Raw genomic sequence first — 51,735 nt, forward strand, 5'->3', positions numbered from 1 at the left:
GGTTGCACCAGATCTTATTTAGGGGCTTCATAGCAAAGGGGGTGAATACATATGCACGCACCACTTTTCCGTTATTAATTTTTTAGAATTTTTTGAAACAAGTAATTTTTTTCATTTCATTTCACCAATTTTGACTATTTTGTGTATGTCCATTACATGAAATAAAAATAAAAATCAATTTAAATTACAGGTTGTAATGCAACAACATATGAAAAAAGCCAAGGGGGATGAATACTTTTGCAAAGCACTGTACCTTAAAAAAAGTTAGGGGCATGGATCAGAAAACCAGTCAGTATCTGGTGTGACAACAATTTGCCTCATGAGGCACGTCACATCTCCTTCGCATAGAGTTGATCAAGATGTTGATAGTAGCCTGTGGAATGTTGTCATACTCCTCTTCAATGGCTGTGTGAAGTTGCTGGATATTGGCGGGAACTGTAACACGCTGTCATGTACGTCAATACAGAGCATCCCAAACATGCTCAATGGGTGACATGTCTGGTGAGTATGCAGGCCATGAAAGAATTGGGACATTTTCAGCTTTCAGGAATTGTGTACAGATCCTTGCGACATGGGGCCGTGCATTATCATGCTGAAACATGAGGTGATGGCGGCGGATGAATGGCACAACAATGGGCCTCAGGATCTCGTCACGGTATCTCTGTGCATTCAAATTGCCATCGATAAAATGCAATTGTGTTCGTTGTCCGTAGCTTATGCCTGCCCGTACCATAACCCCACCGTCACAATGGGGCACTCTGTTCACAAAGTTGACATCAGCAAACCTCTCACCCACACAACGCCATACACGTTTTCTGCGGTTGTGAGGCCGGTTGGACGTACTGCCAAATTCTCTAAAACAACGTTATGGCTTATGGTAGAGAAATTAACCTTAAATTCTCTGGCAACAGCTCTGGTGGACATTCCTGCAGTTAGCATGCCAGGAAAAACTGAGACATCTTTGGCATTGTGTTTTGTGACAAAACTGCACATTTTAGAGTGGCCTTTTTATGTCCCCAGCACAAGGTGCACCTGTGTAATGATCATGCTGTTTAATCAGCTTCTTGATATGCCACGCCTGTCAGGTGGATGGATTATCTTGGCAAAGAAGAAATGCTCACTAACAGGGATGTAAACAAGTTTGTGCACAAAATTTGAGAGAAATATGCTTTATGAGCATTTGGAACATTTCTGGGATTTTTTATTTCAGCTCATGAAACCAACACTTTACATGTTGCGTTTATATTTTTCTTCCGTATAAATAGTGAAAAGAACCGGTCCCAAAATCGACCCCTGTGTTAAACCTTTATTCAGACTTAGCCCCATCAATCACGATGGCCTGAGTTCGGTCACTAAGATAATAATGAAACCATGAACAGGCGTCAGGGCCTATCGAGGACAACTTCTTCAATAAAATATCATAATCAACATTATCAAATCTTTTGGCAGGTCCACAAACAAAGCAGCACATTTCATTTTAGTGTCTAAAGCATTGACAAGATCATTAACAACTAAAGTGGTTGCTGTAATAGTGCTATGCCCAGGCCTAAACCCTTTTTGGTTTATATTCAAAATACACCTCTTAGAAAAAAAGAGCAAAGTTGTCTATTGCTAGCAAAGCATCCAGGACTTATTTTTCTGTAAATAGCCTAAATGTCACGATCGTTGACACATGATGAAGCGGACCAAGGCGCAGCGTGATAGGCGTACATACTTTTATTAGTGTACACACAACGAACCAAAACAATAAACGATACGTGAAGTCCTAGGTTAAATACACAAACCTTCCGGAACAAGATCCCACAATAAACTAGTGCCAAAAGGCTGCCTAAGTATGGTTCCCAATCAGAGACAACGAGAATCAGCTGCCTCTGATTGGGAACCACCCTGGCCAACATAGAAAACACGAACTAGAACACAACATAGAAAATAACACATAGAAACTCCACACCCTGGCTCAACATATAAGAGTCCCCAGAGCCAGGGCGTGACACTAAAAGAAAGGCTTTGACTATTATTTCTCCCTATCAGCATCCAGCCCAGTCTCATTGTGAATAGGTTTAGAAGTTATTTCAAAGAGATAGCCCGCTGAAATAAAATGGTGATTAAATGCATCAATAATGGCATTGTTTTCCATAATGAGGCTAGTGTCTGAATTAATTTTGTTGTGGCAGAGAGGAGGAAGTAGAACCCTTCAGAGATTTCACAGTTTTCCAGAATTTAGCTGGGTTCCCATTACAATCCGAAAGAGCAGTTACATAATAATCAGATTTAGCCTTTCTGATTCCTGGCCTTGACCCAAGCATCATCTCTTTTATGAATGACTTCTGATAATTCCAGAGTGTACCAGGCATTCAACCTACCTTTAACCCTTAGTTTTTTGAAGCACGATTATCCACAATAGTATTGAAGACATCTCAAAAAAGGCTCAAAGCTAAATCAGGTTCAGGTATAGCTGAAATACAATCAATGTCACTAAAATCAAGATCATGTAAAAAAGCCTGTTCGCTGAAGCTTTTAAAGTTCTTCTTTGTGATGACACAAGGATTAGATTTTTGTATTCTTCCATCTCTAACACAAACAACTGGGCAATGGTCACTAATAGGTTGGGCAAAGACACCAGTAGAAACATATTTCTCTGGTGTATTCGTTAGAATAAGATCAATCAGAGTTTACTTTGAAGGATCTTTAGGGTTGGGCTGTGTAGGCTTAGTCACCAGCTGGGTTAGGTTTAGATCATTACATGTCTTTTAGATTGTCTGAAGCCTGCATTTCACAATCATAATTTAGGTCACCCAGGAAAATAACTTCTGATTAAGTAAAAGAAGACAACAAACCATTTAACTCCTCGAGTGCACAAAGGTTAGCCGAGGGAGGACGGTAGACCCCTATAACAGTTATGCATAAATGTTTCCCCAGACAAAGGCTTAAAGATAGTTTCTGAATTTTTTATTTCTTCAGTAAAGACACTGAGAAATTATTTTTAATAAGAATGGCCACTCCTCCACCTCTACCCTGTCTGTCAGCTCTGAACACATTATAACCCTCAAAATTAATATCAGAGTTCAGAATGTCCCCAGAGATCCAAGTTTCAGTCAATACCAGAATGTCCGGATTCGTCTGTATAGCCCAGATCTTGATGTAATCCAGTTTAGGAAGTAAGCTCCTAATGTTCAGATGCATCAACCCAAGTCTTTTACGATTTTTAAAGTCACATGGAGTCTAACTCAAACAAGCTACGTTCAATAGGCAGTTGCAGGCCCTGCCTGATGGTTGATATTGATATAGTATTACCTGAGCGGGGCTTGGTCTGTCTCTGAGTCAATATCTTAACGCGGCCTTGAAATATGAAGAGAGTGTCCAGGCTCCTAGATGGAGCATCTTTTGTTTCCCAAAAGTGTCGAAATTGTCAATAAAAGTTATGCCAACAGAGTGGCAGTAGTCTTTAAGGCAGATATGAAAAGCTAAGAGCCTGCTGAACCTTTCGCAGATGCGACCCAGCGACGACACGGGGCCAGAGATAATCGGTTGCTTTTCAGAGCCTTTCAAGGTGATGATCAGCTCAATAAAATCCTATTTTATAGAAATGTGAGTTATAGATCTATCATTCTACTTTAAACAAGTCTAAGAAGCGGTAGATCTGTTCTAGGTGCGCTATTTCCATGCTTGCCGTTCTTAAGTTTAGTTTTTCTGTCTTTTACTTTCGGATTTGTACACCAGCTTCAAACAGCTGAAACAACAATATTTTTGGTTACGGAAAATATATTTCACAGCGGTTTAGATGGTACAATTATCTACACTATAATAGCTTATTTTGTCACATAAACTGAAATTAGACTAACTATTAGAGTTTTAGCAACCAGGAAATGGCGGAGCGATTTCTGCATAGTGCAAATTTAACAAGAGATCAGTTGGCAATCCGTAGTTACAATTGGCCCCATGTTTCTGCAGTGTAGCAAATCCTTGATTGGGTTGAATAAAAACATCTGAGTCACACACACTCACGCACACACACACACACACACACAAACACACACCTCTCCTCCGTTCCCCTCAGCCTCCTTCTCTCCTCCCTCCCTCTATCCCTCGCTGATTGACCAATAGTGTAGTTGTCATTCAGTCTGTGACCTTTTGTAACAATGCGTTACCTGATTCTATTTATTTTGGTCTGCTCCGGAACTCTCCTGTCAATAACACTCATAGACTACTACCAACACCAAAGGTACGTTTGTAATGCTGTGTATGTGCGTGTGTGTAATGGGGACATTTAAGAGTGATTTAGTTTAGAGTGATCAACACAATGTTTAGCATATTTGGAGTTTCTGTAATACATATCATTTCTAGTGTTCTGTTTGTGACACTCAAGGTGTGGGCGGGTTCATGGTCACTAGACTTGAAGCTGAATGTTATGGATTATTCTCTTATCTGTTGATAATGATTGACGCCAGACTGGAGGTACAATGACTGAGGACACACTGATTATTCACTGTTGTATTGTATTGATGGCATTCTGTGAACACTTTGTGATTCTGTAGCAGCTGACAAAGTCACTACCTTTTTATTTGGGTTTTATACAAGCCTCTCGGGCTGGTGTATACAGAACATTGTTGCGAATTCGATACAGAGCCATGGAGGGCGAGAAGGTTCTATCTACTGTATCTCTCTGTCCTTTGACATATAGATATGGATGTCTGGTTCAGGGCCCAAGCTACCAATGGACTGTCATGATTATTTATTTCCAAGTTCATTGCAATTTGCTCTTTAGTGCCATCAATCCAAGCGCTGGGTGGTGGGTCTGCTGATGGCAGAGCAGTAGGTAAATGAACAGCTTGTTTTGAAAAATATAGTTTTGAAACCGCAAAATGTACACAAATTAACCACAGTTTTATGGACATTTTAATCATAATCCTCGAATTATATAATATACACTGAGTGTACAAAACATTTGCAACACCTGCTCTTTCCATGACATAGCGTTCACCTGGATTCACCTGGTCAGTCTATGATCCCTTATTGATGTCACCTGTTAAATCCAACTAAATATTAGGAAGATGTTCCTAATGTTTTGTACACTCAGTGTACAAAAAAATAAAATACAAATACATTTTTTAAATGTTATATATATATATATATATTTTTTTTTTTTGACAAATCACACGTGGGGCACCGCCCCTAACACACTAATGGACAGGCCACCACTGCTCAGATATAGGTGCAAGCTAGGAATACTGATATTTGTGACTGACCGGTTCGATTAGGTCTTATGTAGCTAAATTTGAAATTGTGTTTTTTACATTGGATAAAAGTAAAGACTCAAAGCTAGAAAATGGTATATCATACACTACAGTTGAGGAACAATGGGAAAGTAATTCTGCTTTGAAAGTTGATAAACTTGTAACCTCACTTTTCAGAAAATGGCCTTTCAATGTTTTGGTACACCTACTGGAGAGCTCTTCTTTGTCTACACCCATTCAGCATCATTCACACACTTTAGCCCCACTCATCTCTTTAAGGGTTGATCCGAGAGTTCTGTCCTAACAACAGCAGTCAAGCACCCAAGCTAACTGGCTAATGTTGGCTAGCTTGCGAGCTACTTCCAGACACAAATGAGAGAACAGTTCACTCTGACCATTTTACTCGCCCTAGCAGAGCTGGTTAGGCTGTTTTTATGTTATCCAGAGCGTTGGTGACTGCAACTGTGCTGCTGGCACCAATTGACGCTTTTTTGCCAACGTTTACTGACACCGGTCATAATCAACGGGTGTTGAGCATTCGTAAATGTGTCAGTTATTCTGACACACTCAGACGAGAGTGCTCTGAAATCAGAGTAGATAGCCAGAGCGAATTTACCATCTACATCTATCAACAGCTGTCGCAGTGACATCATGAACATTCTATCGAAATGGATACTTGCATAGTGGAGTCTTCTGTTAAGACATGTAGCTAGCTAACTAGCTAAACAATTAACCCTAATCCCAACTCATGACGTTACTACCCTGCATGAATCTGCAGGTAGCTAACCAACCAGGTTCAATGTTAGCTAGCTAACATTAGGCTATAACTAGCAAAGCAAATGGCTCTGAGATACGAATAATATTACTACACAGATCATACACGTAATGTTAGCTAGCGAGCCAGCCAGCTATCGTTAGCTAGCTAGCTAACAGTACACTTTAACTTTAAATGAAAATTACTTTCTGACTAAATTATATATGTGTAATATCTGAAAATGTAGCTACCTAGACTATCTTAGCCATATACATGGATGGACGCTTCTCCCTCTCTGTTACGGATGCCATGGTTGCCCTTAGTTTGAATCAAATCAAATCAAATCAAATCAAATTTTATTGGACACATGCGCCGAATACAACAGGTGCAGACATTACAGTGAAATGCTTACTTACAGCCCTTAACCAACAGTGCATTTATTTTAAACAAAAAAAGTAAGAATAAAACAACAACAAAAAAAGTGTTGAGAAAAAAAGAGCAGAAGTAAAATAAAGTGACAGTAGGGAGGCTATATATACAGGGGGGTACCGTTGCAGAGTCAATGTGCGGGGGCACCGGCTAGTTGAGGTAGTTGAGGTAATATGTACATGTGGGTAGAGTTAAAGTGACTATGCATAAATACTTAACAGAGTAGCAGCAGCGTAAAAAGGATGGGGTGGGGGGGCAGTGCAAATAGTCCGGGTAGCCATGATTAGCTGTTCAGGAGTCTTATGGCTTGGGGGTAGAAGCTGTTGAGAAGTCTTTTGGACCTAGACTTGGCACTCCGGTACCGCTTGCCGTGCAGTAGCAGAGAGAACAGTCTATGACTAGGGTGGCTGGAGTCTTTGACAATTTTGAGGGCCTTCCTCTGACACCGCCTGGTATAGAGGTCCTGGATGGCAGGAAGCTTTGCCCCAGTGATGTACTGGGCCGTACGCACTACCCTCTGTAGTGCCTTGCGGTCAGAGGCCAAGCAGTTGCCATACCAGGCGGTGATGCAACCAGTCAGGATGCTCTCGATGGTGCAGCTGTATAATTTTTTGAGGATCTGAGGACCCATGCCAAATCTTTTTAGTCTCCTGAGGGGGAATAGGCTTTGTCGTGCCCTCTTCACGACTGTCTTGGTGTGTTTGGACCATGATAGTTCGTTGGTGATGTGGACACCAAGGAACTTGAAGCTCTCAACCTGTTCCACTACAGCCCCGTCGATGAGAATGGGGGCGTGCTCAGTCCTCTTTTTTTTCCTGTAGTCCACAATCATCTCCTTTGTCTTGGTCACGTTGAGGGAGAGGTTGTTATCCTGGCACCACACGGCCAGATCTCTGACCTCCTCCCTATAGGCTGTCTCATCGTTGTCGGTGATCAGGCCTACCACTGTTGTGTCGTCGGCAAACTTAATGATGGTGTTGGAGTCGTGCCTGGCCATGCAGTCATGGGTGAACAGAGAGTACAGGAGGGGACTGAGCACGCACCCCTGAGGGGCCCCCGTGTTGAGGATCAGTGTGGCAGATGTGTTGTTACCTACCCTTACCACCTGGGGGCGGCCCGTCAGGAAGTCCAGGATCCAGTTGCAGAGGGAGGTGTTTAGTCCCAGGATCCTTAGCTTAGTGATGAGCTTAGAGGGCACTATGGTGTTGAATGCTGAGCTGTAGTCAATGAATAGCATTCTCACGTAGGTGTTCCTCTTGTCCAGGTGGGAAAGGGCAGTGTGGAGTGCGATAGAGATTGCATCATCTGTGGATCTGTTGGGGCGGTATGCAAATTGGAGTGGGTCTAGGGTTTCTGGGATTATGCTGTTGATGTGAGCCATGACCAGTCTTTCAAAGCACTTCATGGCTACAGACGTCAGTGCTACGGGTCGGTAGTCATTTAGGCAGGTTATCTTAGAGTTCTTGGGCACGGGGACTATGGTGGTCTGCTTGAAACATGTTGGTATTACAGACTCAGTCAGGGACATGTTGAAAATGTCAGTGAAGACACTTGCCAGTTGGTCAGCACATGCTCGGAGTACACGTCCTGGTAATCCGTCTGGCCCTGCGGCCTTGTGAATGTTGACCTGCTTAAAAGTCTTACTCACATCGGCTACGGAGAGCGTGATCACATAGTCATCCGGAACAGCTGGTGCTCTCATGCATGCTTCAGTGTTGCTTGCCTCGAGCGAGCATAGAAGTGGTTTAGCTCGTCTGGTAGGCTTGTGTCACTGGGCAGCTCGCGGCTGTGCTTCCCTTTGTAGTCTGTAATAGTTTTCAAGCCCTGCCACATCCGACGAGCGTCAGAGCCAGTGTAGTATGATTCAATCTTTGACCTGTATTGACTCTTTGCCTGTTTGATGGTTCGTCGGAGGTCATAGCGGGATTTCTTATAAGCGTCCGGGTTAGAGTCCCGTTCCTTGAAAGCGGCAGCTCTACCCTTTAGCTCAGTGCGGATGTTTCCTGTAATCTATGGCTTCTGGTTGGGGTATGTACGTACGGTCACTGTGGGGACGACATCATCGATGCACTTATTGATGAAGCCAGTGACTGATGTGGTGTACTCCTCAATGCTGTCTGAAGAATCCCGGAACATGTTCCAGTCTGTGCTAGCAAAACAGTCCTGTAGCTTAGCATCTGCGTCATCTGACCACTTTTTTATTAACCGAATCACTGGTGCTTCCTGCTTCAGTTTTTGCTTATAAGCAGGAATCAGGAGGATAGAGTTATGGTCAGATTTGCCAAATGGAGGGCAAGGGAGAGCTTTGTATGCGTCTCTGTGTGTGGAGTAAAGGTGGTCTAGAGTTTTTTTTCCCTCTGGTTGCACATTTAACATGCTGGTAGAAATTAGGTAGAACGGATTTAAGTTTCCCTGCATTAAAGTCCCCGGCCACTAGGAGCGCTGCATCTGGATGAGCGTTTTCCTGTTGATTAATGGCCTTGTACAACTCATTCAGTGCAATCTTAATGCCAGCATTGGTTTGTGGTGGTAAATAGACAGCTATGAAAAATATAGATGAAAACTCTCTTGGTAAATAGTGTGGTCTACAGCTTATCATAAGATACTCTACCTCAGGCGAGCAAAACCTCGAGACTTCCTTAGTATTTGATTTTGTGCACCAGCTGTTGTTTACAAATATACACAGACCGCCACCCCTTGTCTTACCAGAGTCAGCTGTTCTGTCCTGCCGATGTAGCGTATAGCCTGCTAGCTGAATGTTATCATTGTTGTCGTTCAGCCACGACTCCGTGTAACATAAGATATTACAGTTTTTAATGTCCCGTTGGTAGGATAACCGTAATCTTAAATCGTCCATTTTATTCTCAAAAGCTTGAACGTTGGCTAATAGGATTGATGGAAGAGGCAGTTTACTCGCTCGCCGTCGGATCCTTACAAGGCACCCGGATCTGCGTCCGCGATATCTCCGTCTCTTCCTCACGCGAATGACGGGGATTTGGGCCTTGTCGGGTGTCTGTATGATATCCTTCGCGGCCGCCTCGTTGAAGAAAAAATCTTCGTCCAATGCGAGGTGAGTAATCGCTGTCCTGATATCCAGAAGCTCTTTTTGGTTATAAGAGACGATGGCAGAAACATTATGTACAAAATAAATTACAAATAACGCGGAAAAACACACATAATAGTACAATTGGTTAGAGGGTTGGTTAGAGGGCTGTAAAACGGCAGCCATCTTCTCCGGCGCTGTTCTTCTTACTTCTTCTTCTTAGTTTGAAGATGTAATCCGGAGACAGGTGTTTTCTCCATCTCCTAAGCTATCATACACTAATTACAGTGATTTCAAAACTCGGTCCTCCAGAAAGTGGAGAGCAACACTTATGCAGTTCTACCTTGTTAGACAGGATTACCTCCACATACTGTCCAGCTCAAATAGACAGAAGCGTGTTACATGGCAGACCAATCCGAACTCATCTCTCGGCATGTCCAGCCCACTCATTATCTCAGCCAATCATGGCTAGCGGGAAGGTTGCAGTCTTTTTCTGTGGCTAAACCAACTAGGCTCGTAATTTAACAATTGTATTCGTATTTACAGATGGCATACAAGTTTGTTATTAAGGCACATGAAAGTTCACATGTTCCAGAAGGCATTTCTGCCAAAAAAATTGTGAAATAGTGACGCGCGACATACGCCTAGGTTCCTGAAACAAGTCACATTTGGCAGTCTCGGCCATGTACGTAGGCTTACAGTACATGGCCTCCAGATAAAGCAAAACAATTGGCTGGATACTACTCTGTTTCAGCTGTTATGGGCAGCCTAGCTGTTCGGAGTAGAAGTTGCTTTCTATATCCTTAAGTGTCCATGCATACAACAACCTTTGAAATGTTTAAAACCTTCTGGAGTGTAATGTGATTTGTGGATTCAAATCAATTATTGAAAGTGTGTGTGTGTGTGTGTGTGTGTGTGTGTGTGTGTGTGTGTGTGTGTGTGTGTGTGTGTGTGTGTGTGTGTGTGTATGTGGTCTCTGTTGATCAAAAAACTGTTAACAAAATGAACAAACAAATTATTTCGAATTTTTCAATGTAACCATTAACAATGATAAAGTATCAAGAATGACAAGATTCAGAACTTTTTGGCCAGATTGATACAACTTCCTGAACTAAGATGGCTTCCAAGTCAGGTGATCTCTCAGGTGACCTGTTTTCTGACTCTATAAAACATTATTTGGTTTAGCAGCCATCAGAGGACTCTCTTCCAATATGCGTTCCTGACGAAAAAACATACTCACCAGTGGAGGCCTGGTGGGAGGATCTATAGGAGGACGAGCTCATTGTAATGGCTGGAATGGAATTAATGGATCGGTATCACATCAAACATATGGAAACTACATGTTTGACTCCGTTCCATTCCAGCCATTACAATGAGCCCATCCTCCTATAGCTCCTCCCACCAGCCTCCACTAATACTCATACATTATATAAGTTCGCAACTGTGTTTTGCTCTCTGTGCTGGGACGGTTTTTGGTGCTAAAATGGTTGAACGTTCATTGGAGTCTTGATAAATGTGTGTTTGCATACGTACATGTGTGTGTTGCAGAGATGAGTTCCTGGACTCAGTCCAGAAGAGTTTGCAGTGCAGGAGACTGCAAAAGAAACTGGTGACCATGACTACTATGAAACAGTAGGTGGAGTTTTGAATTTTATTAGCATCCCCATTAGCTCACACCATGACGTCAGCTAATCTAACGAGAGAGAGAGAGGTGTAGTTTCTCTCTCGCCTGACTTGCTCTTACTATGTTTCATGCTAGTACATATAGTTCTTATCAGATCAACCAGACAATCCATCCTGATCCAACAAGTTCTCCATCTATATGTCTATTTACATTATGAGTTGTGTGTGTGTCTGTGTGTGTAACAAGATCTCACGGTTTGACACGGTCTGACTTCAGTATTCTCTGTTTGTCCACGTTTGTCCAAAGGTTGTTTTAACGGTTCCGTTTAGGCATTAAGTTAAGGGTTAAGGTTTGGGATAGGGTATAAACAATATTTACAAAATTAGCATCCGCCATCCCCATTGCTGCAAGCCTACTTGATGGTAATAGCGACGTCGTGGGGATCTGGACAAACATCAAACATTGCATTGGATCTGGAGTGACCTTGCTGGTGTGTGTGTGTGTGTTTCTTGTGTGTCAGAGTAGACATTAGATTGTTCTCTCAGGAGGTGAGAGAGCTGATGGACTGTCCTTGGAGACTCAACCTCACACACAGAGAACTACACAGGTGAGACACACACACACACACACACACACACACACACACACACACACACACACCTTGCTCAGTCTTGCGATTATCTCAAACAAATGTAATGTCCTTCCCCCCCAGGACAGAGTTGTGGTCATGCTGTAACGCATCTGAAAGGCTGATGGTGACCAGACAGAACACCAATCAGAACCAGAGTCTGACTTATGATGCAGAGAGGTGGAGGAAGAGAAAGGTGGACCAAGCACTATGGGAGATGCTGCCTCAGGTGTGTGTGTGTGCGCGCGCGCAGGTCTTTCATTTCCCCCGAAAATTCATCCCACGAGCGTTGTTTACCAGCATGGTACTTGTGTGTGTGTGTGTGTAGACTGTACCCTGGAGGAAAGGTTCGTTGAGCCGTTGTGCCGTGGTGGGAAGTGGAGGAATCCTGCAGAACAGCAGCTGTGGAGCGGAAATAGACAATGCTGACTATGTCATCAGGTATAAGTAACAACATTATCTATCTATCAAGCTGTTGTGTAGTGTACAACATTGATGTGATGTGTGACTGTTGCTGTTTATAATCATGTGTGAACATTGTGTGGATATTCTGGGAATGTTGTGTGTACAGTTGAAGTCGGAAGTTTACATACACCTTAGCCAAATACATTTAAACTCAGTTTTTCACAATTCCTGACATTTAATCCTAGTAAAAATTCCCTGTTTTAGGTCAGTTAGGATCACCACTTTATTTTAAGAATGTGAAATGTCAGAATAATAGTAGAGAGACTGATTTATTTCAGCTTTTATTTCTTTCATCACATTCCCAGTGGGTCAGAAGTTTACATACACTTAATTAGTATTTGGTAGCATTGCCTTTAATTTGTTTAACTTGGGTCAAATGTTTCGGGTAGCCTTCCACAAGCTTCCCATAATAAGTTGGGTGAATTTTGGTAACTGAGTCAGGTTTGAAGGCCTCCTTGCTCGCACACGCTTTTTCAGTTCTGCACACACATTTTCTATAGGATTGAGGTCAGGGCTTTGTGATGACCACTCCAATACCTTGACTTTGTTGTCCTTAAGCCATTTTGCCACAACTTTGGAAGTATGCTTGGGGTCATTTTCCATTTGGAAGACCCATTTGCGAACCAAGCTTTAACTTCCTGACTGATGTCTTGAGATGTTGCTTCAATATATCCACATAATTTCTCTTCCTCATGATGCCATCTATTTTGTGAAGTGCACCAGTCCCTCCTGCAGCAAAGCAGAACGCGTCTCCTTCCTGAGCGGTATGACGGCTGCGTGGTCCCATGGTGTTTATACTTGCGTACTATTGTTTGTACAGATGAACGTGGTACCTTTAGGCGTTTGGAAATTGCTCCCAAGGATGAACCAGACTTGTGGAGGTCTACAATTTCTTTCTGAGGTCTTGGCTGATTTCTTTTGATTTTCCCATGATGTCAAGCAAAGAGGCACTGAGTTTGAAAGTAGGCCTTGAAATACATCCACAGGTACACCTCCAATTGACTCAAATTATGTCAATTAGCCTATCAGAAGCTTCTAAAGCCATGACATAATTTTCTGGAATTTTCAAAGCTGTTTAAAGGCACAGTCATCTTAGTGTACGTAAACTTCTGACCAGAGGTGTGGACTCGAGTCATGTGACTTGGACTCGAGTCAGACTCGAGTCATGAATTTGATGACTTCAGACTCGACTCGACAAAATGTACAAAGACTTGCAACTCGACTTGGACTTTAACATCAATGACTCGTGACTTGACTTGGACTTGCGCCTTATGACTCGAGAAGACTTGCTACGAGGACTTGTAATGACTTGCAAAGGCTTGCTAAGAGGACTTGAAATGACTCGAAACTAAAATGTAGGACTTTGGACTCGACTTGAGACTTGATGGCTTTGACTTTTGACTCGACTTGGGACTTGCCTCATCTTTGACTCGACTTGACTCGGGACTCGAGGGCAAAGACTTGAGACTTACTTGTGACTTGCATAACAATGACTTTGTCCCACCTCTGCTTCTGACCCACTGGAATTGTGATACAGTGAATTATAAGTGAAATAATCTGTCAGTAAACAATTGTTGGAAAAATTACTTGTGGCATCATTCAAAGTAGATGTCCTAACCGACTTGCCAAAAATATAGTTTGTTAACAATACATTTGTGGAGTGGTTGAAAAACAAGTTTTAATGACTCCAACCTTAGTGTATGTAAACTTCCGACTTCAACTGTATGTTGTGTGAATATTGTTGTTTATAATGTTTTTGAATGTTGTATGAATTTAATTTTTTCCTATCGAAACCAGTACCTCTTTCTGAGTCCATCACCAGTTTGTACATGGTGCTCTTTTCAGTTATTATTTGTAATGTTGTGTGAATGTTGTTATGTCGTGTATTGTTGAAGTAATGTCATGTGAATGTTGTGTGAATGTTGATGTCATGTTGTATGAATATTGATTTAATGTTCTGTGAATGTTGTTGTTTAGATTGTTGTTTCTAATCTTGTGTGATCGTAGTTGTTTGTAATGTTGTGTGATTGTTATTGTTGTTAGGTTTAACCTGGCTCCTATCAACAAGAGTTGTGACGTGGGAGTGAAGACAGACCTCATAACAGCCAACCCTTCCCAGATCATTAAAGGGTATATACTTATCAATACACATGATCAGATACAGTCAAAGAGCTCTATTTTCATGTAATCTGACCGAAGCACCGGTTCCAATCCTAGTGCCAATGCCATTTATCAAACATCAGTCAGTGCTATGGTTAGATTACATGAAAATAGAGCTCTTTGGCCACGCACACCAGTGGTGGGTTTGGCGTTGAAAAACCAAAGCATATGCTTAAAAGTAACTCACACCAATGGTAAAATACTAACCCAAAGAAACAGGGAACGTTGGAGAGCCAATAGGCAAAAAGGGTAAACGATAGAGCCTGGGCCAAGATGAGTGTCAAGAGTAAAAGTTGTATTTGCGTTCACAAATTGGAGACAGCTAGCTAGCTAAGGGATTCAAAACCGATCTGCTTAAAAGGTAAGACATACAGTAGTTAATGTAACTAGCTATCTTGCTAGCTAGATAAAGTGATGTGTCGCGTTTGCTTTTTAGTTGTAAATATGTATGCGAGTGTTACATACTATGGATTATTTGTGTTTTCAAGCCACGTTAGCAGCTAGCTAGCTTGTTAGCTAGCAGACTGCACCAGGCATTGGTTTGTTTCACATTCATTTACTTTTCCAAATTTAGTTGTGTTACAGCCTGAATTTAAAATGGATTGAATTGAGATTTTGTTTGTCACTGGCCTACACAGAATACCCCATAATGTCAAAGTGGAGTTATGTTTTTCGAAATGTTTACAAATTGATAAAAAATGAAAAGCTGAAATGTCTTCAGTCAATAAGTATTCAACCTCTTTGTTATGGCAAGCCTAAATAAGTTCAGGAGCAGAAATGTGCTTAACAAGTCACATAATAAGTTGCATGGACTCTGTGTGCAATAGGGCACCTATTGGTAGATGGGTAAAAATAAAAAAACAGATATTGAATATCTCTTTGAGCATGATTCAGATTTTAATTACACTTTGGATGGGTATGTTTGTAATCGTTAAGGACTGGAGAGTTTTTCAGGAAAAAAAATTAACGAATGGAGTTAAGAATAGGCAAAATCCTAGAGGAAAACTTGGTTCAGTCTGCTTTCCAACAGACACTGGGAGACAAATTCACCTTTCAGCAGGATAATTATCTAAAACACAAGGCCAAATATATTTAGTTGCATACCAAGACGACATTGAATGTTCTTGAGTGGCCTAGTTACAGTTTTGACTTAAATCGGCTTGAAAATCTATGGTACGACTTGAAAATGGCTATCTAGTAATGATCAACAACCAATTTTACAGAGCTTGAAGAATTTAAAAGAATAATTGGCAAATATTGTACAATCCAGGTGTGCAAAGCTCTTAGAGACTTACCCAGAAAGACTCACTGCTCACTGTAAGATGGCGCAGACAGATATGGAATCTCTGCTTCTAGCTCCTAAGCAACTTTGATGTATTTAGCATAATTTTGTGTTATGTCTTACATTATTAGCCCAGAACGTTTTTTTGTGTTATTACATACAGCCGGAAATAACTTTTTAATATCAGAGCGGCGGTAACTCACCAGCATTCCGACCAGAAATATGACTTTCCCGAATCGGATCCTTTGTTACAGTATCCTGGGTCTGAACCCCGCCCTGTGCAACTGGGTCCTGGACTTCCTGGCGGCCTCGCGACTAGCTCTTAGGAAACTTTGCGGTATTTTGTTTTTTTTATGCATTATTTTGTACATTATTAGCTCAGAAAGTGTTTTGTATCATTACATACAGCCGGGAAAAACTCTTGGATATCAGAGCGGCGGTAACTCACCAGCATTACGACCAGGAATACGACTTTCCCGAAGCAGATCCTTTGTTTGCTCTCCCCAGGGCAATTGAACTGATTCCAGCGGCTGACCCAAAACATCACCGGTGGAGGAGAGGCACTCAGAGCGGCCTGCTGGTTCGACTTAGGAGGCGCGCACACCACCCACCGCTTCCAAGTATACTACTCGCTAATGTTCAGTCTCTAGTTAACAAGGTCAACGAGCTCCGGGCAAGGATTTCTTTCCAGAGAGACATCAAGGCCTGTAACATACTTTGTTTCACGGAAACATGGCTCTCTGGGGATATTCTTTAGAAATTGGTCCAGCCAGATGGGTTCTCAGTTCATCGCACAGACAGGAATAAATATCTCTCCGGGAAGCAGAAGGGCGGAGGTGTGTGTTTCATGATTAACGACTCATGGTGTAATTGTAGTAACATACAGGAACTCAAGTCCTTTTGTTCACCCGACCTAGAATACCTCACAATCAAATGCCGACCGTATTATCTCCCAAGAGAATTTTCTTCGGTTATAGTCACGGCCGTGTATATCCATTTTACATTTTTGTCATTTTATCCCCCCTCAAGCCGATACCACGACGGCCCTCAAAGAACTTCACTGGACTTTATGCAAACTGGAAACCACATATCCTCAGGCTGCATTTATTGTAGCCGGGGATTTTAACAAAGCAAATTTGAGGACTAGGCTGCCGAAGTTCTATCAACATATGGACTGTTGTACTCGCGCTGCTAAAATCCTCGACCATTGTTATTCGAACTTCCGGGATGGTTATAAGGCCCTCCCCCGCCCTCCTTTCGGCAAATCTGACCACGACTCCATTTTGCTCCTCCCTTCCTATAGACAGAAACTCAAACAGGAAGTACCCGTGCTAAGGACTATTCAACGCTGGTCTGACCAATCGGAATCCATGCTTCAAGATTGTTTTGATCACGCGGACTGGGATATGTTCCAGGTAGCTTGCGAAAATAATTTAGACGAATACACTGAAACAGTGACTGAGTTTATCAGGAAGTGTATAGGTGATGTTGTGCCCACTGTGACTATTAAAACCCACCCTAACCAGAAACCGTGGATAGATGACAGTATTCGCGCAAAACTGAAAGTGCAAACCACCGCATTTCACCATGGTAAGGGTTCTGGGAAAATAGTCAAATACTACACTGGACTTAATGCAAACTGGAAACCACATATCCTGAGGCCGCATTTATTGTAGCTGGGGACTTTAACAAAGGAAATTTAATAACAGAGGAAAACGCTACCGATGTTCTATTAACACATTGCCTGTAGTACTCGCGCTTCAAAAACTCTCGACCATTGTTACTCTCCCTTCCGGGATGGCTACAAGGCCCCCACCCTCCCTTCGGCAAATCAGACCACAACTCCATTCTGCTTCTCCCTTCCTATAGGCAGAAACTCAAACAGGATGTACCCGTGCTAAGGTCTATTCAATGCTGGTCTGACCAATTGGAATCCATTCTTCAAGATTTTTTTGATCATGCAGATGTTCCGGGTTACCTCTTAGAATAACATTGATGTATACACTGACACGGTGACTGAGTTCTTCAGGATGTGTATAGGAGATGTTGTTCCCACTGTGACTATTAAAACCTACTCAAATCAAAAAACGTGGATAGATGGCAGCATTCGCACAAAAACTGAAAGTGCGAATCACCACATTTAACCATGGCAAGGGGACTGGGCATATGGTTGAATACAAACAGTGCAGTTATGCCCTCCGTAAGGCAATCAAACAGGCAAAACGTCAGTACAGAGACAAAGTGAAGTCGCAATTCAAGGGCTCAGACACGAGACGTATGTGGCAGGGACTCCAGAAAATCACGGATTACAAAGGGAAAACCAGCCACGTCGCGGACACTGACGTCTTGCTCCCGGACAAGCTAAACACCTTCTTTGCCCGCTTTGAGGATAACACAATGCCACCGACACGGCCCGCTCCGAAGGACTGTGGGCTCTCGTATTCCGTGGCCGACGTGAGTAAGACGTTTAAGCGTGTTAATCCTCGCAAGGCTGCTGGCCCAGACGGCATCCCTAGCCGCGTCCTCAGAACATGCGCAGACCAGCTGGCTGGAGTGTTTACGGACATATTCAATCTCTCCCTATCCCAGTCTGCTGTCCCCACTTGTTTCAAGATGTCCACCATTGTTCCTGTACCCAAGAAAGTAAAGGTAACTGAACTAAATGACTATCACCCCGTAGCCCTCACTTCTGTCATCATGAAGTGCTTTGAGAGGCTAGTTAAGGATCATATCACCACCACCTTACCTAACACCCTACACTTCAATTTGCATACCGCCCCAACAGATCTCCAGACGATTCAATTGCCATTGCACTGCACACTGCCCTATCCCATCTGGACAAGAGGAATACCTATGTAAGAATGCTGTTCATCGACTACAGCTCAGCCTTCATCACCATATTACCCTCCAATCTCATCATTAAGCTTGGGGTCCTGGGTCTGAACCCCGCCCTGTGCAACTGGGTCCTGGACTTCCTGACGTGCCACCCTCAGGTGCTGAAGGTAGGAAACAACACCTTCACTATGCTGATCCTCAATACAGGGGCCCCACAAGAGTGCCTGCTCCTGTACTCCCTGTTCACCCATGACTGCGTGGCCATGCATGCCTCCAACTCAATCAAGAAGTTTGCGGACGACACAACAGTGGTAGGCCTGATTACCAACAATAATGAGAGAGCCTACAGGGAGGAGGTGAGGGCCCTGGCGGAATGGTGCCAGGAAAATAACCTCTCCCTCAACGTCAACAAAACAAAGGAACACGACCCCATCCACATCAACGGGACAGCAGTGGAGAAGTGGTAAAGCAATCTGAAATGGTCCACCCAAACAGACAGTGTGCTGAAGGCGCAACAGCGGTAGACCCTCAAACATTTACAGATGCACCATTGAGAGCATCCTGTCGGGCTGTATCACCGCCTGTTACGGCAACTGCACCGCCCGTAACTGCAGGGCTTTCTAGAGGTTGGTGCGGTCTGCCCAACGCATCACCGGAGGTGGACTGCCTGCCCTCCAGGACACCTACAGCACCTGATATCACAGGAAGGCCAAAAAGATAATCAAGGACATCAACCACCCAAGCCACAGCCTGTTCACCCCGCTATCAACCAGAAGACGAGGTCAGTAAAGGTGCATCAAAGCTGGGACCGAGAGACTGAAAAACAGCTTCTATCTCAAGTCCATCAGACTGTTAAATAGCCATCAATAGCCGGCCTCCACCCAGTACCCTGCCCTGAATTTAGTCACTGTCACTAGCCGGCTACCACCCGGTTACTCAACCCTGCACCTTACAGGCTGCTGCCCTATGTACATAGACATGGAATTACTGGTCACTTTAATAATGTTTACATACTGTTTTACTCATTTCATATGTATATACTGTATTTTACTGTATTCTCGTCAATGCCACTGAGATTGCACGTCCTAATATTTATATATTTCTTAATTTCATTCTTTTACTTTTAGATTGTGTATATTGTTGTGAATTGTTAGATACTACTGCACTGTTGGAGCAAGGAACACAAGCATTTCGCTACACCCGCAATAACATCTGCTAAATATGTGTATGTGACCAATAAAATGTGATTTGATGTCATCGCTGCCAAACGTGATTTTATTTTAAAAATGTATACAAATAAATAAATCTTCCCCTAACCTTAACCCTTTAACGTAACTCCTAACCTTAACCCCTAGAGCTAGCTAACGTTAGCGTTAGCCACCTAGCTAATGATAGCAACAACAATTAGAATTCATAACATATCATACATACATACTGTACATTTTGAAAATTCGTAACATATTGTACAAATTGCAATTCGTAACATATTGTACAAATAGCAATTTGTGCAATATGTTACGAATTTGCAAAATGTACAATATGCATGAATTTGCTAAACCTATGATATGTTATGAATTCCAATTTGTTATTGTCCCAGGGTCCTGAGCTTGGTGATGAGCTTGGAGGGGTCTATGGTGTTGAATGCTGAGATGTAGTCAATGAACAGCATTCTTAGACAGGTATTCCTTTTGTCCAGGTGGGTGAGTACAGTGTGAAGTGCAATTGAGATTTTGTCATCTGTGGATCTGTTGGGGTGGTATGCGAATTGGAGTGGGTCCAGGGTGTCTGGGATGATGGTGTTGATGTGAGACATGACCAGTCTTTCAAAGCATTTCATGGCTACAGATGTGAGTGCTATGGGGCAACATCCTTATCATGAGGTATTCTAACTCAGGTGAGCAAAACCTTGAGACTTCCTTAACATTAGAGTTCACGCACAAGCTGTTGTTAACAAAGAAACACACTCTCCCCCTCTTGTCTGCCGTCCAGTCTTGATGATGCATAGAAATACCAGCGAGTTGTATATTCATGTCCTCGTTCAGACACGACTCAGAAAAACATAGGACTTTACAATTTTTCAGGTCCCGTTGATAGGATAGTCTCGAATGGAGCTCATCAAGTTCGTTCTCCACTGACTGCACGTTTGCCAACAAAAAATAGAAGAAAATAGCGGTCTGCATGTTCGCCGATGATCAGGGCCTGGTCCGAGGAGAACATCCAGAGCTGCCGACACGTTGAAGTAGAAATCTTAATCCGAATCGAGGTTAGTGATTGCTGTTCTGATGTTCAGTTTTCGTTCATAGGAAATGATAGCGGAGACATAATGTACAACAAAAGTTAGATCAGCGTAAAGAAACACACAAAATAGCAGAATTGGTCAGGAGCCCGTAAGACGGCAGCTATCCACTACAGCGCCATCTTCAAAGCTATCACCCAGACCACCGAAACAAAATCACAAAAAACGACTTAAAGATGTCACCAAATTGAATATTTTTAGTAATTGGGATCCAAATGAAGAATAAAGTACAGTGTAATTGTGGAAAGTGTTCAACTGTTTTACATTTGACATTTTAGTCATTTAGCAGACGTTCTTATCCAGAGTGACTTACAGTTAGTGCATTCATCTTAAGATAGCTAGGTGGGACAACCACATATGTGACTAGTTTCAGGAAACTAGGCGTATGTTGTGGGTCACTTCTTCACAGCAGAGCCATTTGAACGTAAACTTTTTTTTTAAATCATAATGCGTTTTTTGGCAGAAATGCCTTCTGGAACATGTGAACTTTCTTGTGCCTTAATAACAAACTTGTATGCCATCTGTAAATACGAATAAAATTGTTCAATTACGAGCCTAGCTGGTTAAGCTACAGAAAAACACAGCAACCATCCCACTAGCCATGATTGGCTGAGATAATGAGTGGGCTGGACATGCCGAGAGAGGAGTTCGGATTGGTCTGCCATTTGAGCTGGTCAGTATGTTTAGGTAATCCTGTCTAACGCGGCTTTTTAAAAAATGTATTGTGTAGTGCAGCTGAATAAGTGTTGCTCTCCACTTTCTGGAGGATCGAGTTTTGAAATCAGTGGAATTAGAGTATGGTAGCTAACGAGATGGAGAAAACACCTGTCTCCAGATTACATCTTCAAACTAAGGGCAACCATGGAATCTGTGACAGGGAGTCACGTCCATCATGCATGATGGATGCGGGTAAAATAGTCTAGCTAGCTACATTTTCAGATATTATTATAACATTGAACCTGGGTGGTTAGCTACCTGCAGATTCATGCAGGGTAGTAACGTCATGAGTTGGGATTATGGTTCATTGTTTAGCTAGCTAGCTAACGTTAGCTGGCTGGCTTGCTAGCTAACGTTACATGTATGATTTGACACGTTGTTTACCTAGCTTGGTTCATTGTTTACCTTGCTAGCTAGCTATGTGTCTTAACAAAAGACTCCACTATGCAAGTAACCATTTTGGTGCATTCGTAAATTCAGTCTGAGTATGCCAGAGCGCAGAATAACTGATTAATTTAATTTACGAACACACGACACCCGTTGGATATGGCCTGTGTCAGTAAACATCGGCAAAAAAGCGTAATTAAATTGTTGCCAGAAGCACAGTTACAGTCACCAACGCTCTGAATACATGAAAACAGATTTATAAAATTTATAAGCATAATTACTTTCCTATTGTTACCTTGAATGCAGTGTATGATATACCATTTTGTAGCTCTTTGTCTCTGCTTTTATCCAATGTAAAAAACACAATTTCAAATTTTGTAACATAAGACCAAATCAAGGCGGTCGGTCACATATCTCAGTCATGGTAAATACATTTTTCCTCAATAGAGTAGCTATTAGCAAATTCAGTGCTAGTAGGGGGTTAAAGAGTCAACGGAGTGCTTAGGTTAAGGTGTAGGGTTTGAGCATAGCTTGAAGGTAGGGACGGGCAGTTCCTCTTGCTGCGCCGTAGGCAAGTACCATGGTCTTGTAATGATGTGAGCTTCGACTGGAAGCCAGCAGAGTGTGCGGAGGTGCGGGATGATATGGGAGAACTTGGGAAGGTTGAACACTAGGCGGGCTGTGGCATTCTGGATGAGTTGCTGGGGTTTGATGGCACAAGCAGGGAGCCCAGCCAAAAGCGAGTTGCAGTAATCTAAACAGGAGATGACAAGAGCCTGGATTAGGACCTGTGCCGCTTCCAGTGTGAGGTAGGGTCGTACTCTACGGATATTGTAGAGCATGAACCTGCAGGTGCGAGTGACTTCTTTGATGTTTGCAGAGAACAACAGGGTGTTGTCTAGGATCACTGTGGAGTTGTCAACCATGATGGAGAGGTCTTGAAGCGGGCAGGCCTTCCCCGGGAGGAAGAGCAGCTCTGTCTTGTCGAGGTTGAGCTTCAGGTGGTGGGCCAACATCCAAGCTGAGATATCTTCCAGGAACACAGAGACATGTGTCGCCACCTGGGTGTCAGAAGGGGGGAAGGAAAAAAGTAGTTGAGTGTCATCCACATACCAATGATAGGAGAGACCATGTAAGGATATGACGGAGCCGAGTGACTTGATGTATAGAGAGAAGAGGAGAGGGCCTAGAACCAAGCCCTGGGGGACACCAGTTGTGAGAGTACGTGGTGAAGACACAGACGCTCTCCTCGTCACCTGGTAGAAGTGGCCAGCCAGTTAGGATGCAATCCAAGAGTGTTCAGAGCCTGAGACTCCCTGATGAGAGGGTGGAGAGGAGGATCTGATGGTTCACGGTGTCGAAGGCAGCAGATAGATCTAGGAGTATGAAAACAGAGTAGAGAGAGTCAGCTTTGGCAATGTGAAGAGCCTCCGTGACACAGATGAGACCAGTCTTGGTTGAGTGACCTGTCTTGAAGCCTGACTGGTTATTGTCAAAAAGATCGTTCTGAGTGTTTGGAAAGAAAAGAAAGAAGGCATACTGGTAGTGTTTGATGTCAGAGGTGTCGAGTGTTGGTTTCTTGAGGTGGGGAGCGACTCTGGCCATTTTGAAGTTAGAGGGGACGCATCTGGGTGATCAGGGGTGAGTTGATGAAGGAAGTGAGGAATGGGAGAAGGACTCCAGAGATGGTCTGGAGAAGGGAGGAGGGGATGAGGTTGAGCGGGCAGGTTTGTTGGGCGGCCAAACTTCACATCTGGAGAGAGAGGGGAGAAAGAGGTCAAGGCGTAGGGTAGTTCTGTGTGAGTGGGACCAGTGGACTCAATACACTGAGTGAATGAGGAGCAGATGTCATCAACCTTCTTTTCAAAGTGGTTCACAAAGTCGTCCTGAGTGAATGAGGAGCGAATGTCGTCAACCTTCTTTCATAATGGTTGACAAAGTCATCCACAGAGAGGGAGGAGGGAGGGGGTGAAGGATTAAGGAGGGAGGAGAAGTTGTAAAAGGGTTAGAAGCAGAAGCCTGAAATTTAGATTGATAGTGTCACGGTTCTCTAAGACCGAACCCAGAAGCAGACCAGGACAAGGTGAGTTGAACGAATGAGAGTGTTTATTTACAGGGAAAAGGTGCAGAATAGTCCAGTAGACGGAGCGGGTGGCGGAGATGAGTAGGTGGTGGTGAAGTAGCAGATGAACTGATGGCACGGCAGGGGTTGGGTGAAGGTTCCGGGAGAATGACTGTAGACAGAACAAACGGAGGTAAGTACAAGGCAGGTCAACAAGATGCAAAAAACAACAAAACTAACGCTAGTACTCTGAGGCTTATACGCTGGCAAAACATACTGTTTATGGCTAACGATCCGGCAGGGAATGGATGTTAGGCCAGAGCCTAAGAAGGGTGATGATCAGGACCAGGTGTGCAGATTGCTGATGGGATGCAGGTGCGGAAATCAAGAGAGCTCCCGGAGCGTTCCAGAACCCTCGGGAAACTGGAGATCACGAACATAAAAACTAGTCCACAGACAGGACCCGACTCAGACTGCCGGGATCGTTACAGTACCCCCTCCGACCAACGCCACCGGGCGGACTCCCGGAGCGCCAGGATGGAGGCGGTAGAAGTCACTGATGAGGTCAGCATCTAGGACCTGTCGCCGCGGAATCCAACTCCTCTCTTCAGGACCATACCCCTCCCAGTCCACGAGATACTGGAAACCCCGGCCCCGCCGTCTGGAATCCATGATGCGACGCACCGTGTAGGCAGGACCACCTCCGATCATCCGAGGAGGAGGAGGAGGAGGCGGAGGAGGCAACAGAGGACTGAGGAAAACAGGCTTGAGGCAGGAGACATGAAAGGTGGGATGGACTCTGAGCGTCCTCGGGAGTTTGAGTCGAACTGCCACCGGATTGATCACCCTCTCCACCACAAACGGACCAATGAACTTCGGTAACAACTTCCTAGACTCAGTCCGTAAAGGAAGATCCCGTGTGGCCAACCAGACCCTATCTCCGATGGTGTAGGTGGGAGCGGGGATCCGGCGACGATTCGCCTGGAGCTGATACCGGTCCGAAACTCTAAGGAGTGCTTTTCTGGCCCGATGCCAGGTCCGGTGGCAACGACGAATATGGACCTGAACAGAAGGCACTGAGAGCTCCTTCTCCTGAGAAGGGAACAAGGGAGGTTGGTAGCCATACAGGCACTGGAAGGGAGACATCCCAGTGGCAGATGTAGGGAGAGTATTGTGGGCATACTCAACCCAAGGCAACTGGGAGACCCAGGAGGTGGGGTTGGAAGAGGCCAGGCAGCGTAGCGTGGATTCCATCTTCTGGTTGGCTCTCTCCGCCTGACCATTAGATTGGGGGTGAAAACCAGATGTGAGACTGACTGTAGCTCCAATGGCCAAACAGAAGGACTTCCAGACAGCAGAGGTAAACTGAGGGCCACGGTCGGAAACGATATCACTGGGCAACCCGTGGACCCTGAAAACCTCCCTAACCAGGATCTCGGACGTCTCCGAGGCAGAGGGAAGCTTGGCAATTGGCACAAAGTGGGCGAACTTGCTGAATCTGTCCACGATAGTCAGAACGACCGTGTTCCCCTCAGAAGCGGGCAACCCAGTGACAAAGTCCAGGGCCAGATGCGACCATGGTCGCCGGGGAATAGGAAGGGGGGTGAAGTAGTCCAGAGCTGGGCCGATTGGTACTCTTATTCTGCGCACACACTGGACAGGCAGCAACATAACCCCGAGTATCCTCGGCCATGGCAGGCCACCAAAAAGCGTCTGCGAAGAAACGCCATCGTCCGAGCCACGCCAGGGTGACAAGCCATCTTGCTGGCGTGGGACCATTTGAGGACCGCAGGACGAACCGACTCAGGCACAAACAACCGACCGGGTGGACCGTTACCGGGACCGGGCTGCGTCCGAAGAGCCGCCATCACCTCCTCCTCAATCTTCCACCTAACAGCTCCCACGACGCAGTTCCGGGGGAGAATTGTCTCGGTCTTGGACCCACTCTCCTCCGTCTTGGAGAACATCCGAGACAAGGCGTCCGCCTTGCCGTTCTTAGATCCAGGTCGGAACGTCAGGGAAAAAATTGAATCGTCCGAAAAACAACGACCACCTGGCCTGACGGGAGTTGAGACGTCTAGCCGATTGCACGTAAGCAAGATTCTTGTGGTCAGTCCAGACAATAAACGGCTGCTCCGCCCCCTCCAACCAGTGGCGCCACTCCTCCAAGGCAAGTTTCACCGCGAGAAGCTCCCGGTTACCCACATCGTAATTCCTCTCCGCAGGCGAAAGGCGACGAGAGTAGTAGGCGCAGGGATGGAGTTTACTGTCCGTGGAGCATCGCTGCGACAGGATGGCGCCAACTCCCACATCGGACGCGGTCCACTTCAACGACGAACTGACGGTCCGTGTCCGGTTGAGAGAGAATCGGTGCGTTGGTGAATCGCCTCTTCAAATCCAGAAACGCTCGATCCGCCTCCGGATTCCACTTGAAGCTCCTGATACTGGAAGTCAAGGCCGTTAACGGAGCGGCCACACGGCTGTAATCCCGGATGAATCTGCGGTAGAAATTCGCAAAACAAAAAAAAATCTCTGGAGCTGCAATCTCGTACCGGGCTGGGCCCATTCCAGAACCGCTCTAACCTTCTCCTGGTCCATCCTAATCTCTCCCCTGGAGATGATGTACCCGAGAAAGGATGTCGTGTGGGCGTGGAACTCGCACTTCTCGGCCTTCACGAACAGGCGATTCTCCAACAATCGCTGCAGAACCTGCCGGACATGCTGGACGTGGTCGGAAGGTTCCTTCGAGAAGATCAGAATGTCATCCAGGTAAACAAACACAAAGAGACCGATCATATCTCTCAGGACGTCGTTCACCATACTCTGGAATACCGCTGGAGCATTGGTCAGTCCAAACGGCATCACCTGATACTCGAAGTGACCCATCGGTGTATTGAAACCCGTCAACCACTCGTCTCCCTCTCTGATCCGGACCATGTGATACGCATTGCGTAGGTCTAGCTTGGTGAACACCGTAGCACCCTGTAAGGAGTCGAAGGCAGAACTCATCAAGGGCAGGGGATACTTGTTCTTGACCGTGATGTCATTCAACCCCCGATAATCAATACACGGTCGAAGAGAGCCATCCTTCTTACCCACAAAGAAGAATCCTGCCCCCAGGGGTGATGACGAGGACGAACGAGACCAGCAGCTAGGGACTCCTTGATGTAGGTCTCCAAAGCCTCACGTTCAGGGCGGGAGATACTGTATAACCTTTCCCTTGGGGTAGACAGCTCCAGGGAACAGGTTGATGGCACAATCATATGGTCGGGTGGGGAGGGAGTGACAGAGCCTTCTGCTTACTGAACACTTCCCCCAAATCGTGATATGTCTCGGGAACCAGGGACAAATCTGGGGGTTTAGCCTCAATCACCTGACTGGGAACCGAATGGGGACAGGCAGTCTTGAGACAGTTAGCATGACAATCAAGGCTCCAACTCGTTACCTTGCCCGTCACCCAATCGAACGTGGGATTGTGTTCCTTCAGCCAGGGGTATCCAAGGACTAGAGGAACATGGGAAGACGGCAGAATGAAGAATGAAATCATCTCCGAATGATTCCCCGACAACAGCATCTTAACCGGTTCAGTCCTCATCGTGATACGTGCCAGACTACTGCCGTTCAGAGTGGTCGCTTCAATGGCTTCCGGCAATTGCTCCTTGGAAAGCCCCAGCTGTTCCACCAACTCGGCATCAAGAAAGCTTCCATCGGCACCTGAATCGACAAAGCGTTAATCGCTAAGCTCTGATTCCTGTTCACAAGGGTTGCCGGGAAACGGGGTCTGACAGAGGTACTGAGAGGTTGAAACTGGCTCGCTAAAAGTCCTCCCAACTTTAGCGAGCCGGGCAGTTTGACGACCGCCGGGAACAAGTGGAGATGTAATGTCCCGAGCTACCACAGTAGAGGCAACAGTTGGTCTTACGTCTATGTTGACGCTCCTCCTTGGTTAACCCGTGCCGCCCCACTTGCATGGGTTCAGAATCGGGAGAGAGAACCTCTCCAATAATCCTTTGTGGTGGAGAATGATCGACGTGTTCTGGTCCACCACCCGACCCGACTGGGAACTGAGAAGCTGATCGATTGGACGGACCCCATTGCTTCTCCCTCCTTCGCTCTCGGACTCGATTATCCACCCGAATAGACAAGGCTACCAAGCTGTCCAGGTCACTAGGCTCCGGATAGGAGATCAACTCATCCTTGAGCTGCTCCGACAGACCCTGGTAAAAGGCCGCTTGCAGAGACTCCTCATTCCACCCACTCTCCACAGCCAACGTCTTGAACTCGATCACGAAGTCGGCCACGCTGCGAGTTCCTTGGCGAAGCGAAAAACAGGCGCCTAGCTGCGTCCCTCCCTCGGACGGAATGGTCGAAGAGCTTCCTCATCTCGGCCGTGAACCCCTGGTATGACGCCATGCAGGGATCCTGTCGTTCCCAAACGGCTGAAGCCCACTCCAGCGCTCGACCACGCAGCAACTCAATCACAAAGGCTATCCTAGCCTTGTCTGTGGCATAAGAGTAGGGCTGTAGATCGAACACTAATCCACACTGCATAAGGAAGGAACGGCATCTTCCCAGCTCCCCCTCATATTTATCCGGCGTCGGAACCTTGGGCTCACGGAAGGACACAGCTCCAGAAGCGGCAGGCGAGATGGGTGAAACCGTAGTGGATCCTCCACCGGAGACTTGCGTTGGTTCTGGACCTCCGTCAGACCGGTAGAAAGGTTCCGAACTGACAACGCGATCTCCTGTAGTACCGTGCTATGATGGCCCAACATCTTCTCCTGATGGGTAATGGCATGGCGAACAGAGTCCAGGTCCGCTGGGTTCATTAATGGCCGGATCGTTCTGTCACGGTTCTCTAAGACCGAACCCAGAAGCAGACCAGGACAAGGTGAGTTGAACGAATGAGAGTGTTTATTTACAGGGAAAAGGTGCAGAATAGTCCAGTAGACGGAGCGGGTGGCGGAGATGAGTAGGTGGTGGTGAAGTAGCAGATGAACTGATGGCACGGCAGGGGTTGGGTGAAGGTTCCGGGAGAATGACTGTAGACAGAACAAACGGAGGTAAGTACAAGGCAGGTCAACAAGATGCAAAAAACAACAAAACTAACGCTAGTACTCTGAGGCTTATACGCTGGCAAAACATACTGTTTATGGCTAACGATCCGGCAGGGAATGGATGTTAGGCCAGAGCCTAAGAAGGGTGATGATCAGGACCAGGTGTGCAGATTGCTGATGGGATGCAGGTGCGGAAATCAAGAGAGCTCCCCGGAGCGTTCCAGAACCCTCGGGAAACTGGAGATCACGAACATAAAAACTAGTCCACAGACAGGACCCGACTCAGACTGCCGGGATCGTTACAGATAGAAAGTAGTTTTAGCAGCAGATACAGAGGAAGAAAAGGTAGAGAGGAGGGAGTGAAAGGATGATAGGTCCTCCGCAAATTCAGCTTTCCTCCATTATCACTCAGCTGCCGCAGCCCTGTTCTGTAAACTAATAATGGGTCACTTAGCCACAGAGAAGGAGGGGAGGGCCGAGCCGGCCGGGAGGAAAGGGGACAGTGCGAGTCATAGGATGCGGAAAGGGGGGAGAGTATTTGTATTTATTAGGGATCCCCATTAGCTGCCAAGGCAGCAGCTACTCTTCTTGGGGTCCAAACATTACATTACATATAAAATAAAATATAAAAAGGTACATCATATAACATTATTACACCACTATATATCTACAATACAAAATGCATAATGCCACCATACAACAATATTACAATGTACAGTACCAGTATAAGTTTGGACACACATACTCATTCAAGGATTTTTCTTTATTTTTACTATTTTCTACATTGTAGAATAATAGTGAAGACATCAAAACTATGAAATAACACCTATGGAATCATGTAGTAACCAAGAAAGTGTTAAACAAATCAACATATATTTTAGATTTTAGATTATTCAAAGTAGCCACCCTTTGCCTTGATGACAGCTTTGCACACTCTTAGCATTCTCTCAACCAGCTTCACCTGGAATGCTTTTCCAACAGTCTTGAAGGAGTTCCCACATATGCTGAGCACTTGTTGGCTGCTTTTCCTTCCCTCTGCGGTCCAACTCATCCCAAACCATCTCAATTGGGATGAGGTCGGGTGATTGTGGAGGCCAGGTCATCTGATGCAGAACTCCATCACTCTCCTTCTTGGTCAAATAGCCCTTACACAGTCCTGTTGAAAAACAAATGATAGTCCCACTAAGCGGAAACCAGATGGGATGGCATATCGCTGCAGAATGCTGTGGTAGCCATGCTGGTTAAGTGTGCCTTGAATTCTAAATAAATCACGGACAGTGTCACCAGCAAAGCACCATCACACCTCCTCCTCCATGCTTCACAGTAGGAATCACACATGCAGAGATCATCCGTTCACCTACTCTGCATCTCACAAAGACACGGCGGTTGGAACCAAAAATCTCAAATTTGAACTCATCAGACCAAAGGACAGATTTCCACCGGTCTAATGTCCATTGCTCGTGTTTCTTGGCCCAAGCAAGTCTCTTCTTCTTATTGGTGACCTTCAGTAGTGGTTTCTTTGCATCAATTCGACCATGAAGGCCTGATTCATGCAGTCTCCTCTGAACAGTTGGTGTTGAGATGTGTTGGTTACTTGAACTCTGTGAAGCTTTATTTGGACTGCAATCTGAGGTGCAGTTATCCTCTGCAGCAGAGGTAACTCTGGGTCTTCCTTTCCTGTGGCGGTCCTCATGAGAGCCAGTTTCATCATAGCGCTTGATTGTTTTTGCGACTGCACTTGAAGAAACTTTCAAAGTTCTTGGAATGTTCCGTATTGACTGACCTTCATGTCTTAAAGTAATGATGGACTGTCGTTTCTCTTTGCTTATTTGAACTGTTCTTGCCATAATATGAACTTGGTCTTTTACCAAATAGGGCTATCTTCTGTATACCACCCCCACCTTGTCACAACACAACTGATTGGCTCAAACGCATTAAGAAGGAAAGAAATTCCACAAATTAACTTTTAACAAGGCACACCTGTTAACTGAAATGCATTCCCGGTGACTACCTCATAGTTTAAACAGACAGCTTAGTACATTCAGCTTGTCAACACTTCTTACAAAAACAAGTAGTGGTGAAGTCAATCTCTCTTCCACTTTGAGCCATGAGAGATTTTATTTTATTTTGTTTATTTTATTTCACCTTTATTTAACCAGGTAAGCCAGTTGAGAACAAGTTCTCATTTACAACTGCGACCTGGCCAAGATAAAGCAAAGCAGTGCGATAAAAACAACAACACAGAGTTACATATGGGGTAAAACAAAACATAAAGTCAAAAATGCTACAGAAAATATATATACAGTGTGTGCAAATGTAGCAAGTTATGGAGGTAAAGCAATAAATAGGCCATAGTGCAAAATAATTACAATTAGTATTAACACTGGAATGATAGATGTGCAAGAGATGATGTGCAAATAGAGATACTGGGGTGCAAATGAGCAAAATAAATAACAATATGGGGATTTGGTAGTTGAGTGGGCTAATTTCAGAAGGGCTGTGTACAGGTGCAGTGATCGGTAAGGTGCTCTGACAACTGATGCTTAAAGTTAGTGAGGGAGATAAGAGTCTCCAGCTTCAGAGATTTTTGCAGTTCGTTCCAGTCATTGGCAGCAGAGAACTGGAAGGAATGGCGGCCAAAGGAGGTGTTGGCTTTGGGGATGACCAGTGAGATATACCTGCTGGAGCGCATACTACGGGTGGGTGTTGCTATGGTGACCAATGAGCTAAGATAAGGCGGAGATTTGCCTACCAGTTATTTATAGATGGCCTGGAGCCAGTGGGTTTGGCGACAAATATGTAGTGAGGACCAGCCAACAAGAGTGTACAGGTCACAGTGGTGGGTAGTGTATGGGGCTTTGGTGACAAAACGGATGGCACTGTGATAGACTACATCCAATTTGCTGAGTAGAGTGTTGGAGGCTATTTTGTAAATGACATCGCCGAAGTCAAGGATCAGTAGGATAGTCAGTTTTACGAGGGCATGTTTGGCAGCATGAGTGAAGGAGGCTTTGTTGCGAAATAGGAAGCCGATTCTAGATTTAACTTTGGATTGGAGATGCTTAATGTGAGTCTGGAAGGAGAGTTTACAGTCTAACCAGACACTTAGGTATTTGTAGTTGTCCACATACTCTAGGTCAGACCCGTTGAGAGTAGTGATTCTAGTCGGGTGGGCGGGTGCCAGCAGCGTTCGATTGAAGAGCATGCATTTAGTTTTACTAGTGTTTAAGAGCAGTTGGAGGCTACGGAAGGAGTGTTGTATGGCATTGAAGCTCGTTTGGAGGCTTGTTAACACAGTGTCCAATGAAGGGCCAGATGTATACAAAATGGTGTCGTCTGCGTAGAGGTGGATCTGAGAGTCACCAACAGCAAGAGCGACATCATTGATATACACAGAGAAAAGAGTCGGCCCAAGAATTGAACCCTGTGGCACCCCCATAGAGATTGACATGCATATAATTAATGTTCGCTCCCCGTGTACTTTTAAGGGCCAGCCGTGCTGCCCTGTTCTGAGCCAATTGTAATTTTCCCTCTTTGTGGCACCTGACCTCACTACTGAACAGTAGTCCAGGTGCAACAAAACTAGGGCCTGTAGGACCTGCCTTGATGATAGTGCTGTTAAGGCAGAGCAGCGCTTTATTACGGACAGACTTCTCCCCATCTTAGCTACTGTTGTATCAATATGTTATTACTCCAAGCAGCTTAGTCACCTCAATTTGCTCAATTTCCACATTATTCATTCCATGATTTAGTTGAGGTTAAGGGTTTAGTGAATGGTTTGTCCCAAATACAATGCTTTTAGTTTTGAAAATATTTAGGACTAACTTATTCCTTGCCACCCATTCTGAAACTAACTGCAGCTCTTTGTTAAGTGTTGCAGTCATTTCAGTCGCTGTAGTAGCTGACGTGTATAGTGTTGAGCCATCCGCACACATAGACACACTGGCTTTACCCAAAGCTAGGGCCTACTAGGGCCTCAGTGCTAACAGTGTAAATCTGGTTCATAGGCACATGATTACTGCATACAATAGATGTAGGATCAACAGAGGTATTCAGGGCGGTGAGGGGGACATAAATTAATTTACTTACATTGTCTGCCAATGCCCCTGGGATAATGTACATTTGATGCAGAATTATGACAACTCAGCATCACAATGGTAGGGATTAACTGAGCTGGTCTTTGGTCATTGATAAGTCATTATCCCAACACAGCCTTGAAATGCGTGGACAGAGTCCAGGAGCCAAGACGATTTGGATGGACTCCATCATTCCTGTAAAGTATCTTCTGTTTCCAGAAGTTGTTAAAGATATCTATAAAAGTGATTCCAACAGAGCTACAGTAGTCTTTTAGCCAGGTGTGTAATGCCAGTAGCCTGCAGAATCTTTCACACCTGCAGCCCAGCGATGGTACCGGACCTGAAATGATTGGTGCTTTTAGTGCTAGAATCAGATCTTGAAAGTCAATTTTCAGAGGTTCCGAGCTAGCCCTCCTGATGTCGTTTGACCCTACATGGACTATGACAGCGTCAGCTCCAGGCATCTGTCGTAGAATGGTCGGAAACAGCCTTGTAACGTCCTGTACTCATGCTCCTGGCTAGCACAGGGTTTTTGCCCCGGGAGCCAAGATTCTTCTTCCAATAGAGCTGCCGATGACGACAGCTGGTGCAATTGCCGAGGAGGTCCGGCTGTTCTTTCACCTCGAGTGGTTTCGCAAACCCCCTCGAGGACCGAAGGGCGGTGGGCCCGATGGACCCAAGCCGGCTGTAGTATCCATCATGGATGATGAATGGGCCGGTCTTTCAGGCACCCTCACGGTCTGATGATGGTGGGAGCTCTGGGGATCTGATCCCGACGTAGGAATAATGGGAGAGGAAGACAGAACAGAGGACGAAGGCGCAGGTACCTCCGGATCCGATCTCGAATCGGAAGCCCCTAGGGAAGAATGCGCTGGAACCTTTGGATCCAGGGTGGCAAAGCCGTTTTTGGTCTGTGTCTGGTCCAGGCTTAACATCTCCCCATTGCCAGAGGACACTTTCTTGACTTCCACGGCTAGTGACATATCTCTATGGCTGGTTGGTTGGGTTGAGAACAGGAACATCCCCCAAGTCATCCAGGAGCATCCTACTAGCTCAGTTCTCCAGGGAAGGGGGAGACCCCTTCGGGGAGGGATCCCTGCAGAGTACCGGCCAGTCGGCTGTGGAGAGCCGACATGGCAGCAGACACTTCCATCAGACCAGAGCGGCGTCCGGCTACTGGGGTAGAAGAAAAAGAAAAGGTAGGCGGGCGTGGATTCCCCAGTAGCTTGTGTAGGTTCAATACTTGTTTGCTAAGAGTAGCCACTTCGCCCCTGTAGTCCTCTGCAAGCAAACAGTTGCTACATTGAAAATCTGGGTGGTCCACATCCCGGAATAGAGCAAAATAAACACAGCTCCTGAAGCATTGAAAACGTTCAATCGCGACCTCCATTTGAGACTGCTGAGCCAGCTGGGTTCTGTGTCTCTCTCTTTACATGGAATCTGTCAGGATCCCGGGACAGATAGTAGAGTTCACAGCAACTGAGCCCAGCTGAGTCGCGGGATCCAAAATCAAAAAGTATATAAAATCAAACTTTACAAGGAAACACTGTCACAACTTTAGAAAAACAATAAACTGAGGTCTCTCATTTAGCGTTCAGCATTCAACATACATTGCGCTCTGATGAATCAGGAGGGAAAGGGATTTAGCAGAAGGGAGAGATGACACAATAGAGGAGAGAGTAGTGGGAGAGAGAGAGTGAAGATTGCGACGGCGCATGGCCATCTGGTAGGTGTTGAGTGGGTAGGGTTGGAGGAGCGGGAGAAAGAAAAGGAAATAAAGTATTGATCAGAGACCTGAAGGGGGGTTGCAGTGAGATTAGTAGGTGAACACACTCTAGTAAAGATGAGGTCAAGCATATTGCCTGCCTTGTGAGGGGGAGGGGACTGGGAGAGGGTGAGGTCAAAAGAGGCAAGGAGGGGAAAGAAAGAGGTGGAAAGATATGAACTGAAGGCAGATGTCGGGAGGTTGAAGTCACCCAGTGCGATGAGCGGTGAGCCATCGTTAGGATATGAGCTTATCAAGGTGTCAAGCTCATTGAGAAACTCTCTAAGGGCGCCTGGTGGGCGATGGATGACAAAAATGTTAAGCTTGAGTGGACAAGTGACATTGACAGCATGGAATTCAAATGAGGAGATGGACAAGTGAGTGAGAAAGAAAAGAGAAGATCTCCACTTAGGAGCAATGAGTAGCCCTATGCCACCACATGCTCTCGGACTCCGCCAGGGCCAAAAAGTCTAGGGACTAAAGGGCAGCACAGGCTGAGATGAACTCGGCGTTCTTCGCCGCAGATCGGCAGTTCCAAACGCTGATGGACATCAAGAATTCCACATGGGTTGTGCGACACAGGGTATACTACACTGAATAAAAATATAAACGCAACATGATCGTTTGAGACCAGCCATCCGGACAGCTGATGAAACTGTGGATTTGCACAACCAAATAATTTCTGCCCAAACTGTCAGAAACTCTGCCCAAACTGTCTCAGGTAAGGTCATCTGCGTGCTCATCGTCCTCACCAAGGTCTTGACCTGACTGCAGTTCGGCATCATAACCGACTTCAGTGGACATTTTTGCAGAGGAGATCTTAGTTGCGCAATTTTACATCTATATTGAACAAAAATATAAACGACACATGTAAAGTGTTGGTCACATGTTTCATGAACTGAAATAAAAGATCCCAGAAATGTTCCATATGCACACAAAGCTTATTTCGTTCAAATGTTGTGCACAAATTTGTTTACATCCCTGTTAGTTAGCATTTCTCCTTTGTCAAGATAATCCATCCACCTGACAGGTGTGGCATATCAAGAAGCTGATTAAAAAGCATGATCATTACACAGGTGCACCTTGTGCTGGGGACAATAAAAGACCACTCTAAAATATGCAGTTTTGTCACACAACACAATGCCACAAGTTTTGAGGGAGCATGCAATTGTCATGCTGACTGCAGAAATGTCCACCAGAGCTGTTGCCAGAGAATTGAATGTTAATTTCTCTATCATAAGCCGCCTCCAACGTTGTTTTAGAGAATTTGGCAGTACGTCCAACTGGCCTCACAACCGCAGACCACATGTAACTACGCCAGCCCAGGACCCTCCACATCTGGCATCTTCACCTGTGGGATGGTCTGGGACCAGCCACCCGGACAGCTGATGAAACCTTGGGTTTGCACAATGAAAGAATCTCTGCACAAACTGTCAGAAACCATCTCAGGGAAGCTCATCTGCATGTTCGTCGTCCTCACCAGGGTCTTGACATGACTGCAGTTCGGCGTCATGAAAGACTTCAGTGGGAAAATGCTCACCTTCGATGGCCACTAGCACACTGGAGAAGGGTGCTCTTCATGGATGAATCCCAGTTTCAACTGTACCGGGCAGATGGCAGACAGCGTGTATGGCATCGTGTGGGCAGGCAGTTTGCTGATGTCAACGTTGTGAACAGAGTGCCCCATGGTGGCGGTGGGTTTATGGTATGGGCTGGCATAGGCTACGGACAACAAACACAATTGTGTTTTATCGATGGCAATTTGAATGCACAGAGATACCATGATGAGATCCTGAGGCCCATTGTGGTGCCATTCATCTGCCGCCATCACCTCATGTTTCAGCATGATATAATGCACAGCCCCATGTTGCAAGGATCTGTACACAAGTCCTGGAAGTTCTTCAATGGCCTGCATAATCACCCATTGAGCATGTTTGGGATGCTCTGGATTGACGTGTATGACAGCACATTCTAGTTCCCGCCAATATCCAGCAACTTCGCACAGCCATTGAAGAGAAGTGGGACAACTTTCCACAGGCCACAATCAACAGCCTGATCAACTCTATAGATATGTCGTGCTGCATGAGACAAAGGGTGGTCAGACCAGATACTGACTGGTTTTCTGAACCACGTCCCTACTTTTTTTTGTTAAGGTATCTGTGACCAACATATTAATATCTGTGTTCCCAGTCATGTGAAATCCATAGATTAGGGCCTAATGAATTTATTTAAAATTGACTGATTTCCTTATATGAACTGTAACTCAGTAAAATCTTTGAAATTGTTGCATGTTGCATTTTTGTTCAGTCTAACTAAGATGTTTAGTGCTGTATTTCTCAATGAAGAAATGTACATGAAAACGAGTCATCTCTTGATGAATGACAACAGAGATGTTATTGAAGAATCCCTACTGCTGACCAATCACTGACGAAGGGGCGTAGACTTTGGCGACTGACTTCGGCAAGCCTTGAGAAAAAATGTTGTGTGCCTGAAAAGCCGAAAAAACCCTTACCATAGTCCAAAACGAACAAGAATGACACAACATGTTGTCATACTATATGCACCAAATCTTCCGAACTGTTTCGGCTGGGAAGCATACGGACGCCTTTACAGACTACCATAGAGCTCTCGAAAATCCATGGGGTCATACCCAGTATTGTCAGAAGGCTAAAGGACTACCAATGCATGCCAAAGCCAAAGTAATGTTCCGTGAACGCAGAGCTGTGATAGTCAAAATGCATTGTTTTACACTGTTTTTTCCAGTATGATAGCTAATGTACAGTGGGGAAAAAAAGTATTTAGTCAGCCACCAATTGTGCAATTTCTCCCACTTAAAAAGATGAGAGAGGCCTGTAAATTTCATCATAGGTACACGTCAACTATGACAGACAAAATTAGGAAAAAAAATTAGGAAAATCACATTGTAGGATTTTTTATGAATTTATTTGCAAATTATGGTGGAAAATAAGTATTTGGTCAATAACAAAAGTTTCTCAATACTTTGTTATATACCCTTTGTTGGCAATGACACAGGTCAAACGTTTTCTGTAAGTCTTCACAAGGTTTTCACACACTGTTGCTGGTATTTTGGCCCATTCCTCCATGCAGATCTCCTCTAGAGCAGTGATGTTTTGGGGCTGTCGCTGGGCAACACAGACTTTCAACTCCCTCCAAAGATTTTCTATGGGGTTGAGATCTGGAGACTGGCTAGGCCACTCCAGGACCTTGAAATGCTTCATACGAAGCCACTCCTTCGTTGCCCGGGCGGTGTGTTTGGGATCATTGTCATGCTGAAAGACCCAGCCACGTTTCATCCTTCAATGCCCTTGCTGATGGAAGGAGGTTTTCACTCAAAATCTCACGATACATGGCCCCATTCATTCTTTCCTTTACACGGATCAGTCGTCCTGGTCCCTTTGCAGAAAAACAGCCCCAAAGCATGATGTTTCCACCCCCCATGCTTCATAGTAGGTATGGTGTTCTTTGGATGCAACTCAGCATTCTTTGTCCTCCAAACACGATGAGTTGAGTTTTTACCAAAAAAGTTATATTTTGGTTTCATCTGACCATATGACATTCTCCCAATCCTCTTCTGGATCATCCAAATGCACTCTAGCAAACTTCAGACGGGCCTGGTCATGTACTGGCTTAAGCAGGGGGACACATCTTGCACTGCAGGATTTGAGTCCCTGGCGGCGTAGTGTGTTACTGATGGTATGCTTTGTTACTTTGGTCCCAGCTCTCTGCAGGTCATTCACTAGGTCCCCCCGTGTGGTTCTGGGATTTTTGCTCACCGTTCTTGTGATCATTTTGACCCCACGGGGGTGAGATCTTGCGTGGAGCCCCAGATCGAGGGAGATTATCAGTGGTCTTGTATGTCTTCCATTTCCTAATAATTGCTCCCACAGTTGATTTCTTCAAACCAAGCTGCTTACCTATTGCAGATTCAGTCTTCCCAGCCTGGTGCAGGTCTACAATTTTGTTTCTGGTGTCCTTTGACAGCTCTTTGGTCTTGGCCATAGTGGAGTTTGGAGTGTGACTGTTTGAGGTTGTGGACAGGTGTCTTTTATACTGATAACAAGTTCAAACAGGTGCCATTAATACAGGTAACGAGTGGAGGACAGAGGAGCCTCTTAAAGAAGAAGTTACAGGTCTGTGAGAGCCAGAAATCTTGCTTGTTTGTAGGTGACCAAATACTTATTTTCCACCATAATTTGCAAATAAATTCATAAAAAATCCTACAATGTGATTTTCTGGATTTTTTTTCCTAAATTTGTCTGTCATAGATGACGTGTACCTATGATGAAAATTACAGGCCTCTCTCATCTTTTTAAGTGGGAGAACTTGCACAATTGGTGGCTGACTAAATATTTTTTTTCCCCACTGTAGCTACCAAGTTAGCTAGCTTGGATAGCTATCTGATATTTTACCAGGCAGAGACCAAAATCTCTTTATCTGTGCAACTGTATTAGTATAAAATATTCCGTATTTTTTGCTCATCTTTATCAAGGGTGTCAATAATTATGGACCTGACTGTATATACAGTACCAGTCAAAAGTTTGGACACACCTACTCATTCAAGTGTTATTTTTTATTTTTACTATTTTCTACATTGTAGAATAATAGTGAAGACATCAAAAATATGAAATAACACATATGGAATCATGTAGTAACCAAAAAAGTGTTTAACAAATCAAAATATATTTGAGATTCTTCAGTGTCACCAGCAAAGCACCCCCACACCATAACACCTCCTCCTACATGCTTTACGGTGGAAAATACACATGCGGAGATCATCCGTTCACCCACACTGCATCTCACAAAACCACAGTTTTGTCCAATTTGGACTCCAGACCAAAGGACAGATTTCCACCGGTCTAATGTCCATTGCTCATGTTTCTTGGCCCAAGCAAGTCTCTTCTTATTATTGGTGTCCTTTAGTAGTGGTTTCTTTGCAGCAATTTGATCATGAAGGTCTGATTCACACAGTCCCCTCTGAACAGTTGATGTTTAGATGTGTCTGTTACTTAAACTCTGTGAAGCTTTATTTGGGCTGTGATTTCTGAGGCTGGTAACTCTAATGAACTTATCCTCTCCAGCAGAGGTAACTCTGGGTCTTTCATTCCTGTGGCGGTCCTCATGAGAGCCAGTTTCATCATAGCGCTTGATGGTTATTGCGACTGCACTTGAAGAAACGTTCAAAGTTCTTAATGTTCCATATTGACTGACCTTCATGTCTTAAAATAATGATGGACTGTTGTTTTTCTTTGCTTATTTGAGCCGTTCTTGCCATAATATGGACTTGGTCTTTTACCAAATAGGGCTATCTTCTGTATAACCCCCTACCTTGTCACAACACAACTGATTGGAAAGAAATTCCACAAATTCAACAAACTTTTAAGAAGGTATACCTGTTAATTGAAATGCATTCCAGGTGACTACCTCATGAATCTGGTTGTAAGAATGCCAAGAGTGTGCAAACTGTCATCAAGGCAAAGGGTGGCTATTTGAAGAATCTCAAATTTGTTTCACTTTTTTGGTTACTACATGTGTTATTTCATAGTGTTGATGTCTTCACTATTATTCTACAATGTAAAAAATTGTAAAAATAAATTAAGACCCTTGAATTAGTAGGTGTGTCCAGACTTTTGACTGGTGGTGTACATTATCAATATAAATGATGAATTGTCACCTGTCTCCACCTCACACCTGTCCAACATGATTTCACAAACTCAAATAGATTTTTGATGTCAAGTCGATTCTAGACGTTTGTCCAACTGCCACTAACACCTGCCTCTCACCTGTCTCCTAACTCCTCCCCTCACCTGTCTCCTAATTGCTCCCCTCACTTGTCTCCTAACTCCTCCCCTCACCTGTATCCTAACTCCGCTTCACACCTGTCTCCTAACCCCTCCCCTCACCTGTCTTCTAACTCCTCCCCTCACCCATATTCTCACTCATCCCCTCACCTGTCTCCGCCTCCCCCGTCTCCTAACTCACCTGTACTCAGGTACCCTAACCTCCAGCGGAACCCTGGACCCATGGCGGATCGCCTGTCAGTCTACGGTCACGCCCATCTACTTCTCCCAGCCTTCTCCTTTGGCTATGGGACCACCTCCTGCTTCAATGTGAGCTGCTACCATTACATTTACATTTTAGTCATTTAGCAGACGCTCTTATCCAGAGCGACTTACAGTTAGTGAATACATATTTTTTTATACTGGCCCCCCGTGGGAAACGAACCCACAATCCTGGCGTTGCAAACGCCATGCTCTATCAACTGAGCTACATCCCTGCCGGCCATTCCCTCCCCCACCCTGGACGACGCTGGGCCAATTGTGCGCCGCCCATGAGTCTCCCGGTCGTGGCCGGCTGCGACAGAGCCTGGATTCGAACCAGGATCTCTAGTGGCACAGTTAGTGCCTTAGATGCAGTGCCTTAGACCACTGCGCCACTCAGGAGTACAACCATGAGATGAGACTAGATAGAAGCCTGTGACCCGGCACGGGCCCAACACGACACGATGCTATGTACATGTCAATTTTTTCATCAATAACTAGGGCAAGGGCCGAGCTTGGGTATCATTTTTAAGAATTACAAAATGGATAACTAACATTTTGATCCTGGGGGGGAGGAAGGCTGGGGTAGGAGAGTATATAGAAATGATGTCATTAATCAGTCTTTGTTCTGTCCCAGGTGTACCATGCCCTCCGTAAGGCCCGCCCCCAACAGGAAGTGGTGTTCTTCCACCCAGACTACCTGTTTGAGCTGGGCAGGTTCTGGCGTCGTCACAGGCAACGAGCCCCACGGATCTCTACTGGTCTGATGCTGACCAGCACCGCTCTGGAGATCTGTGAACAGGTTTGTGTGTGTGTCTGTATGTGTGTGTGTGTTGCCTCAGAAGAGGTTCCCGTCCAATCTGAAGTCTAGGGTCACCCCACTCTCCATTTCCATGTCCTTGTGCAGTAAGGTTGGGACACAAAGGCGGAAGACATAGGACTGGCTCAAGCAGACACCACTTGCCTCACACCAGTGCCTACTCCAAGGAGTTTAGACTCCTGACCGCCAACTGTTACCCTGACCATCACCCCCTTATTCAACTGACACAGGATGTTGACAAATTTCACAGGGCAGCCATACTGCAGGAGGATCTTCCAAAGGAGTTCAAGGTTTAGTTTGTCGAAGGCTTTGGCGTTGCCAGAAATTCGTTTGTGGGTGGGCCTGAATACATTTTTAATGAGGAGTATTTTTGTAATAATAATATATTATTTTAGGGTTTTTGCTCAATTTGATTGGATGGACCTGCAGGGCCTGCCTCCCCAGTGGGTGGACCTGTGTCCACAGTGAACCCACAAGCAGTAGAGGTAATCATTGGATGCAATCTGCTACCTTAAGAGATTAAGTGTCTGTGTGTTTGTTTCTAAGTCTCTATCTCTGTCTTTCAGGTTCATCTGTACGGCTTCTGGCCCTTCCCTCTGGATCTATCCCAAAATACTTTGCCCCATCATTACTATGACAACGTTGGTCCGAGTCGCAACATGCACGCCATGCCTGAAGAGTTCCTGCTGTTACTACAACTCCACAGCCAGGGGGCGCTACAGCTACATGTTGGACCCTGTACACCCTAACAAGCGGATGGTCGGGGGGGCAGGAACATAATTATAATAATTTGTACAGTGCAAATTGACCACAACTAAACCCAAGAGGTTGTATTTGAAAATAACAGTAATTTCATACTTTGATTACATTGAGACATGATCACGTCTCTTTTATTCATGGGAATACTTCAGAACAGATTTTCTAAATTAAACATTTTTTTTTTGCTTAATTCCAGGTGATTGTAGTATTTTTTGACCAAACAGTAAATATACAGTACCAGTGAAAAGTTTGGACACACCTACTCATTCAAGTTTTTATTTTTATTTTTTACTATTTTCTACATTGTAGAATAATAGTGAAGACATCAAAACTATGAAATAACACATATGGAATCATGTAGTAACCAAAAAAGTGTTAAACAAATCCAAATATATTTTATATTTGAGATTCTTCAAAGTAGCCACCCTTTGCCTTGATGACAGCTTTGCACACCCTTGGCATTCTCTCAACCAGCTTCACCTGGAATGCTTCCCCAACAGTCTTGAAGGATTTCCCTCATATGCTGAGCACTTGTTGGCTGCTTTTCCTTCACTCTGTGGTCCAACTCATCCCAAACCATCTCAATTGGGTTGAGGTCAGGTGATTGTGGAGGCCAGGTCATCTGATGCAGCACTCCATCACTCTCCTTCTTGGTCAAATAGCCCTTACACAGCCTGGAGGTGTGTTTGGTCATTGTCCTGTGGCGGTCCTCATGAGAGCCAGTTTCATCATAGCACTCTGCTCCATCTATGGCTCTGCTTACCATAGTGCTATATCTACCCCCCTACATCTCCCCTCAACCAATGCTTTAACCATTGAGACCCATGTCATGTTCCTCTACATTTGACCACATTCAAACTGATACCTGTCATGAATGAAAACGTGAGTGAGATGACATCCACTTAACAGGAAACGTACATCATTCCATAAATAAATTAACTATTTCGTAAAAAAAATGTGTGTAATTACTAAATTTGGCTATTTTATGGGTATTGTTATTTCTATTATTGTTGTAATTGTATATATTTTTTTTTTTTTTAAAGACGTGCTGCTCTTGTAATGCTTACTATATACCAAAGTGAAATAGAAATACAGCATTGTCATTTTAATACAAACTTTGTTTTGTCGTGTTTTGACACTGTTTGAACGACTTTTCATGTTAATTTAGTTACAGTATTTAAGCCCTTCAAGTCCTGAGTGTACAAATGCTGCAATTTAATCTACAATGGGAAACATTTGACAGAGGAAACACTGCTTTGAGGCAAGGTGAACGTTTATGATAGAAGGAACACTGCCCCAAGGCAAAGTGAAAGTTTCTGCTAATGTTGCACTGTATGTATGCATGCAAGGCTTCTACAAGACATTTGAAGTATGAAGTGCCTTCATACGACAGTCATAACAGTGTCTGTCATATGATATTCATACCCTTATAATAGCTGTTTAAGATTGTGAATTAAGATTGGTGTTATTCCACAGTTAAGTGTAATAGTGTTAACAATGTAACTTCATTGTTAAATTGGCTTTGCAGCCACTTTGCAGAATTTCTCTTATCTCACAGAGCCAGACCAGTGTGTCTGAATTTAGCATAAAAGTCCTGTAAAGTCTGACACGTGAGATTAGAGTTTCCCAAACAAATGGAATTAGTAGTCTCTTCTCACAGATGCTGTATCTCCGTCACACAGCATCTTTGGGGGGAGACTATTGTTCTGAAGGCCATAGGCGTGCTACTGCTCAGGTTGAACACTGGAGGGCATTCTCTCTCTATCCAGCATAAGTCAGCCATACCCTTTTAGTAATAGCAGGAACTGTTGACAGACTGGGAAAAACACACCATATGTTGCATAATCTTTCAGTTTCTTAAGCTATCCATCATTAACTGTGCTTATGCATTGGGAATAGATTGTACATCCTATTGACTTTTTTTGACCCAGCATGGGTCACGGGTTCACCCACACTGACATCACAGGAAGTACTTCCTCTTCGTTTCCTGTGAGATCAGAAGAACCAGCCCTATCTCAGTGGTGGGACAGGTGTGAATAGCATGGTGCTAGCTGGTCAGATTCTTCCATGGTTACAACCTGTCAGAATTCAAACTAAAAACGTTGATGTTCCCTCAACTTCACATAACTCAATGGCAGCCATGTTAGTGCCAAGTTATGGACCAATACAAATCATCAGAATGTTACGTGGCTCTAAACTCTACTCCAGAGACTTAGGGAGGCCAGTGGAGGACTCAGTGCAGTCCTCTGTCCTAGGCTCTCTTTTGCTCGACACTTATCAGCTATCTGATACAACCCTAACATCTGATTGGACAAACAGAACTGGGCCTCCCAACGCAGGCATCTGATTGGTTGAAATAGATATCTGATAAATGTCACTATTAAATCCACTTAATAAAGATAATTTGACATGACAGGAAACATTCAGAGTAATCAATTAAATATAATAATTTACAATCAATATCACCAATATGAAATTAATATCAAACACAATAACATCAGCAACATCACGAGCTCAAATGGAAGTGAAATAAGTCGTATTATTATCTGCACAAAGGCCTCCAAACTACTCAAATGAGAATACATTATATACACTAACTTTCCTCTAAAATTGATAGAATGACAGAATCAATAAGGGGATAATCAATCAACTAGTGTAGATTATCAATCAGATTGATCAGATATTCCAATCGATTAGCAGCAGCCATGAAACACTGTTGCAGTGAATCATAAAAACATGCACTTGCAAATGAGTACAAGGAATTTCATAGAATTCAATATAAGTTGACCATCATCACTGAAGTACCAAAGCACACCAAACTTCAACCTAATAACAACAACATGATACAATAAGAGTTGAGACTTCTAGCTCACTCAGGAAAAGAAAAAGAAAATATATATATAAATAGATAAAAGAGAAGCAAATGGGTCTGATGTGTTCAATTAAATGGGGAACGGGTGATTTCTTTAAGTTTCTTAGATGCTCGGATATGTTACGTAAGTTGAAGAAAAGGCGTGAAAAACTGTGGGATGAGTGGGCATGGAAAGGCGGTTCTCAATCCGACGACGAAGAGAAACTGGGAAGAGTGAAGGAGGAGCCAGTTGGGGCTTACAACTACAGGCCCCAGATCAGCCTAGAACGTGTATGCTTGCCCATGTTTGCTGGTAATATGAGGGATTACTACCGCTGCAAAGCTGAATGGGAGGACTTGCAACGTCTGGGAAACCCTCATGGATTGGAAAATGTGAGGAAATTCCATCTCTTGGGAAGCCTAGATGAAAAAGTCAAGAGAGACCTCGTATTGTCCAGCTGTGGATCTGCCAACGACGTGTTCAGGCTCCTGGACAACAAGTACGGAAATAAGCCGAAAATAGTGCTGCTGATTGCACAAGAAGTGCAAGGACTTTTCCCCATCAAAGGAAACCATCCGAGGAAGACAATCGAACTGATTCAAGCCATGGAGAGAGCTCTTCGTGACTTACAAGTCTTAGGGGAGGAAGATGCTGTAAAGAACCGAGTGGTTGTGCAGTCGATTGAAAGTAAGCTTCCTGACTCCCTGAAAGAAAAGTGGTTAACACACAAAAATGACCCTGGAAGCGGGTTTTCACCACGCAACCACTTCGACTGTCTACTGCAATACTTGAAAAAGCAGGAGGACATTCTCGAGGAGCTAGACCAGCTACAGCCTAGCCCGGCGGACAATACTGAGAGGTCAAGCGAAAAGAAAAAAGAAAGCAGGGCATTCACAAGAGCCACATCAGGAAACAATCAATCAATCAATCAATTTTATTTTATATAGCCCTTCTTACATCAGCTAATATCTCGAAGTGCTGTACAGAAACCCAGCCTAAAACCCCAAACAGCTAGTAATGCAGGTGTAGAAGCACGGTGGCTAGGAAAAACTCCCTAGAAAGGCGAAAGCCTAGGAAGAAACCTAGAGAGGAACCAGGCTATGAAACACCCTAAAGGGCTCTCAACCAAGCTCATGCATCACATGTGGAGACAACGAGCACGGAGGTAGGCTGTTCACCTGCAAGGTCTTCAAGAAGCTCAATCTGACAGGCAAGAAGGCTCAGCTTAGGAGAGCAGGAGCATGCTTTAAGTGCTTGCGCCTTCATGGTGACGATGGCGGCTGCACACAAAAGTATCTATGCTCAAAGGATGACTGTCAGAAAGAGGGCTCTTCAGACCACAATTACTTGCTCTGTCCAAAGCCACAGATCAAGAAGAAATAGGAAAAGAGCGGAGAGCAGAGCGAGGCAAAATTGGGGAAAAGGGGGCTTGGACTAACCAACAAACAGGAGGAGCTCCTTGCCAAACTTTCTCCAGAGCTGCGAGCAGAGTTCAAAGAAGCCTTTTCAAATAAGATCACGACAAAAGTGTGTGCTAGCACTGGCTGTGAGCCAAAAGAGTGCCCTGTCATAATGATGCTGTTGGATGTGACGACAAACTCTGGCCAGCTAGTCGGTACGTTGATTGATCTTGCTTCAGATACTAATTATATCTCTAATAAAGCAGCAGAGCGTCTCAAGCTAAATGGTGAGAACATTAAGTTGATTGTCCAAGGTGTTGGAGGGATGGAGAAAACCATTACTACCAAGAAGTATACCCTGAGGCTAAGAGTAAAAACTCCCAAAGGTACAATAGCAGAGCACAAACTCCTTTGTTACGGCTTGGAAGATGTTGCGAAGGTGAACCAGGCTGTCATGCCACAGCAACTGCAGAAGTTCTTTCCAAATGTTCCACTCAAGGACTTGGTCGGCCCGAAAAGATCGACCTGTTGATTAGCCACAGGGAGGGTCGCCTGGTCCCACAGCCAGTCAGAGTAGTTGGAGACCTCGTCCTCTGGGATGGCCCCCTTGGGAAGACTGTTGGTGGAACGCATCCTGACCTCTTTGAAGTGATAGACCTAGCAGTGCACAGGTCTGATACACATTTCGCTAGGTCAATGAGAACAGCTTCAAGGGCGTACAAAGAGATTTTCGTGAAGACGGAAGGACCCAGTGGAGTTTCGGTGGAAGAAGAAGACGCAATCCTCCGAAACACTGCAACTACCAACAAATACGTTTTTGAATGGTTCAAGTGGGACAGTATTGGCGCCACCTGTGACCCTCAGTGTGGTGGCTGCAGATTCGGTAGGTGCCCCCCTGGAGGCAAGGTAATGACCCTAGGAGAGGAAAGAGACTTGGAGAAAAGAAAGGAATGTCTCACCTACGTGCAAGCTGACAAGCACAGCGAATCCCCTCACTGGGACGCAGCTTACCCGTGGAAAGGAGACCCCGCAACGCTGCCTGACAATCAACTTGCAGTGGAAGCGACCTTTTTAAACACTGAGAAACGACTGGAGAGGGAGCCGGAATGGAAGGCTGCGTACAGAGAGCAAATCCACGATATGGTCTCAAGAGGGGCTGCCGTTAAAGTCACCCAAGAGGATATCGATAGCTGGAAGGGACCTAAGTGGTATATCAGTCATTTAGTTAAGTGGTATATCAGTCACTCAACCACTACCCCTGTAAGAATTGTCTGGAACAGTAGCCAAGAATTCATGGGAATAAGTTTAAATGACCTACTGTACAAGGGTCCTGACGTCCTAAATCAAATAAGGGGCGTGCTTCTGAGATTCAGGACTGGGTTGTACGCCGCCCTGGGCGATGTGAAATTTTTTTACAACTCTGTCTGGCTAGAAGACAAAGAAGTACACCTCCATCGGTTCCTCTGGAGAGACAATCCTGAGGAGGTGATCTAAGTATTTGTTGTCGTCAGGGTCAACATTGGCGATAAACCTGCTGGTTGTATTGCCCAGGTGGCAATGAGAGAAACAGCCAACCTGCCCCAGTTTGCAGCCATGGCTGAGGAGCGCAGAGTTGTGGTAGAAGATAGTTATGTGGATGACATCTTGACGTCCCACAATGACTTGCGGATACTGGAGAAAATCACCAAAGTAGTGGAAAATATCTTAAAGGCTGGAGGCTTCTCCCTTAAGCCATGGTTCTTATCAGGCCAAAGTGGGAGGTCCGCAACCACAACTGATGCCAGTATCAGTAAGACAACTGTGAGTGTGCCCAAAACGCTGGTGTTACCCAACCAGATGCGGGACGAAGAAAGCAAAGCACTTGGAGTCGGCTATGAACCAGAGACTGACAAACTTCGTGTGATGACCTCCGTAAATTTCTCAAAGAAGAGAGGAAAGATGAGGACAGGAGTCGATTTGTGCGAAGAGGAAGTCAGAGGTAAAACTCCAAACCCATTGACCCGTCGGATGCTGCTAAGCCAGATCGCTGGATTCTACGACCCCATTGGTCTTGCCACACCCGCAAAGCAGAAAGGGGTGATGCTTGTGAGAGAAGCTTACCAAGAAGCGAGTATAAGCAGTCCAGTTAAGGACACTTGGGATGACCCACTCTCACCAAAACTACGGGAGGCTTCCATAAGACTCCTCGAAGAATATGTGAGACTTGCCCAGATCAGGTTCGAAAGAAGCCTCACACCAACCGGAACCATAGGCCATCCAATGGGATTCACGTTTTCAGATGGGAGTGAGGCTTCCTACGGCGTGGTGCTCTTATCTCCGTTGGGAGACGCAGAATGGGGTCGTAGTGAGGCTGGTTGAGTCAAAAGCAAAGCTTACCCCTCTCAACCAGAAAGGAGACGCGATTAAAGCAGAGGTATGTGGTGCTGTCTTTTCGATCCGCCTGGGAAAATACCTTGTAAAGCACTGCCGCATCAAGGTTGCACGCTGGGTCCACTTCGTGGATAGCCAAACAATCCTGGGAGCAATTCACAAGGATAGCTATGGCTACCAAACTTTCTTTGCTAACCGCATCGGAGAAATCCAGAAGGCTGGACCAGTGGAAGACTGGAGGTGGATTGAGGGCAACCTGAACATAGCAGACATCATCACAAGGGGAGCAACTCCTGAAGAACTCGATGAAGGGTCAGAGTGGCAACAAGGCCCAGAGTTCCTGAGTTGGCCTGAGGCTGAGTGGCCTGTGAAAACGGCCAGTGAGATAGTGACCAGCGTGGCTGATGACGTTAAAAGGTTGCAGAGAAGAGCCTTCTCAGCTGTAGTCACCAGGTCTCAGGCAGAGAAATTCTCAGGCCCCAGCAATACTGATGTTGGGGCAAACTTGCAAGACTCCGCACCGCAACCGCAGATGAACTCCAGCAGTAGAGAGGCCAAAGAGGAAGCCCTGGGGTGTAGCTCTAGTGCGCCTTGTTGGGCCCGAACGATTCAGTAGCTTGTCTAAATTGTGTGAAACAATCGCCTGGGTTCGAAGAGCTGCAGAATCTTGGCTGAGGACAAGCTACCAAGCCTCAAGCTCAGCAAAGTGGGAGGTGAGGGGCCCCAGGCTGTCTGTGGGAGAGAGAACGGCGGCTTTCCAAGACCTAGCCCTTGCGGCCCAAGACGGCGTGAACTTTCAGGATACGACCTTAAACCGCCTTGTTGTGATTAAAGATGACAACAATGGACTCTTACTTTGTGGTGGTAGAGCCCAGTCTTTGAATGAAGACGGAACCGCTGTACCTTTAATCCTGTTCCGGTCGTGGCTGGGGGCCTTGCTTGCGAGGGAAGCTCACGAAGCGAATCATGAAGGGGTGGCTGCCACACTGCTGCACACTAAAAGAAAGGCCTGGGTTGTGCAAGGTCGGAGGACAGTGAAGGTGGTCAACAGGTGCATCACTTGCAAGAAGCAAAGAGCCCGGCTGTGCCAGCAAGTGATGAGCGCTCTTCCTCGGGAACGTACCAGTAGAGCGAACCCATTCGAGTATACTACACTAGACCTCTTTGGACCCTTTGAAGTGAGGGACGCTGTTAAGAAAATAACCAAGAAAAAGGTCTGGGGAGTCGTGTATTGCTGCATGACTTCCAGAGCCGTCCATGCTGATCTCGTCGACGACCAGTCTTCTGAGAGCTTTCTTCAGGCCTACTCCCGGTTCACTGCTCTGAGGGGGCATCCCAAAAAGCTATGGTCAGACAGAGGCACAAACTTCTTGGGCGCCAGGCCTGCTCTGAGAGAGCTACACAAGCACCTGGCCTGTTTGCAGAAGGCATCCGTTGAAGACGAGGCTGCCAGAAATAGCACAGAGTGGCAATGGGACTTTCATCCTGCAGACTCTTCACACAGGAATGGAGCAGCAGAGGCAGCTGTCAAGCTCCTTAAAAGAGCTCTTAACAGTCTTGGCGGAATAACTGGCTGCTACACCTGGGGGGAGTTCCAGACCCTTCTCTACTCTGCAGCCAACTTGACTAATGAGCGACCCATCGACGCCAGGGCACAGGAACAAGAGGACTCAGTGGAGTACTTGACCCCCAACTCACTTATCCTGGGGCGCACCGGACAGGGAGGAGACATACACGGAATCGACATGGAAACCCGCTCTTGGCGCAGACTGAGGGCTGTCCAGGCTGGAGTCGACAGGTTCTGGAAGAAATGGAGTGAACTGGCAGGACCAAACTTGTTCATACGACACAAGTGGCACCGAGCAGAGAGAAGTATCAAGGTTGGAGACGTAGTCTGGATTGCGGACCAGAACGCTCTAAGGGGGCAGTTCCGGCTCGGCCGGGTTGCTACAACATATCCAGATGAGAAGGGGGTTGTCCGGGATGCGGACATAACAACCTGCATTGGTCTTCCTGCTCCCATGGTTCCCAGGGCCCGGAGAAAGGACTCTACCATGCACACGACAATCGTCATTCGCAGGGATGTGCAGAGGTTGGTGATCTTGATTCCTGCTGAAGACCAAGAGGAGGTAAGATAAGTCCTCGCCATGGGTACCCAAAGACTGTGACTCTGTGTTCTTTGCTTAGCTAGCGGGTAACCCTGGGAGGCAACTGAGTGCTTCAAGGCCAAACCTACACTCAGTAGGAGGAAAGGTGGTGGAGCCTACCTCCTTAGTTAATACATATTTGTTTGTAAATGCCTACAAAGACTGGACTTTAGTTTGAAATTCTCACTGAGAGACTCAAGAGACTGTGCCCTCCTTGGATCTTCGATCAGTCGGCCAAGTGGGAGGTGTTGAGACTTCTAGCTCACTCAGGAAAAGAAAAAAAAAGAAAAAAAAAATATATAAATAGATAAAAGAGAAGCAAATGGGTCTGATGTGTTCAATTAAATGGAGAACGAGTGATTTCTTTAAGTTTCTTAGATGCTCGGATATGTTACGCAATGTGCGCATGCGCAGCTTCACTAGAGACTTAAATTATGGCACCTGGTAATCATTTCACGACAGACAATCATCAGGAGCACACAGCCCGTTGGTATGTAACTGCGAACTACTCACA

At 45.2% G+C, this 51,735-nt stretch overlaps 1 protein-coding gene across 2 annotated transcripts; it reads left to right on the forward strand.

Annotated features, from left to right (window-relative positions):
* The first annotated feature begins 4,116 nt into the window (after positions 1-4,116).
* LOC121585701 (alpha-2,8-sialyltransferase 8F-like) lies at positions 4,117-42,719 on the forward strand. Of its 2 annotated transcripts, XM_041902026.2 has the most exons (9): positions 4,117-4,222; positions 11,009-11,092; positions 11,605-11,691; positions 11,797-11,941; positions 12,041-12,153; positions 14,221-14,307; positions 40,825-40,942; positions 41,511-41,675; positions 42,260-42,719. In XM_041902026.2, exons 1-9 carry the CDS (start codon positions 4,140-4,142, stop codon positions 42,440-42,442), a joined length of 1,065 nt encoding a protein of 354 aa, XP_041757960.2. In that variant the 5' UTR covers positions 4,117-4,139; the 3' UTR covers positions 42,443-42,719. The 2 variants fall into 2 exon arrangements, with proteins under 2 accessions (XP_041757960.2, XP_041757961.1); XM_041902027.2 differs by lacking the exon at positions 4,117-4,222 and having other exon boundaries at positions 11,011-11,092; positions 11,610-11,691.
* Positions 42,720-51,735: the final 9,016 nt, after the last annotated feature.

The sequence above is a fragment of the Coregonus clupeaformis genome, chromosome 17 (assembly GCF_020615455.1).
Source record: "Coregonus clupeaformis isolate EN_2021a chromosome 17, ASM2061545v1, whole genome shotgun sequence".
Classification (NCBI taxonomy): domain Eukaryota; kingdom Metazoa; phylum Chordata; class Actinopteri; order Salmoniformes; family Salmonidae; genus Coregonus; species Coregonus clupeaformis.

What these genes read in the sequence shown, in the direction of transcription:
- LOC121585701 (XM_041902026.2), top strand. Translation starts at nt 4,140, where the DNA reads ATGCGTTACCTGATTCTATTTATTTTGGTCTGCTCCGGAACTCTCCTG. An exon ending in GACTACTACCAACACCAAAG is followed by an intron (nt 4,223 to 11,008) that starts GTACGTTTGTAA and finishes TGTGTGTTGCAG; the next exon opens with AGATGAGTTCCTGGACTCAG. An exon ending in CCTTCCCAGATCATTAAAGG is followed by an intron (nt 14,308 to 40,824) that starts GTATATACTTAT and finishes ACCTGTACTCAG; the next exon opens with GTACCCTAACCTCCAGCGGA.